This window comes from Anser anser (assembly GCF_964211835.1).
Source record: "Anser anser genome assembly, contig: HAP1_SCAFFOLD_95, whole genome shotgun sequence".
Lineage (NCBI taxonomy): Eukaryota > Metazoa > Chordata > Aves > Anseriformes > Anatidae > Anser > Anser anser.
This window is the reverse complement of record NW_028153990.1, coordinates 257,545-327,471: the sequence shown is the minus strand read 5'-3', so window position 1 is coordinate 327,471 and position 69,927 is coordinate 257,545. Positions and strand designations below refer to the sequence as shown.

Below are 69,927 nucleotides of genomic sequence, written 5' to 3'. Positions count from 1 at the left end.
GCAGGGCCAGCACAAAGCCTTTTCCACGTGCCTCCCTTGTTAGCGTTCATGAAAACACATAATCCACAAAGTGATTATATGAAGGTGCTTTATTAGGCGCCGGAAGTTAGGGGCATGCCTGCCCAAATCTAACTTCGTCTGATTTGTTTTCTTAGTTCTCTTTTATCTCCTAAGATACTACATATGCATTAGGTTTCACAACTCATCTATGCATATTCATTTCCTAGCTCCACCTAGCCTCGCTTCGTATGCTAATTATCTTATCAGTCCTTCTGCGCTTGCGTATTACTCTCTGGTGGTCGTCCGGGTGGTCGTCGGGATGAAGTAAGATGTCTTCATCAGAGTTGAACTTTTTAACCTTTCCTTCTCACACATGCTCTCTGAGCCCTTGGTCTCAGTCCAAACCGCAAGGTTGGTTTGATCCAGTTCCCAGGGTCCAAGAAGCCCCAGTTATCTAGATGTCTTGCAAATTGAGCATTCTTTTAATCCTCCTTACTCCTCATCATGAATTGGTGCATTCTCATGTTACCCTTGCACATATATTTTGTATCTTCCAAGCGCAGCCTCGGAACAGTACATCGCAAATGTAACATATTAAACAATATTGTATTATTTCTTCTTCTATTACTAACATTTCCCCCCTTTGAAAGCATTTCACTCCTTTCAAGGAGGGCAAATGCTTTCACTAACTAACTAAAATGTTTTACACTGAGTGCTCACCAATAATATAATCAAGGAAAAGTACTTCATTAGGAATCAAGAAAATTACAAAGATTAGGATTGTCACAACATTTCATAAGTCCACCACTTCTGCTTTATGTTACGTTCACTCTTCTGGTTGGGTTCACTTGATCTGAAACTGATCTTGTCTATTCGGTTTTCATTCCATTTCACCTCCTGGGTTCCTCAGATTCTTTCTCTGAAATCCAAAGTTGTTAGATGCCGGTGGAGGATATTGAGAATGTGGTTCCATTTGCCGAGCAATAGTTTGCATCACTGTCCGGTTCCAGGTTGTCTTCCTTAGAATCAGACTTTTCAGCATTATAAATGTTAACCAAATTAGTACCCCTACAACCACCAATATAATTATTGTCTCCAGTAAGGACTTAACCCAATTACTAATATTCCATCCACTAAAAATTTTATCCAACCAGCTTGTTGTCATATCTTTCTCTTCCTGTTCTGCATCTTGTTCCACTCGAGCCAGTTGTTCTATGTCATGTTCTACATCAATAGTCACATTTGGAATGTGGATGCAGCAATGATCAATACGATCTTTTAGAAATCCACATACTCCATGTTCCTTTAATAACAGTGTATCTAATGCCAATCGATTTTGTAGCACCATTTTAGTTGTAGATTGTAGTTGGATATTAAGGTCTCTAAAGCCTTCTTTCGTGGCTCTCGTGCGCCTACTCACTTGTCCTGTAAGTTTATAAATCATTTCCCTATTTCAATAAGTAGCTACCTTTGCAAATAGAGGTTCTAATGCCCAATTGAATTTTACTCCATCCGAGGGTTCATGCCATATATCTTCATCTGCCCCTTCTTCTAAACTTCTTTTTGCCCTACTAATTTGTAGGGTTTCCAACTTTCCCTTAAAAGGAGACTTTTTCCATATTGGACGCAGTGTGGGGAGGGAGTCCTAGAGTTATTTCTTTTACTTCCCCATCTATCGGCGGGTGTGTAGTCCAAGTTCCATTACTGGCTGCCCATACAAATTGTCCTGGACTTTGTATGGTACTATAGCTACAATCCACTGCGACTTGACTAGCCTGGCTATTTCTTTCCGAATTGTACTTAATTCCTCGGCAAGCACATCCTGCCCTAAGAGCTATCAATACCGGAAGTAAGTGCTCGATATCTTCATTATTACTGTCGCAAGTATATTTCTTCTCACAAGTCCACCAAGCTACCTTTGTTGACTCTTGTCTACCACTCCTATCAACCCGGCTTACTGTATAAAACTGATCAGTTCCATTCTGCTTCCCCTGCCATTTAATACACCATGATGTATTCCCTCCATACTGGAATTTCTGCAATAAACTTACTGTCCAATCACTATCCCACCCTTTCATTCCTTTTGGCTCATTTTTCTCTTGACATTCCCAAACAATCTTTTCTCTAACTCCTTCTACTACATGTAGTTCGTCGTAATAACACTGTCCCACATTCTTAAATCTGCCTATCGTTATGAAATGATAGTTCTTCTTTTCACATTCAGACCTCGATGTTGGGGGGCTCAGTTTCCTATAGTATTGTGTACCATTTATCCTCTCTAAAACTTTCACTTCTTTACATTGAATTGTTTCATTTCCTTTTACTTGGGGCAGTGGGGAGGTTATTATACCCCACTCAAGCGGGTCCCCTGTTGCTTTTGGGATGGGCAAACAAGCAGTAATTCTATCAGTTCCTTTCATTATGGCAAAATCTTTAATCAATCCTACCAGTAAATTCTCTGATGGTTGCCTAGGTGGGATCTGTACCACTTGTGTCCATGGTGCCTGGCCCTCTCTTCTTCTTCTAGATCCTTTTTGGTGGGCTACCAATATTCCTTTATCCAATTTCGGATATACCAATATCTCTCTTATCCCGTAATCTGTGCTATTTTCATGTGTTACCATGCACCGGTAGTTTCCTTTGTTGACTTTAGTAACACTAAACAGGGTTCAGGTGGTAGCTCCTCTCAGTTGTTGGCCCAATTCTATGGTTTTATGTATGCCTTACGTATGCCTTCCCCTTCCATCCAGCCTTCAGTCCAGTATTGTCCCTGGTTGTGTCTACGTATATTTCCTGGCTCTGTCCGGAGTCATTTATTTTTCCCCAGACCACCTGTAGAGAGCTAATTGTTATTGGTTTATCGTTGTGCATTCCACATTCCAAAGTAACATTTTCTCCTTTGAATATTTCCTCTTTCGTATATTTTCCTGGTATTTCTAGGAACTCAATTACAAGGTATTTACAAAAAACAATTACTGTTATCGTTACTGTTGTTAAGAACCCCAACATTGTATGGTTATACGCGCCTCATCTGTAGTTTTGTATCTCCGATTGCTCGCACTGACCAAAATTCGGGAACCTTTTTCACCCGAGTATAATGAATCCAAGCATCCACCCCTTCTACCTTTAAAAGTAGTCAATAATACTTAATAAGGTCCAGCCCACCGTTCTCTCAGGGGTTCTTCATTCCGGTTTTTAATGTACACTTGGTCACCTGGCTGAATGTCGTGGACAGGATTTTCCAGTGCCAACGGTCGGTTCCACACCAGAACACTTTGAAGTTGAGCTAAAGTTTTACCAAGAGACAATATATAATTATAAACATCCTGGCTCCCTGTTATATGCATATTAGGATTTGGTTCTGGGGATTCATAAGGCTTTCCATACGTAATCTCATATGGGCTTACTGACATTCCACTCCTTGGCTTTATCCTTATTCTCAGTAAAGCTATAGGGAAAGCTTGTGGCCATCGTATTTTGGCTTCCTGGCAGATTTTACTGATCTGTCCCTTTAGAGTTTGGTTCATCCTTTCTACCTGTCCACTAGATTGGGGTCTCCATGCAGTATGTAAATTCCAAGAAATTCCTAATAGCCGACTTACGTCCTTAACCACAGATGAAACAAAGTGCGGCCCCCTATCCGAGGATATTCCTAATGGTACCCCAAACCTCGGAATGATTTCCCGCAGTAACCATTTTACTGTCTCTTTAGCTTGATTGGTGCGACAGGGAAGGGCTTCTGGCCATCTGAAAAAGGTGTCAACCCCTACTAACAAATACCTACATCCCCTAGTCCTAGGTAACTCTACAAAATCAACTTGCCAGTAATCTCCTGGTTCTATTCCTACTCTAACTCTTCCCATTTCAGCATGTTTTTTTGCTACTGGATTATTTTTCAGAAATCTCACACTTTGACATTACTGATTTTGCCATTGTTAACATATCTGTAGAGATAATGCTACGTTTTAAAATGTTACCATTGCCTCTGCACCCCAGTGACACTCATTATGTCTTGTCTGAAGTATTTCTCGCATCACCAAGGGGGGTATTACTACTTGGCCCGTAGCGGTTACATACCGTCCATCAGAGTTCTTTCGGGCCTTTAGGAGATTTGCTAATTTCTCATCCTCTGGTGAATATCTTGGTTCCTTGGGAAGATTAAGACAAGTGGGGCCTACCTTAAGTGGTACCAAAGCCATTACATTCCACACCTCCCGAGCAATTTGTCGAGCTGCTCGATCTGCCAGCCGATTCCCTTCTGATATTTTCAAGGTTCCTCCTTGATGAGCTTTACAGTGCATAATAGCCACTTGTTTTGGTTTTTGTACCGCATTTATCAAATTTAACACCTCCTCTTGATATCTTATATTGGCTCCTTGTGAGGACAACAGCCCTCTTTCTTTCCATAATGCTCCATGAACATGGACTACTCCAAAAGCATACTTTGAATCTGTCCAAATATTTACCATCTTTCCTTTACTCAGTTCCAGTGCTCGAGGTAGGGCTATCAGTTCCGCTCGCTGTGCTGATGTTCCAGGTGGTAAAGGTTTTGCTTCGATCACTGTCTTCAGGGTTGTTACTGCATACCCTGCATATCGTGTTCCATTCTCCACAAAACTACTACCATCAGTAAAAAGTTCCCAGTCATACCTTTCAAGGGGTACATCCTTCAAATCCTCGCGGCTCGCATGGGTATGTTCAATTATTTCCACACAATTGTGTTCCAACAGTCCTTCTTCTGGAACAGTTCCTAGAAATACTGCTGAATTTAACAGGTTAGTTGTTTTCAAGGTTACGTCATCTTGTTCAGTTAGTATTGCCTGATATTTCATCATTCGGCTGGGTGATAGCCAGTGGCCCCCCTTTTGTTCTAAAACAGTTGTTACCATATGTGGTACAAAAACTTCAATATGTTTTCCCATTTGAAGGCAAATAATTTTCTACTATCTTTATCAAGAGGTATGCAAAAGAAGGCATCCTTTAAATCTATCACAGTAAACCATTTATATATCTCTCTCACAGATGTTAACAATGTGTAAGGATTAGCCACTACCGGGTAAATGTCCTTTGTTATTTCATTTATTGCTCTAAGATCTTGTACCAATCTATACTCACCATTCGGCTTCCTTACTGGAAAAATTGGAGTATTGTATTCCGATTTACATTCTTCCAGAATCTGATGTTTGAGAAATTTGTCAATAATTTTCACTGTCCCCTGCCTAGCTTCTATCTTAAGTGGATATTGTTTGATTCGAACAGGTTTGGCTCCTTCCTTTAATTCCACCTTTACCGGTTGTGCCAGTTTCGACTTCCCTGGTATATCTGTTTCCCATACTGTTGGTATAACTGCATTTTCTACTTCTCTTGGAATATTAACAAAGGGTTTATCTTTGATCATTAGGATTTGTCCTACTTTGGACTCAGGTACCTTCATTATTAATTCTCCATCCTCAAAGGTTATTGTTGCATCTAATTTAGCTAATAGATCCCGTCCCAAGAGTGGAATCGGGCATTCTGGTACATACAAAAATTCATGGGTTAGTTCCTTACCCCCAAAACGCAAATCAAGGGGTTTTAAGAATGGCCGTTCCTCCTCCTTCCCTGTGGCTCCAATTATTGTAGTTGTCTTAGTTCCTAATCGTCCTTTTAAACTATTTAACACTGAATATGTTGCTCCTATTACATTTACAGACTAATTAACACAGAGAAAGAAGCTCCTGTAACCAACAACAACAAAAAAATTCAAGCCTCTCTCTTCGTTTCCTAGCTTTATTTCAACTAGTGGACCTGCTAGGGTAGATGCCCCAGGTCCCCGTCATTTCTGACTGTTGTAAGTTTATCCTGCAGCCTAAGACAAATTCTTTCTGATATCAGGGGCCGATTGCCCTAGAAAGAGGCTAGCCAATTGCCTCTGTTTGTTTTCTGAAGCCAGGTCCAAATTTTCTGTCTTTTTTTTTTTTTTTTTTTTTCCATTGCATTTCAAAGTTGGTCCAAAAATTCAAAAATTCCATAGGGTTTTCTTTTGGACCTTGTTGGAACAGATTCTCATTTCCCAATTTAACCAGATTTTGGTATTTACATAATTTCCGGGGTGGTAAGGGTCTCGGGGGGGGGGGGGGGGGTCGGTCAGGGGAATGCAATGGTTGAAAGTTCCCTGAGCGGTCCCATTGGCAATCTGAGCTCACACAGGAACTCAGGTTGTTTTAAGAGTTAGCTGCTTTTCTGTTTCCATGACAACTCTCTCCCGGACCCATCATGGTCCCTCCGCCCCAGAGGGCTCACACCGCGATTTTGAGATCTCAGCCTCGGGTTGAGGCGGAACTATTAACATTCCTACATCCTCTTCCCCTGCTCATTCAACTTCAAACAGCTCTGTTAAATACTACATGCCACACAGCCTTTAACACCTTCAACAACCCTTTTAACACTTCCTTTATCTTCTTCCAGCCTGTACTTTTCTAATGCCAACACCAAAGGCTCAGTCAGGGACCAACTTAATTCCATACCTTTTCCCTCCAAGATGCTGAAACAACATATCAGTATACAACATTTCATCCTATTTTCCTTCTCTCCTCAAAAACAACATTAATTGCAAGACACTGTTATAGTCGATTGATCCATAAAGTGGCCATTTAGTTTATATAGTGGCCACAATTGATTGCAATACTTAGTGGAAATCCTCTTGCTTTCCGCGCCCGCCTCCCCCGATACTTGGGAAACTGACCAAACACCACCGCAAATATACCGAAACTTTTAAACTGTTACTTAGATAATGCTCCCACCTTCCTCCTTGTCACACTCAAAACATTTAAGAACGAAATAGGATTGCAAGATGCACCGCCGGGCCCGTGTATTGGGCACCACCAATCAACATTTGGATAAAGCAGCACTTCTTTTCGGTCTGTCATGCGCTTCGTTCATCTCCGGCCGCTCCCCTCGCGGAGAATACGGAACCGCGGATCAGAACTCCGCACTCACTTCGCAGCAATGCTGCGTCTCACTCACAACACAATCACGCAAGCACACAGAGAGGCCCCTTGCACTCTCGCTCACCAAATAACATTAATTGTAAGATAGTATTGTACTGTAAGGTTCCGTTTTCTGGCCAACTTTCTTGATCTTCTAGTTCATACTGTGGCCACCAAACATTACAGTAATCAACCAGTTTACCCTTTCGTAACTCCTGCCCGAAACACCCCTCCTTCCAGTGTGCTAGTAAACAGCCCAAAGGGGAGGATCGCGGTACCGAAGCATTACCGCCCAGAATACTTTTAAGTTTTTCCATTATCAGCTATAGCTTTTACCGAACCGAACCAGATGCTGAGCCTGCAGCAAAACCAGACCACTGATGCCGAACCTGCAGCGCTTTCGCGACTGTCTGACGGACGGCGCCTAGGCTTACCACGGGAATTCCCTAGCCCAACCGTGCGTGGCTTTCGCCGCGTCTGACCGGCAGGCTCCCAGACAAGATCGGTACCGATTACCAGAAAGCACCTTTTTCTTACCCTTTCAGAGGTACGTTGTGAGCAGCGGGGGTCGGTCGCGGCCGATGGCTCCCCGAGAAACTCCTCGGTGCCGGCTGGAGCGTGATCAGTTCGCGAGCCGCCTCAGCAGTGCCCGCAAGGTCCCACCTGGGTCGCCAAAATGTTAGCTTTCATGAAAACACATAATCCACAAAGTGATTATATGAAGGTGCTTTATTAGGTGCCGGAAGTTAGGGGCATGCCTGCCCAAATCTAACTTCGTCTGATTTGTTTTCTTAGTTCTCTTTTATCTCCTAAGATACTACATATGCATTAGGTTTCACAACTCATCTATGCATATTCATTTCCTAGCTCCACCTAGCCTCGCTTCGTATGCTAATTATCTTATCAGTCCTTCTGCGCTTGCGTATTACTCTCTGGTGGTCGTCCGGGTGGTCGTCGGGATGAAGTAAGATGTCTTCATCAGAGTTGAACTTTTTAACCTTTCCTTCTCACACATGCTCTCTGAGCCCTCGGTCTCAGTCCAAACCGCAAGGTTGGTTTGATCCAGTTCCCAGGGTCCAAGAAGCCCCAGTTATCTAGATGTCTTGCAAATTGAGCATTCTTTTAATCCTCCTTACTCCTCATCATGAATTGGTGCATTCTCATGTTACCCTTGCACATATATTTTGTATCTTCCAAGCGCAGCCTCGGAACAGTACATCGCAAATGTAACATATTAAACAATATTATATTATTTCTTCTTCTATTACTAACACCCTCAACTGGCCGTGGTCTCACTCTTTTTTAGCACTGTCATATTTGCCTACCTGAAGCCCCGTTCCATCTCCTCCCCAAACCTGAACCTGGCGGTGGCAGTTCTGTACTCCGTGCTGCCTCCAGTAGCGAACCCCTTCATCTACAGTATGAGGAACCAGGATCTCAAGGATTCAATATGGAAAATGTTGATTGGGTTTTTATCTGTGGTGACAGACTGTCTACCTTTTTCTGCAAATGACTCCCACTGTATGTCACGACAGGCAGTCTTGCCTTTCTGCTTTGTGTTTGTTGGTTTGTTTGGTTGTTTTTCCCTTGTGTCCCTGTGATAATGTTCTCTATGCAGAAAAGCCCTTCACTAGCTGAGTATTCTGTTGTCTGTGTGACCTATGGTTTCAGTAAAAAAAGGCTCCAGGCTCTGTGTATTTAATCAAAATAAATGAAGCTGGAGCAATTTCTTTCTCTGAGACCTACGTTCAGTGGATTAAAAACAGGAATAATAAACTGTTTTCTCTCTGCAGCAGGTCAGGGCAGGCTGCCCTGGCCCTGGGGTGGCAGGAGCTGCCTGAGGGCCCCCAGGGATGGCACAGAGGGGCTGAAGGCCTCTGAGGATGTGCTGCAGAGGAGATCAGGGGACACAGCAGGGGACACTGACCTTTGTATGCTTGTGCCATGGTACCAAGGTGAACTGTTCCTGTTACAGTTAAAGAGGAAACAAAGATAACACAGGGCCACTGCCAAATTTATCAGGAAGGGCTGTATAGAGGTCAGAGTTTGTTAGCTTGTCGTCTTTGGCCTGAGCCAAATGATCTGAGAGGTCTTTTCCAATCTACATGGCTCTATTGTTCTATGGTTCTGTGAGTGTAAATAAGTCACAATCATTGGAAGGCAGCCACTGCAGTCTGGGAACTCGAGACTATGGCCTGGACAAGACCATAGGTTCTGCAAGGGATTCCTGTGGGCTGGCACCATGCATCCTGGCACACTTTCCAGTGGATTCCTGGAGTTAACTACACTTGAAACAGCCATTGAGACCCCGAGAAACTCGTGTTGGGTCATGTGTGATAAACTCAGGTGGAAAGACTCAAGAGCAGGTGATTTTGAGTGGCCGTGGCAGAGCCCAGCAGCTTGCCCCAGTCTGGGAATATGTCCCCTTCCAACTAGGGAATGAAAAGAGATTAATATGAAGAGACCTATTGGGTCAATCCGCACAGTAAGGGAAAGTAATAGTTCTTGTGCTGTAGGTGCAGCAGGCAATAGGCCTTGGATTTGGCCTCAGAAGACTCAAGCAGATCTCATGCAGTTCATCCCTGAGCTAAGACAAACACTGTGAGCAGAGCGAAGGACACCGAGTGGTGCCCTACCATGAAGGAGGATGCAGAGCACAGCTGTAAGAGGTGTCTTTCTTCTGCCACGACCGACACAGGTTCGTCTGAAGCGAAAGCCCCAGCCCAGGACTCATGGAGTGAAAGTCCCTGGGCACAACTGCAGAAAGACTTTGCAAGACCTCTGCCAGTGACAGCTTGAAACACCAAATGCATCTTGGCAGTAGTAGGTCCTTTTGGCACAGGGGCAGATGTCCTCCCTGGCAACACCACCACGGAGGCCACCACTGCAAAGCTGCTGCGTGACACCGACTGCGTGACACCCCGGGGTCCAGAGAGGGGAGAGGGGAAGGGGAGAGGCAGGCCGTGGGGAGGGGGCTGGAGTGAGGTCACTGCCACTGCAGCAGCCTGACTGGCCCTCAGAAGGGCTGGCCGGCAGGCACTATGACATCATCCCGCGCATCAGAGAGCCCCTGGGCAGAAATGATGTCACTGCAGAGGGGAGGGCGAGGGGCTGGCAGAGCCCCATCGAGGGGCTGGTTGTGGGTCCCCTCTGCTACAGCCACCTGACGGCGCGGGGCAGGCAGGAGGGCAGGCAGGGCTCGTGGCCGCCTTGCTCAGGACGAGCCCTGGGCGAGCTGGGTGAGAAATCTGTGCCTTAGCTCCAGGCCTGGCACCTCTGGTTTCACCCAACACCCGTTGTCTGTCATCCTCCCGCTGTGCACCACGGATGGGGAGCCTGGCCCTCTGTTCTGCATGACCTCCTCATAGGCAGTGCGGTGAGGTCCCCTCAGCCTTCCCTTCTCCAGGCTGGACAGGCCCAGCTCCGTCAGCCTCTCCTCACAGGCCAAGGGCTCCAGGCCCTGACCATCCTGGGGGCCCTTTCGTAAACCTGCTCCAGCTCGCTGAAGTCTTTCCTGTGTAGGGGATCTGAATGGATGCAGCACTGTGCCACTCTCCAAGGCCTGGCCATGCCCCTGGTTGTACAGCCCAGGAATCTGCTGGCCTCTCTTGATGCCAGGGCACACTTCTGCCTCCTGACCAGCTCCTTGTCCACCAAGACCTTTCTCGCGGGGCTGCTTCCAGACAGGAAGCGTGTGCTGGGGCCTCGGTTATTGAAGTTCTGGTCAATAGGTTTCCTTGTCCTCCTTGAGCACTTTCCCCGAACATAGTAGCCTGGAGACCTTTTCAGTAAGGACTCGGGCAAAGAAGGCACAGAGTCCCTCAGGCTAAGCTTTGGCTGCTATCATTAAATCAGCCTCCCCACTCAGCAGCAGCCCTGCATTTCCCTTCTTCATCCTTGGTCTCCATTCCAGTAATCAAAGCTCTTCTCTTTGACCTTGACTTTTCTTGCAAACACCAATTGCAGATGAGCTCTGCCATTGCCAAAACCATGCCTCCACCACCATCATAGGTTACTTTTTTTTGGAGCCAGTCTTTGCTGTCATTCCCTGGAAGCTGCTTCATGGTCCCTGCTGCAGCCCAGCCCCACTGCCCCACACATGCTCCCACAGCCGTGCTGCCAAGGCACCGCACATGGCAGTGCACATCCAAGGCTGGGTCAAGCTCCCTCTGTTACAATCCCAATGGCACCCTCAGGCCCCTTCCCTCCATGTCCCTCCTGCTTTTGCAGCCTTCTCCAGACCCCGGCCCATGTCATGTCCCAGCCACGTCCCATGGGGGCCTCTGCAGACAGCCCTGCTCCAGGTCTGCAGGGCTATGGGCCAGGACAGAGGCCGAAAGGGCTGGCTGTTCCCCTGACACAGGCCCTGAGCCTGGCATGAGGATAGAGATGGCCTGGCAGCCAAAAACACCCCTAAACATGGGGGGAGTGGCCAGTGCTGGACATGGCCGACAAGAGAGGCTGCAGGTGACGAAGGCACTGGGCCCTGTCCATTCCACCAGGGCACAGCCTGGCCTCCTCCCTCCTGCATCGGCCTGTTTTCCATCCCTGCCTCACGACCCAAAGCCAGCAGTGTGTGTCCTCCCCATGCATGGCCACACATCCCAGCTTGACACGGATGTTTCTCTGTGCTGGGTAGCTTCCAGCCCAGCCCAGCTGCCCCCCAGCTCTCCCACCTCCCTGCCCTCTGCCCACCTCCCTGCCCTCTGCCCAGCCCAGCCCAGCAGCCCAGGCTGGGCTGGCCCCACAGCAGTGCCCACCACAGGCTGCTGCAGGGCTCTGGGCACTGCCTCCACAGCCCCAGTTCCCATTCACTCCTGATCTGCTGAGATTGGGTCTCAGACCAAGGTTTATTTGGTTTAAATACACAGAGAGCCTGCCTTCTTGGCTACAGAAACCCTGGGTCACATGTACAGGCAGATGGATACTCAGGTAGAAGGGCATGAAGAAGGGCATTTCTGGGTAGACAACAGTATCACAAGGGCAGAAAGGAAAACCAACAAACTGAACAAACAAGCAAACTCCTCATAAAAGGGGGAGATAGATTGTCACGACATACACGGAGAGTCATCCGCAGAAAAAGGAAAACAGTCTGTGGTCACTGATAAACACCCTGTTAGCAGTTTCCATATTGAATTCTTGAGCTCCTGGTTCCTCATGCTGTAGATGAAGGGGTTCAATACTGGAGGCAGAACGGAGTACAGAACTGCCACCACCAGATTCAGGGATGGGGAAGAGATGGAGGAGGGGTTCATGTAGGCAAAAATTCCGGTGCTGACAAAGAGGGAGACCACGGCCACGTGAGGGAGGCATGTGGAAAAAGCTTTGTGCCGTCCCTGCTCAGAGGGCATCCTCAGTACAGCCCTAAAGATCTGCACATAAGAGAAAAGAACGAAAACAAAACACCCAAACCCTAAAAAGGAAATGAACGTGAGAAGCTCAATTTCCCTGAGGTAGGAGTCTGAGCAGGAGAGCTTGAGGATCTGGGGGATTTCGCAGAAGAACTGGTCCAAAGAATTGCCTTGGCAGAGGGGCAGGGAAAATGTATTGGCTGTGTGCAACAGAGCATTGAGCAACCCACTGCCCCAGGCAGCTGCTGCCATCTGGGCACAAGCTCTGCTGCCCAGGAGGCTCCCATAGCGCAGGGGCTTGCAGATGGCAATGTAGCGGTCATAGGCCATGATGGTGAGAAGAGAATACTCTGCTGAGAGGAAGAATAGAAATAGAAAGAGCTGTGCAACACATCCTGCATAGGAAATGGCCCTGGTGTCCCAGAGGGAATTGGCCATGGCTTTGGGGAGAGTGGTGGAGATGCAGCCCAGGTCGAGGAGGGCGAGGTTGAGGAGGAAGAAGTACATGGGGGTGTGGAGGCGGTGGTCGCAGGCTACGGCGGTGAGGATGAGACCATTGCCCAGGAGGGCAGCCAGGTAGATGCCCAGGAAGAGCCCGAAGTGCAGGAGCTGCAGCTCCCGTGTGTCTGCGAATGCCAGGAGGAGGAACTCGGTGATGGAGCTGCTGTTGGACATGTGCTGCCTCTTGGCCTCGGAGCCTGTCCAAAGACGAAAGCACATGGAGAACTTCGGGCAGACTTCTCTGAGAAAATCTGTCCTTTCAGCAACACCCTTCCTTTCTCACCCACCTCCACAAATACGCGCTTTCTCAGCAGCAGCTTCATTCTCCTTCCTGGCTGAAGCTCTGGTTTGTGCTGGCAGAGCACTGTTTGGAGCCACGGCCTCTGCCCATGAGCTCCATCGGACTCAGCACTGCTGTGCAGCAGCAGGTACCTGGGAAAGCTGGTGACCCATTCTGAAACTCATAGTTTGGTTCAGATGCAGTGTACCTGTAATACAGAGGGGCTGTTCAACATCCTCCAGCAGGATAACCCCAGGGACACCTCTGGATGTCCGTAAACCAGAGTGACCTGAACAGAGCCAGCTCATTTCCCAGCACTAGGCACTGCAGTGACCAGAGCCATTTTGGCTAGAGCCGGCTTGGGCACTTTGCTCCCAGGGATGCACCTCCAGAGCAGGACTCACTATTCTGCTGTTTGAGCTCTACCTTTAAACCCACTGCCCAGGGAGTCTGAGGGGAATAGCAAGGGCAGGATGGATGGGAGGGGAAACACAGAGAAAAGGTCCAGGGTTCCTAGTGAGGGAGGCAGGAAATGGAGTGAGAGATGGGCACTTGGGGGGAGTTCTCTGTTCTGAGGGTCCTGCTGCCAAGGGGACAATGCAGCCTGAGATCCCATAGTTGTGGGGACAGAGGCTTTGCTGGATGGCAGTCGAGATAATGGAAGGTGTCAGCAGTGCAGGGATGGCACTGAGGTGCCCAAATTCCCCTACCATGGAGTTTCTGGGAGCAGCTCCCTCTCACTCCCTGACCATGGCTCTGCTGCCTGCAGCTGTCCCTGCCTGCAGCTGGGTCTCTGTCCCCACGCCTCCTGCCTGCAGGTCACAGTCCCCATCCCACCCACCGGATGCTCAGCCCTGCCTGCAGACACCTCCTGGCAGCAGGGCTCTGTCCAGGGGCAGATCGCTGGGGGCACATCCTAGAGCCAAGGTCACACAGACCCTGCTGACACTGCATGTGTGGTGGTGGAGCTTTCTATGCGCTGAGGGGCAGGCAAGGGACTTGTTGGGGGGTCCTTGTAACCCTCAGTGGGAAGGCTTAGGCGTATCAGCCTCTTCTTGGAAATAGCAGCCTCTATTTCTATTCCCACAGAGACAAAAAAAAAAAAAAAGAAAGCAAATAGTCTGGAAAGCTGAGCCTAAAGTATCTAACCCCTGATTGTCTTCTCGCCTTAGATACATCCCAGTTGTGCTGTGGAGCTGTGAGCAGGCTGCCCCAGGCAGCAGCCCCCCGCCAGCAGCAGGACCCTGCCCTGCCGGGGGGGCTCCTTCCACCCGCAGCTTCTCCCCGCAGCGCCCTGGGCAGCTCCCCGGGCAGGCTGAGTGCTGAGCCTGGCAGGCGGCAGAGGCCCTGCCCCGCCACACAGCCCCTGGGGCACAGCAGGGACCCTGCTCTGCACCACAGCCCTGGGCACCCCTGCCTGCACGCGCGGCTTCTCCTTCCTCCAGGAGCTGCGGCTGCATTGCCCTCCAGCCAGAGACTTACCGGGGTCAGGGCTGGCAAGTGTTCTCCCCCAGTGAGCTCTGTGCATCCTGCCACTTCTGCCTGCCTTTACCCACTCTGTCTCTGCAGGCAGTGCCCCCAGCCCTGCTGCGCTGGGCACAGGAGCTGCTCCTGGGCAGAGCTGGCTCTCTGCAGTGCTGCCCGCTTGCCAGGAGCTCCCCTTGGGCCCAGGAGCCCGGCCCAGCTCAGCAGCACAGGCCCAGCCCAAGGCCTCCCTTGCTCTGCCCCCCACCAGGCTCCCTGCCCATGGCCCTGGGGCTGCAGGGGAACCTGCTGGGAAACAGCCTCAAGGAATCCCTGGGCTTTCCTCCCTCCCCTGGGCACTTACACTTTTTGACAGCAGGCTCATTTCGCTTAGCACAGAAATAATTATCTGTAACAATCACCTCCTCTCATCCCAGTTGACAATGGGACACCCAGACATGGTCACAAAAATAACTCCTTAAACCACCTGCTTATGGAAGGGATTCTCATGCTGGGTTTTTGTCCTGGGGCTGTAATGGGGCTCAGATCCCTACCATGTCTGCTACAAACCCACAGGACCTGGGATTATTCTGCCCTCAATTTAGGTGTGCATAACATGGGCACCTGCAGGTGAGCTCCATTCCTCTCCTCAAGGAAGCGACATGAACACCAATGGAGACGGAGGAAATCAGGGGGTTGCAAACACCTGGTGACATGTCAGGGGGCAGAGGGACGTGCAGGTATCTGCAAGCTCTCATGAAGGAACCCTGAGGGACAGGGCAGCACCTGGGGGCATCCCCTTGGAGCTTGTGGGGAATGCCTTTGGCCAGCTGAAGTGACAGCAAATGCACACATTTAGGACAACTAAACCTGTCCCTCCTCAGTAGGCTCAGGGCAGCCTGTAGAGGTATCCACCTGACCCAATGGAGAACTGTGCCACAGGGAGACCTGAGACCTCCATCTTCTCCATCTGGTTTTCCCTCCATCTCCAGTGACTGTAACGGCACTTGTCTCATGGACATCCCTACATTGCCTAACCTCGTTCAGGGCAGCTGCTCCATGTAATAGCCAACTCCAGGCCTGCAGTGATACCTGCGATGCCAACGCTGCCCAGCACCACTGGAACATGCAGCTGACACGGGCAGCACAGGACCCACAGGACAGCTCTGGCCATTCATAGCTGGTACTTAACGGGAACTCCGATGGCATCTCTGACAGATCTGGTGCTTATGAGCAAGTGACTGCTTCTCAGGGCTGCAGCAAGCCAAGGTCTGTCCCTCCTCTATCCAACAGAGGCAGGCAGTGCATAGATATGAGGCACATCACACCAGGGTTTCCACTTGTGTCCTTTGGTTTGCAAACACTGCTGCTGCTTCTTACCCCCATCCTTTACTCAGTCAAGACACAGCCCAGTGATTTTTTTCTGTGTCCCTGGATCACAGGATGCCCATAGCCAAGGACTTTGGCAGCAGCCCCTTCTCCTGCCTGGAGATCAGCCCCAGCTCCAGCACTGGCCCTCAGGGCTGCACCAACACCACAAAAGGCCCTCTGCTGTCAGGGCGCCACAGCCCAGGCCTGTTTCCTTCTGGACTTGGGAACACCAGGGCGTGCTCTGCTTCGGGCCCCTCATTTCATCCTCCCATGGCCATCTGCCATCCACGGCAGCAGGTCTCTGCTCTGAAGGAAAGCCTCTGCATGCCCAGGCTCCTGGCACAGGATCTGGGACAAGGCTGAGTTTGGCCCTTGTGCCACAGCTGAGGTGCTGCAGCCCAGATGTGCCCCAATGCCCTCAGCGTGGGGCACAGGCAGGAGGAGCTGGATCCCCGCCTGCTGTCACAGGGCTGGGACATGGATGGAAGAGCTGCTGAGGTGTGGGGGGACAGGTCCCTCAGCTTGGGGTGCTGTGCTGGATGGGTGCAGATTCTTCAGAAGAGACAGGTGGGGATGATCAACAGCGATTACGTTTGCCATTCCCTCTTGTACCACCTCTGCCTCCTGCATGGCAGACCAGGGGATGTTGCTGAGGCCTTCTCAGAGCACAGAGCCTTGTGGGACGTCCAGGGAGGAAGGCCCTGGCATGCACTGCAATTCCATCCATATAACACATCCTACTTCTCCAAGTGAGGGACATGCAGTGAAGAGGAGTTCAGGCACGGTGAGGGGCTGCTGCATCCCAGGTGCCTTCGCTCCCATCTTTTGAAAAAAGCCCAGGCCCAGGACAAGCCTCCACCCCCACCTTCCTGGAAGGGCTTCCAAGAGCAGAGGTGTGTTGGTGCAGGAGGAACTCCAGGCAGGTGAACTCCACAGCAACTGCTCTTTCACTTCCAACCTACAAGGAAAAGGGGGAGAAAATATGATTACAAGAGCTCAGGGGTTGGGGTAGAGCACGAGGTCACCCACCAAATACCATCATGGGCATCAATTATCATCATGGGCAAGACAGACTTAGCAGAGGCAGATTAATAGAATTTATTGCCTATTACCAGTGGACTACAACCATCAGGAACCACAAGCAAACTAAAAACACCATTCCCCCCATCCAGCCTCTTGTAACTCCTTCCCCTGAGTGGTGCAGGAGAATGGGGATTGCAGTCAGTCCATGACACTTGTCTCCACCGCTCCTTGACAATCCATCTCTGCCCTCTCTGGGTCTCTCCTGTGGGATGCCCTCCTTCCTGAATGGGTCCTGCATGGGGCCCAAAGGGTTGAGATAATAACAGATATGACCAGATCATGTTAAAATAAAATGGTTACAAGCATTATATCTGCTTCATAGCTGCTGACCACAAGGTCTATTTTTTTATTTATTTTTTAATCTCGGTGTAGTAGTTGTGTTTCGCCTCAGAATTCTGTTAGATAGCACATTACGTACTCGGCGTATTCCCTGTTGTGCTGGGGGCTTTCTGGGGGCTGGTTTATGGTTATTAGTTTACTCTACTGGGTAACGCTACCACATGTTATGACGAAATTGCTGGTCATGAGACTAATCTGGTAGTTGTACTCAGCATCGCTGTCACCTCCATACTTGAGGAACCATCTCCCAGAAACTATTCATAATTAACAGTCTTTACCTTTTCTCCTTGGGGAGACAATCTATGGGAGGGATGAGAGGGGACACTTCTTCTCCCCACTTCTTCCCTTTCCCTTTCTCCTTCACCTCCCCCTTTCTCCTCCAGGCTAGTTACAATAGCTCTTCAAAACTTTCAATATCCTTGGGATGTTCAAACCAACTTATTCTTATTTCTCCTGAATGTGTTTCAGGTTTTGTTTAAGGTTAGGGTAACCTATTTCTAGAATGCCACACAGGGATGTGCCTTGAAGCAGGATAATTATGAGTGGCAGGGAATGTGGGAGGATATGGGCAGGCACCTAGAACTGTGGGCACCTGCAATGCCTTGGAACATCACCCCTGAACAAGTTCAGAATCCTAAAAAAAATAATCACAGAATGCTTGAAAAAGGAGTGTCATCACCCTGGCAATTCCAAAGAGACAGAAATCACTGCGATGTGCTGGGGCTTGGCCTTTGCTTACTGAGTTGCAATCTACACAACTCCAATCCCTGTGACTGGGCCACAAAACCAACCTGTGCCTGTATCAGTCATACGTATACGTGAGAAAAAAACCAAAATCAGCTTGTTTAGCAAGGAAAGAAGCTCCTACTCACACAGGGAAGGAGGAAGAAGAAGACGAGGCAGGCTACTCCCAAGTAGGGCCATCAGAGGAACAGGTGGATGAAGAGTGAGATATCATAAAATCATCAGTAAGCACCTGATCACTGTTCCTTGGGGAGCTGTGAGATGTGCGAAAAGATTTCAGCCATCATGTAGGCCAGCACATTGTCACCTGTCTGTTCCGATACTGGGATAACAGGGCCAGTAGCCTGGAATTAGAGGGCAGGGATGCCAAGCCGCTGGATCCCTCCCCAGGGAAGGGGGCATTGACAAAGCAATTGGAAAGGGGGCACCCTCACTCTCTTGAGGCAACTCCTGTCAGGTGTAAAGGAAAGGTATCCCTTCAAGGAAGATGTTGTATGTCACCCAGGCAAATGGACCATCAGGGAGAGAGGCAGCCTGTATCTGATGGAATTGGCCATGCTGGAGGTGATTTATGGTGATTTATGCACATTAAACAGTTTTCTACCTTGCCCGGTCCCTCACAGGATCCTTCTGTTGCGGAGTTGCTCACGGTCAAAGTGCCATTAGCTAGCCAAATGGTGCACCAGTGGCAATATGGAACTATCCGAGACTGCCTGATTACCATATACATGCTGCTTCATTACTGGAGAGCCAAGGACTGATCAGCAAAACTCGCTCACCCTTTAATAATCCCATAGGGTCAGTGCAAATGTCTAATGGAGAGCTGCAACTAACAGTGGAGTACTGTGTCTAGAATGAAGTCACACCAGATTCAGTAGGTCATCTATAGTCTTCTCTCCTTACAGTCTTAGCTCTAAGAGCGGTTGAATGATCCCTTACAGTATCTGAATGTTGCTGTCCGATCCCTTCCTGGGATCATAAGGAACCAGTACCTCCTGGCCAGAACACTCTCCCTGTACCCGTGGATGCACGCCCTAAGGTCCCATGAACTGTTAAGGGTGGACTTTGCAAAGTAACCACTGTTTTTATCCCCACCCACTGCCTGTTGTACCCCTGCAGAGTCCTGCCTCAAGGCACAAAGGGCAGGGAGACCTTGCTGGTGAGAGCTGAGGCCCTGTGGAGATGTCTGAGACACAACAGCCATTACAGCCATGGGGCATGTAGAAGACGAAGAAAATGGTTTAGCTCTCCCTGTGACACATGACTCCTTTTGCTCTGCTGACAGCCTCTGCAGGCTGCCCTGCACATAACAGGTTCAGTTGTCCTACATGTGGCATCTGCTGCCATTTCAGTTACCCAAAGGAATGCCTCCACCCGAGTCGCAGAGTATCTACCTCAAATTTCACCAGATGTTTGCATCTGAACAGCTCCTGCCTGTCCTCCATCTCCACTAAGGAGCTATTGTGGCTCAGTAATTCGCATTAAGCTGCCTATGTTGTGGACACCTGAACTGAGGCCAGAGGAATCCCAGCTCCTGTGAGTCTGTGGCAGAGATGGGAGGGAGCTGAGACCCTCTTCCAGCCCAAGGAATAACAAGCAGCATGACATGCCTTGACTGACTCTGCTGAATTCCTTCCTCAAGCGGGGATGAAGGAGATCAGTCCCTGACCATGACTTCATGTCCAAACCTATACTGGGAAAAGAAGATGTGATTGTTACACTTAATTGGTTTTCTGCTAGGAAAAGTGACCCTGGTGTGAAGAAGTGTGTGTGCCCAGATGAGGGAGGGAACCCCAGGGATCCCTTCAGGCTGTTTCCCAGCAGGTTCCCCTGCAGCCCCAGGGCCATGTGCAGGGAGCCCGGTGGGGGGCAGAGCAAGGGAGGCCTTGGGCTGGGCCTGTGCTGCTGAGCTGGGCCGGGCTCCTGGGCCCAAGGGGAGCTCCTGGCAAGCGGGCAGCGCTGCAGAGAGCCAGCTCTGCCCAGGAGCAGCTCCTGTGCCCAGCGCAGCAGGGCTGGGGGCACTGCCTGCAGAGACAGAGTGGGTAAAGGCAGGCAGAAGTGGCAGGATGCACAGAGCTCGCTGGGGGAGAACACTTGCCAGCCCTGAGCCCGGTAAGTCTCTGGCTGGAGGGCAATGCAGCCGCAGCTCCTGGAGGAAGGAGAAGCCGCGGGTGCAGGCAGGGGTGCCCAGGGCTGTGGTGCAGAGCAGGGTCCCTGCTGTGCCCCAGGGGCTGTGTGCCGGGGCAGGGCCTCTGCCGCCTGCCAGGCTCAGCACTCAGCCTGCCCGGGGAGCTGCCCAGGGCGCTGCGGGGAGAAGCTGCGGGTGGAAGGAGCCCCCCCGGCAGGGCAGGGTCCTGCTGCTGGCGGGAGGCTGCTGCCTGGGGCAGCCTGCTCACAGCCCCACAGCACAACCTTGATGTATTCAAGGGGACGTTGCAGGAGAAGGGATAAGGCAGGGGATTTCAGCTTCAGTCCCAGCTTTCCTGAGCCTGCTGAGCTTTCCATTTTGTCTTCTTTGGCTCAGTGGGAATAGCAATAGATGCCATTATTTCCAAGAGAAGTCAGACTCTCCTAAGCCTTCACAACAAGCATTAGAAGGACTGTACCATGTCCCTTTCCTGCCCCTCAGCCCATAGAAAGCTCCACCGCCACATATGCAGTGTCAGCAGGGTCTGTGTGACCCGGTCTCTAGGACGTGCCCCCAGCGAGCTGCCCCTGGGCAGAGCCCTGCTGCCAGGAGGTGTCTGCAGGGCAGAGCAGAGCACCCAGCGGGTGGGATGGGGGCTGTGACCTGCAGGCAGGAGGCGTGGGGACAGAGACCCAGCTGCAGGCAGGGACAGCTGCAGGCAGCAGAGCCATGGGCAGGGCTTGAGAGGGAGCTGCTCCCACAAACTCCATGGCAGAGGGGATTCAGGCACCTCCCTGCCATCCCTGCACTGGAGACGCCTTTCCCTGAGCAGCTGCATGGTCTGCTCTCCCATCCAGTAAAGCCCCTACCCCCACAACCATGGAGTCTTTCAACGTTAGCCCCTTGGCTGCCCAGTCTTCAGGACAAGAGGTCACCCCAAATGCCCAGCTCTCACTCTCATTCGTGGCTTCTTCAGCAGAAGCAATGGGGCATTTCTTTGTGTTTCCCCTCCCATCCATCCTGCCCTTACTATTCTCCTCAGACTCTGGGCAGTGGGATTAAAGCCAGATCTCAAACACCAGAGTACTGAGTCCTGCTCTGGAGGTGTATCCCTGGGAGCAAAGTGCCCAAGTTGTTCTAGCCAATATGGCTCTGGGCACTGTGGTGCGTAGGGCTGGGAAATGAGCTGGCTCTATTCAGCTCACTCTGGTTTAAGGACATCCAGCGGTGTCCCTGGGGTTATCCTGCTGGAGGATGTTGAACAGCCTCTCTGTGTTACAGGTGCACAGCATCTGAACCAAACTATGAGTTTCAGAATGGGTCACCAGCTTTCCCAGGTACCCACTGCTGCAAAGCAGGGCTGAGTCCTAGAGAACTCATGGGCAGAGGCTGCTGCTCCAAACAGCACTCAGCCAACACGAAGCAGAGCTCCAGCCAGAGAAGAGAATGAAACTGCTGCTGAGAATGCGTTTGTGTAGGTGAGTGAGAAAGGAAGAGTGTTGCTGAAAGTACAGAGCTCTGCTCAGAGAAGTCTGCCCTAAGTTCTCTGTGTCCTTTTGTCTTTGGACAGGCTCCGAGGCCAAGAGGCATCACATGTCCAACAGCAGCTCCATCAGCGAGTTCCTCCTCCTGCTGGCATTCGCAGACACGCGGGAGCTGCAGCTCCTGCACTTCGCACTCTTCCTGGCCATCTACCTGGCTGCCCTCCTGGGCAACGGCCTCATCCTCACCGCCGTAGCCTGTGACCACCGCCTCCACACCCCCATGTACTTCTTCCTCCTCAACCTTGCCCTGACTGACCTGGGCTGCATCTCCACCACTCTCCCCAAAGCCATGGCCAATTCCCTCTGGGACACCAGGGCCATCTCCTATGCAGGATGTGCTGCACAGGCCTTTCTTTTCCCCTTTCTCATGTCAGCAGAGTATTTTCTTCTCACCATCATGGCCTACGACCGCTACGTAGCCATCTGCAAGCCCCTGCACTACGGGAGCCTCCTGGGCAGCAGAGCTTGTGCCCAGATGGCAGCAGCTGCCTGGGGCAGTGGGGTTCTCTATGCTCTGCTGCACACTGCCAATACATTTTCCCTGCCCCTCTGCCAAGGCAATGCTGTGGACCAGTTCTTTTGTGAAATCCCCCAGATCCTGCAGATATCCTGTGCACGTTCCTACCTGAAGAGTTTTTGGGTAGTTGTGACTGGTGTCTGTTTAGCATCTGGCTGTTTTGTTTTCATTGTTTTTTCCTATGTGCAGATTTTCAGGGCTGTGCTGAGGATGCCTTCTGAGCAGGGACGGCACAAAGCCTTTTCCACATGCCTCCCCCACCTCTTTGTGGTCTCCCTGTTTATCAGCACAGGCTTTTTTGCTTACCTGAAGCCCCCCTCCATCTCCTCCGCATCCCTGAACCTGGTGGTGGCAGTTCTGTACTCGGTGATACCTCCAACATTGAACCCCCTCATCTATAGCATGAGGAACCAGGAGCTCAAGTGGGCTATTAGGAAAGTGATTTCATGGGTGTTTCTGAATAGTGACAAACTTCCCCTCTTTTTCCAGAAATGACTTAACTTGGTACCTCCCCTCAGGCCTGGTCCTTCTTTCATTATCATTATTGTTATTCTTATCTTTGGTATCATTTGCATTTATTATGCTCTTAGAGTAATATTTCTTTTTCATCCTACTTCAGCTGAGGATCGACACTGCTCTGTTTGATCTCGAGGCTCTGTAAATATGTGTCTAAGAGAAGGTCAGAGCTGACTCTTCCATAACATCTGCAAAATAAAACGGGATCTCCACAGTGCACTGTCTGAAGCCTTGGCTCTTTTTTCAAGGTTGTTGCCAAGCTTTCCAGAAGCTTGTGCCACTTTCCATCACCTATCAGACGCTCTCCATCATCTGTCAGTGGTCATGGTCATCCAGAGAGGTCCCAGATGACTGGAGACTTGCTAATGTGAAGCCCATCTACAAGAAGGTTTGTAAGGAGGACCCGGGGAATTACAGGCCTGTCAGCCTCACCTCGGCGCCAGGAAAGGTGATGGAACAGATCATCTTGAATGCAGTCACACAACGTACGTGGGACAACCTGGGGATGAGGCCCAGTCAGCATGGGTTCATGAAAGGCAAGTCCTGCCTGAACAACCTCATCTCCTTCTATGTCTGGGTGACTTGCGTGGTGGATGAGGGAAATCACGTTGATGCAGTCCACCTAGACTTCAGCAAGGCCTTTGACACGGTCTCCCATAGTATTCTCCTGGAGAAGTTGGCAGCCCATGGCTTGGACAGGTACACTCTTTGCTGGGTTAAAAACTGGCTGGACTGCCGGGCCCAGAGAGTAGTGGTGAACGGAGTGAAATCCAGCTGGTGACCGGTCACTAGTGGTGTTCCCCAGGGGTTGGTGTTGGGGCCCATGCTCTTTAACAGCTTTATTGTTGATTTGGATGAGGGAATTGAGTGCACCCTCAGTAAGTTTGCAGATGACAATAAGGTGGTGGGAAGTGCCAATTTGCCAGAGGGTAGGAAGGCCCTGTAGAGGGACCTGGACAGGTTGGATCAATGGGCAGAGGCCAATGGGATGAGGTTCACCATGGCTAGAAATTCTCTCAGAATTTCCAACACTCTTGTGCACACAGGCAAATACACACAAGTGCATGCACAAACACACACTCATACACACACAGATGTGCACGCAGGGCATGGACACAGCCGACCACACACAGACCAACTCCAACAGGGAACAGCACCTTCACAGCCACCACACCACCAGCAGCACACACAGAGCCATGAGCAACACACCTGGCCCCATCCCATTCCCCACCTCAGTCTGATCTGCTCTGAAGGTCACCAGTGCTCCACGCATCCCCAGCAGCAATTACCCATGGGTGCAGACGCACACATGGCTATGTGGTTCCATAATTATATGATTCACCCCCAACACACCCAGGAGTGAGCACACACACAGCAAATAGCCAGCAACAGAGTTGAATAAGAAGGCAGGACAGTGATCAGGAACAGGGCCTGAGCAGACCAGCCCTGACCAGCCCTGACCAGCCCCATATCCACATGCAGCTGGCCCCTTGCATCCCTCTCCCCTCCTCTTCCACAGGATTCTTCCTCATCAAGACACTTTAATCCCTTCCTTTCTTACATGCAGTGCCCTGCTCAATTACCAGTGCTCGCCAATCACATTTTCCCCCATTGATCCCTAGTTTGCTATACCTGTACCCACATTTGGTAATTCAGATACCATTGCCTACATCATCTGGGCCTCTAACAGGCAGGAGAGGTCGACATGTCACAGATTTGCTCTGTGGCAGGAGTGAGGGGTGGCATGAACAGTCCTGAGCAGGGAGTGTTTTACAGTAACTGGGCTCCATGCAGGACAGAAAATCGTCATTTTATGGCTGTAGGCCTGAGTATTGCCTCCGTTTTTTTTAACCATTTCAAACATTTCATTTCAATCAGCACACTTCAGTCAACTGAAATGATTGAACACTTTTTTTTTTTTTCTTGGATGTTTATTACAACAAAAGAAAAAGATACCAATCTTCCCCTGTACTTGCATTGCCAGAATTCTGTCTCTTATGCACCGCGCTTCATCTCCCCAGTCTTTCTGGTATTTCCACCTGGCTTTATGAAACAGACCGTGCTGGAAGTAACCTTTCCAGCAGACTGTCTGGACATGTGCAGTTTCCATTCTTCTCCAGATTCCCCTCCCCTCACCCTTTGATCATTCAGATACCTCTCACCTACACAGTTGGTTCTCAGAACTTGAGGGATCTCAAGCTTGCCCATATTTCAGTTTTCTATCTCATCATCCCTACAGACAACTCTGTAATTGCATTTCTATTCATCATTTCCTACCCATGTCAAAAATTTCTTGTATAGTCATCCCTTGTGGAAGTTGCACCTCATTGGAGGCAACTTGGATTTGGCTCACTGTTGAAGACTGTGAGGTTTGCTTGTTTGTGGTTAAATGTTAATAACAACGACTTCAAAAACTGTGCCTGTGTGCAGCCAGTTGTCTGAGGAAAGGAGATGGGACTTGGTGAAAAGATGCTGTAACCTCCAGCTGCAGACTTCAGTGGAGAAGTCTGGTGTAAGGCAAAGTGATGCAAGTCCCAGGTGGCTGATGAGAGAAGTGGTGGGGATGGGGAGCTGAGCAGCAAGGTCGTCCATACAGTCTAGGACTTCAAGGGACTGCTTTTCCACCTATACAGACCTCCTTAGGAGGCACATTGGATTCATGACAACTAGAGAATGATGCTATCAGTTCTTCTGAAAACTCTAAACTAATGGAAACTGATCTTAAATAAGGAAAATGCTTTTAGTGAAGTGGTCATTGAAAACTTCCTCTTTAAACTGCATTCTTGAAACCTCACTAATTAATTGTACAAGTCTGGAAGACTGAATGAAAATGACTGAATTGTAATGAGCCCCATGGTGCATTTGGTGCTGAGACCATAAACTTCAGGTAGTGATAAGAGAATGATGTAACTGCAGGAGAAGTTCAAGTCAGAAGGAAACCTTGAAGTGTCTGGGAGTATTAATGGGCCCCAGTGAGGGTCATTACTGACAAAGCCTCCCCATGGACTTGTTAGAGCAGACAATGGGAGGCCATGATTGCAGGTAGGCAAAGGCACTGGGCAGGAGACTGATGCTGAGTAAAGGCCTTGGTTTGTTTGGTGAAGCAGAAGGGCCAAGCCTTGTCCACAGCCCCTGGGAAGGGAGGTCCTGACCCTCACCCATGGCTCAGGGCTCTTCCTGGGGCAGTGGGATGTGGGGTGTGTGATGCTGTGTGAAGGACAATGCTATGACACCTCCTGGCCTCCCCACTGGGTTGCAAGGAGGCAACAAGGCCCCAGTGTCATGAGCACAGCATGTCTCCTCATGAGCCTCAGTAGCAGAGACAACTGCCATCGGCAGGGGGACAAAGCCCTTGGCTCTGTTGGGGCCTTCCAGCCTTGCCAGTGCTCTCAGTCTTCTCCACCACACGCTGTCCTGCGCTGTCTTATCCCTTCCCAATTTTCCCTGCAGGCTGTAGGCACCCACCTTGCTTCTCCACCTTGCTCTCATCCAGGCATTTCCTTACTTTCACTGATGTCTCCCCACCCTCCATGGCAGTTGCTTGAAACACAATAACATGGGCTGACCACAGACTCCTTCTGGGTGACCTCTGACACCACAGCACTACCCTTTCAGTGACATTTTCTCCTCCTCATGCCCAGTCGTAAACTTCCAAGAAGCACATTGCAGCAGCTTTTACTCTCTGCTGCTGTTTCCCACCACCAGAGAAAGCTCCATTATCCACAAACCACTTTTTTAGCAGATGTCCCAAGCCATCAGCCTTCTGGAGCCCTATGGCCTGACGAGACAGAAGAAACCTCACCATGGTCTTCCAAGCCGTATTCCTGCTGCTGGCCTTCCAGCTTCTCAGGTAGACGTGACCAAGTTGTGTGCCTGTTGCTGGCCCACCATGTGCTCAGGCAGAAGGGATGTTATAACTCACACCAAGGCCTCTTCCTGCATGGGGTTTATCAGGCTCTCAGGCAGAGGGCATCTCACAATCAATGTGCCAAGCAGGTGCCTTCTGCTGGCTTATCGGGGATGCTGGCAGGTGTAAGCTAGAAAGCACAGGTCTCAGCCAGGAGGCAAGGGCTGACACATCAGCTGCTTCAGGAAGCAGTCACCTCATAGGCCCTGTCCCCAGCCATGTTACTACTGCTGGCCTGTCAGCTCCAGAGTCAGAGGTGACCAGATGCTTCCTACTGGATTTTAAGTTTCTGAGGCACAACAGACCACATAAGAACACATTAACCCAGCACCCACCTTTTGGGCCAGACAATGAGGACACAAAAAGTAAGCTTTTTAAATGAAATTTATTAATCAAATTTTCTAACACTTCTTTAAATACGGAAACATTCTTCACAGGTTTTACTGTGTTCACAGATTCACAGATTTCTCTAGGTTGGAAGAGACCTCAAGATCATCGAGTCCAACCTCCGACCTAACACTAAGTACTCCACTAAACCATATCCCTAAGCTCTACATCTAAACGTCTTTTAAAGACCTCCAGGGATGGTGACTCCACCACCTCCCTGGGCAGCCCGTTCCAATGCTTAATAACCCTTTCGGTAAAGAAGTACTTCCTAACATCCAACCTAAAACTCCCCTGTCGCAACTTTAGCCCATTCCCCCTCGTCCTGTCACTAGGCACGTGGGAGAATAGACCAACCCCCACCTCTCTACAGCCTCCTTTCAGGTAACTGTAGAGAGCGATGAGGTCGCCCCTGAGCCTCCTCTTCTCCAGGCTGAACAAGCCCAGCTCCCTCAGCCGCTCCTCGTAAGACTTGTTCTCCAGACCCCTCACAAGCTTGGTCGTCCTTCTCTGGACTCGCTCGAGCACGCCCATGTCCTTCCTGTAGCGAGGGGCCCAAAACTGAACACAGTACTCGAGGTGCGGCCTCACCAGAGCCGAGTACAGGGGCACAATCACTTCCCTCGACCTGCTGGCCACACTGCTTCTTATACAGGCCAGGATGCCGTTGGCCTTCTTGGCCACCTGAGCACACTGCTGGCTCATATTCAGCCGACTATCCACCAATACTCCCAGGTCCTTCTCGGCCAGGCAGCTTTCCAGCCACTCATCTCCCAGCCTGTAGCTCTGCTTGGGGTTGTTGCAGCCCAGGTGCAGGACCCGGCACTTGGCCTTGTTGAACTTCATGCAGTTGACCTCAGCCCATCGCTCCAGCCTATCCAGATCCTCCTGCAGAGCCTTCCTGCCCTCGAGCAGATCGACACACGCACTTAGCTTGGTGTCATCTGCAAACTTACTGAGGGTGCACTGGACGCCCTCATCCAGATCATCAATAAAGATATTAAAGAGGACCGGCCCCAGTACCGAGCCCTGGGGGACTCCACTAGTGACCGGCCTCCAACCAGATTTGACTCCATTCACCACAACTCTCTGGGCCCGGCCATCCAGCCAGTTTCTAACCCAGCGAAGCGTACGCCAGTCCAAGCCCCGAGCAGCCAGTTTCTTGAGGAGAATGTTGTGGGGAACGGTGTCAAAAGCCTTACTGAGGTCAAGGTAGACCATGTCCACAGCCTTTCCCTCATCCACCAAGCGCGTCACTTGGTCATAGAAGAAGATCAGGTTCATCAAGCAGGACCTGCCTTTCATAAACCCATGCTGACTGGGCCTGATCGCCTGCTTGCCCTGCAAGTGCCGCGTGATGACCCTCAAGATAATCTGCTCCATGAGCTTCCCCGGCACTGAGGTCAAACTGACAGGCCTATAGTTCCCCGGGTCTGCCCTGCGGCCCTTCTTATAGATGGGCGTCACATTGGCTAGCCGCCAGTCAACTGGGACCTCCCCCGATAGCCAGGACTGCCGATAAATGATGGAAAGCGGCTCGGCCAGCTCCTCCGCCAGTTCTCTCAGTACCCTCGGGTGGATCCCATCCGGCCCCATCGACTTGCGCACATCCAAGCTCCGTAGCAGGTCGCCAACCATTTCCTCATGGATAGCGAAGGCCACATCCTGCTCCCCATCCCCTTCCACCAGCTCAGGGCACTGGGTGTCCGGAGAACAACCGGTATTGCCGCTAAAGACTGAGGCAAAGGCGGCATTAAGCACCTCAGCCTTTTCCTCATCCTTAGTAACTAGGTTTCCCCTCGCATCCAGTAAAGGATGGAGATTCTCCCTAGTCCTCCGTTTCGCGTTGATGTATTTGTAAAAGGATTTTTTGTTGTCTTTAACGGCAGTAGCCAGGTTGAGCTCCAGATGAGCTTTGGCCTTTCTAATTTTCTCCCTGCACAGCCTCGCTACATCCTTGTAGTCCTCCTCAGTGGCCCGCCCTTTTTTCCAAAGATTATAAACCCTCTTTTTTCTGCTAAGCTCCAGCCGCAACTCTCTGTTGAGCCAGGCCGGTCTTCTTCCACGCTGGCTCATCTTTGGGCACGTGGGGACGGACCGCTCCTGTGCCATCACGATTTCCTTCTTGAGGAGCGCCCAGCCTTCCTGGACTCCTCTGCCCTTCAGAACCGCCTCCCAAGGGACTCGGCCAACCAGCGTCCTGAGCAGCTCAAAGTCAGCCCTCCGGAAGTCCAAGACGGCAGTTTTACTGGTCCCCTTCCTGGCCTCGCCAAGAATAGAGAACTCTACCATTTCGTGGTCACTCTGCCCCAGACAGCTTCCGACCACCACATCTCCCACCAGTCCTTCTCTGTTTGTGAAGAGAAGGTCTAGCGGGGCACCACCCCTGGTAGGTTCACTGACTAGCTGCGTCAGGAAGCTATCTCCCACGCTCTCCAGAAACCTCCTAGACTGCTTTCTCTGTGCCGTGTTGTGTTTCCAGGATATGTCCGGGAAGTTGAAGTCCCCCACGAGGACAAGCGCCGACGATTTTGCAACTTCTGTCAGTTGCCTATAAAACTCCTCATCCGTCTCCTCATCCTGGTTCGGCGGTCTATAACAGACCCCCACCAGGATGCTAGCCTTGCCGGCCTTCCCGCGGATCCTAACCCACAGGGATTCAACCTTATCATTCCCAGCCTGGAGTTCCACAACATCAAAAGATTCTCTAATGTAGAGAGCCACGCCACCACCCCTTCTGTGCTGCCTGTCCCTCCTGAAGAGCCGATAGCCAGGCATTGCAGCACTCCAGTCGTGGGAGCGGTCCCACCACGTCTCCGTGATGGCAACCAAGTCGTAGCCTGCCTGCTGCACAATGGCTTCCAGCTCCTCCTGTTTGTTACCCATGCTGCGTGCATTAGTGTAGATGCACTTCAGCTGGGCCATCGCCTTCTTCCCCGGCCTAGCCATTGTTTCCCCCGGCACAGCTCCAACAAGCCTTGTTTGAGCCCCGTCCCCCTTCTTACCTAGTTTAAAGCTCTCTCTATGAGCCCCGCCAGCTCCTGGCCTAGGATCCGTTTTCCCCTTGGAGATAGAGACCCATCTGGGGCCATCAGGCCGGGTGCCAAGTAAAGCTCCCCATGGTGAAAAAACCCAAAATTTCTATGCTGGCACCAGCCTCTGAGCCACCTATTAACCACATGAGCTTTCCGTGTCCTCTCCGTGCCTCTCCCTTCCCCCGTAGGGATAGACGAAAACACCACCTGCACTCCCGCTCCCTCCACCAATCGTCCCAGCCCCCTATAGTCCTGTTTGATGGCCCTGAGGCTTCTCTTTTCAACATCATCGCTGCCAGCCTGGACTATCAAAAGCGGGTAATAGTCAGAGGGGCGAACCAGGTTTGGAAGCTTCCTGGTAACGTCTCTGACCCTGGCCCCAGGGAGGCAGCAGACTTCCCTATGTGTGGGGTCAGGCCGACAAATAGGGCCCTCCGTTCCCCTGAGGAGGGAGCCGCCCACAACAATCACCCTTCTTTCTTTCTTGGTGGAGGCAGTCCTGAGGCGTGGAGTCAACTTCCTCACCTCAGACATCCTCCCGGGTAGGCTTCCTACCTCATCCTCACCCACGGGTCTCTTGAGCTCCAGGGCCTCAAACCTATTGTTCAAGGGCACCTGGGAAGGCGGTGCCGGAAGGGGAGGGCATCTCCTGCGAGGTCGAGCAGGGACCTGCCTCCATTCCTCCTCAACTCGCAGGTCCCCTCCCTCTGCCCGATGGCGACAGGGCAGGGGGTCCACCCCCCTTTGGGGCATCTCACCCTGGTCCCTCTCCCTCCGGTCCTGCAGGGAGTTGCTCCACCAGTCTATCTCCCGCTCGCACTCCCTGATATCCCTCAGCCTCTGCACCTCTTCCTTGAGTTCCGCCACCATGCGGACCAGGTCGTCCACCTGCTCGCACCTCACGCAAGCAGTCTCCCTGCCTCCCGCCGATGGCAGCAAGAGGCTCAGACACTCCCCGCATCCGGAGACCTGAACTGCCGCATGTTTGGGCGGGCAGTCGGTCTGGGTGTGCACTGACTTCCTAGAGAAGGCACCGTGCCTGGTGGAGACCATTGTAGCCCAGCTGACAGGAGAGTGCCGTTAGAGGAATTGTCCCTATGGGCGGGTGTGAGCGCTCCGCCCTGCCTGCCCGCCCTGCCTGCACCAACTGCCTCGCTAACTGCCGCGTCACTCCCACCGCGTCGCTCCCTGTTTGCCGGCCCTGTTCGCCGCGCTCCTGGTCGCTCGCGCTCCCTAAGGGCTGCCTTTGAACGGCCGGGGGGAGGAGCTGTCGCTGACGCTGCTGGCCCCGCCTACGCCTCGTCAGCCTCCCTCACGAGGGCTGCCGGTGCCTGGCGGCTCCCTCACGTAGGCTCGATGCCCGAAAAATAGCCCTGCCTGTCCCGATCCCGCGCTCCGCTGCAGCGCACGTCTGCCCCGGAGCCGGTCGCCTCGGCAAGAGGCGTAGTAACGGCAAGAGTTCGTAGTAACACACGATGTATCTCTACCTCTGCCTCTCTCTCTTTTCTTCTTCCTCTCCCTATTATGTCTTCAGAGAGCTCTCCAATGGAAAGAGTCATGGAATCGCAAAATAACTCATGTTGGAAGAGACCCCTGAATGTCATCCTCTTCACCTGTCCTGCTCAAGGCAGACTAAACTAGATGCGGTTGGTCAAGGGCTCCTCTGAGCTTGGCACCATCCAGAAAGGATCTGAAAGTGTGCTCCATCCTGTAATTCAGAGAGTTAATAATGACATTCAACAGTGCTGGCCCAAGTACTGGTCACTGAGGGATGGTGCTAGGAACTGCCTGACAGGAGAACTTTCCATCACAGATGACAACTGCGCCTGAGTGTCCAGCCAAATTCCCACCCACAGCCTCATCCATTTGTTAAGTCCACATAGCACCAATCAGGCTGTAAGTAGTCTCCAGGAGACAATGTCAACGGCCTTGCTAAAGTGCAGGTAGACAGCGTCCCTTTCTTTTCCCTCACCTATGGGTTCAGCAATCCCATTTTTGTCCTTCAAGTGCCCGGAGGTAGCTGTGGAAAAACTTGCCCCATCACCTTCCCAGGGATGGAGGTGAGGCTGACCAGCCTTAATTCTTCCCACCCTCTTTTTTCCTCTTCTGGAAGACAGGTCTGATGTCATTCCAAGTCTCCAGAAAGCTTTCTGGTCCCCCTGGCACATTTGCTGACACAGTCCAGGAAGGCAGGGGAGGGTGGTGCAGGAGACAGGCAAGAACACACAAGTCCTACCCTTGTACACCCAAAGGCAGGGCATTGCAGTGCTTGTGGTGTCCCTCTGGCTTCTGTTGCCTCTCCCACAGGCTGGGAGGCACCTGAGCCCTGTGGTGCATTGCCCTGCTCTGCACTTGTCTGAGATACCGTACGGCATGAGGAATGGACACATGGAGAGGGCATTTGTGCTCACTCAGGTTCACCTCACATGCACATGCACACAATGTGCACACTGAAGCCTCATCTATAGAGGGCACATATGGACTTCTGACTTCTCCATTAAGTGTCCCTCTGTGGAGGAACAAACAACCTCTCTGAGCTGGGCTGAGAGCCAAAAAAGTCACCCAAGAAGTAACCAGGACAATATCCACCCCTTATTCTCTACTGTTTATATAATGGCAGGTTCAGGACTTTCCAATACATCTTCATTAATCAACACCCTGCAATTAAAACACGGATTTCATACCATTAGTCTATGGGCCTGCTCAGTAAAATGCCCATAAAAGGTTCAATGAATCCATTTAGTCCATGAATTGGGTTCTATCTGTTGTTGTGGCCCCACAGGACAGGAGAAGACATATGTTACATGGAGTGAGAGGTCACCAATGCCAGCTCAGCTCAGGTCACTGCTGCACTTGCACTGCTTCTTGTGAGGCTCGTCTGCCATTGATTCGAGTGTTTCCTGCTATGGAACATGGCTGTGAGGTGCTTATCTGCCTGCTGGGTTAAACCACAGCACAGACCAGGCCGCAGAATCTGACATTGCAATGAACTCCTGCCGTCACCTCAGCTCCAGCCTGGGCTCGTCCACTGGCCACAGTCCCTTAGAGCTGTACCTGCTCTGACACAGCCGTATCCATGAGCCACAGTCCCTTCAAAGCTCTACCTACTGTGTCGTGGACTTACCGACTGCCACAGACGCTTGCGGGTGTGCCTTCAGAGGTGTGGACTTATCCACATGCCACATTCTCTTCAGAGATGTACATGCTCTAGTGAGTCCTTTTCCATTTCAGAAGCGTAATGTGGAGGTCAGGGCTGCAATGTAGAGATTCAATGCAGAGATGAAGCAAACAAAGGTGGGTCTGGGACATATTGGCTGATAGAGGACCATTAGGATTGGGCTTTGGAAGAAGCCCGATGTGTTGTGGGGAAACCACAGGTATTGGTAAATCCTCAGGAAGACAAAGTGTTTGAAGCCAAATCTAGTGAGGATGGAGAGAAATCAGGAGAACTTGTGCAGTCGAGGGGACAGAGTGAGCTGGGAATGTGAATGTGTGGTAAAAGTCTGCAGAGATGCAAGTACAGGTACAGGAAAAATTGGGAGAGGCTGCGGAGAGGGATGACAAAGGGCTATAGTGGGGTTGGAGCCCCCCCAATGAAACCGGTGTCCTTAGGGCTACAGCTGCAGCCTCTTCCACTGAGGCCCCACAGAGCCTGGCAAGTGTCCTACCAGTGTCCTGCACTCGGAATTGCACACCCCCACATCCCATTGCCCCTGCCAGAGCCCCGAGCAGCCAAGGAAGTACAGGATCCCCCTTCCCAGGGGATGCGCTCAGGCCTTGGCCATCCCCCTTGGTGAAACACATCAAGGGCTTTTAGAGAAACTTCTCCATTTGATTTTCCACTTGTAACCAGTGCCTCTGATTTTCTCCTTCACCATCTCCCAGAGACTGGCACCTTGTCTGGTTATTTCTCTTGTGGTCTCTTCTGGGATGGCCCTCATCGGGGTTGGCCAACACCCTCAAACATCTGGGGGCTTGATTCTGTCCTTTACTTCTTCAGACTTGCTTCAGGATCTGCAGTTCAGGAACTTGGCAGCAGAGGGCGAATCAACATGCAAAACTCCCTCACAAGCCAAGGCTCCGGACACAATTCTCCCGAAGTCTTCAGTTCTTATGGGGTTAATTAGGGAGATGCCAGGAGTCTCCTTAAATGGAGAGACTTCAAGAATAATAATAATGAAAGGTATAGGAAAAGATTTCTTCTTTCTGCTGTTTCTTTACTTGTCTGCCTACAGATAAAGTGATATCAACAATCTCCAACTGATATTGGTCCTGAATGTCTCCTAAGGGACTCTGAGCCCGTGGGGAAATCAAGACCCTTTCTGCCAGGCACCCTATGCACAGTCTTCATCCCTACCCCTCAGCCCCACTCTTTCCCTTATCAGCCACCTGGGACTGACAGCAGGTGTGATAAGCTCTGAGATTTTTCATGAGCATTGCATTGGAATGTTTTCCAGCCCCTTGGCACCAATTCCCAGCTGCTTTCCTTGGAGAATGAGCTACATGCAGGCACTGAAGGTAAAGTCTTAATCGACAGCAATGAAAGATAAAAGGCACAGTCTGGTCAAATATAAAAGACACTCTTCAGCTCTATATTATACCCATATTTCCTCTACTTAGTCCAATTTCCACAACGGAGAACCTTAGAGAAATGAAAAATATCTTTTTTTGTGAGTGTCAAGCACACATTTCAAGGCCACCAAAACCTCTCCTTTCCCAGGACTTCATTTCCTGATATTCACTTTTTGGACTCAGAGAGTCACGTGCTGAAATCCTGAGCTCTCTTGATTTATGGAGGGAAGCCAAGAGACAAAACAAATGAAATGCACTAACTTTCAGAATATTTAGGCTTGTCTATGAATTCTTATCCAAGTTTGCACCCATGTTCCCAAACGTGTTCATTCCCAAAACTTTGAATGGTGAAACTGTGTTCTCAGGACATGCGTGTATTGGCACATTGCACATCTCCATCTCAGATCTAAACGGAGCAGAGAGCAATGAAGGTTAGAGGGGATGGATAGATCCTGCCTTTAGCTCTTTGCTGTCGACCAATGGCCACACGTGCTAGGACTTCCCTTTCATCCTTCCTCTTTATGAGCTGGCCAAATCTTTATGGGGTGTACAGTTGCATAACACCATGGCTCTCCAAGTGCCAGACTGCAAGCAATACCCAGAAACCCAGAGCACAGCCTTAGAAAGAGGCCCAGAGCACAGCTGAGGAAGGCAAATGTGACTCCTATCTTGCACGAAGGCAAGACAGAGGTCCCAGGGAACTAGAGGCCATACAGCCTTTCCTCAGATCCTGGGAAGGTGATGGAGCTAATCCTGGCAAATGTTTCCAAGCACATGGAGGACAACAAAGTGATCAGGAGTGGTCAGCATGGATTCACCAAGGGTCTCTTGTGACTTTAACAACTTGATAGCCTTCTCCAATGAAAAGACTGCCTTGGTAAATGAGGGGAGAGCAGGGGATGCTGTCTGCCTTGTCTTCCGAAAGCCTTTTCACATGTCTCCCATAAGATCCTGGTAGAGAGGCTGATGAAGTACCAGAGGCAATGGCCACTAGCTGACCCTATGAAACATTTCTTTACTGTAGGTGACTGATGACCATTGCCCAGAGAGATACTGCAGCCTTTTTCCTGGGAGATATTCTAAACACTGCTGGACCCTGTCCTGGCCAACCTGCTCCAGCTGACCCTGCTTGAGTAGGAAGCACTTGAACCAGACAGTCTCCAGAGGCCTCTTCCAACCCTCATTATTCTGTGATTCTGTAATGCCCAGCAGTGTTTCTGAGAAATTGTCTGTGGTACCCCCATCCTTGATGGAGTCCTGGAGCCCATGGATCAGAGCCACATTTTGAGGATGAACATGGTCACTGTGCAGTGCTGAGGACAGGTCCGGCCAGGGATTACAAAGGCCAGCAAAGCCGCAAGACACGGAAGTGCCCACTACCCCTGCCTCCACTGTGCAGCCCCGTTCCCTGGCAGGACCTAGGGTCACAAAGGACTTCTGGAGCTCTCTAGCACTGTGGTCTGCTCTGAGCAGAGACAACTTAACTGAGAGATCAGATTAGTCAGTACTTTCTCCTGACCAAGCTTTAATTCACATTCACGGTGATTTATTTTCTCCTGAAAACCATTTGAAATTTCTCTTTCGGCCCCTTTCACCTTTTTTTTTTTTTTTTCCTCTTGGTCTTTTGTCTTTTCCCAAACATCCCTGCCACCAGGACAGATTACCTCACCTACTCTGACCAAGCCTAACTGTACTAGGTGTGGCTGGGATTGAGTTAACATTCTTATAACAGCTCATATAGTGCTGTGCTTTCCATATCTTCACGAAGGGCAAGAAGGAGGACCCATGAGCCTATAGGCTGGGCAGCCTCACCTCCATCCCTCTGAAAGTGATGGAGAAGTTCTTCCTGGCAACCATTTAGAGGCAAAGAAAGGACGTGAAAGTCATCAGCAGTAGTCAGCATGGATTCACCAAAGGGAAGTCATGCTTGAACAACTTGAAAACCTCCTATGATGAAATGACTTGTACCTCCAGCATTCTGTGAAATGGTGTGATCTTGGACTAATGCTCCCGTGAGAGCTTCTCCTTGCCGTTTCATGCAACAACGAGCCAATCAGGATCTTGGGCTGAGGGTCCCATGTGCACAGGAATGGGCAACAGTTTCTTAAGTTCTCCTCTGCCTGCTGCCATTTTCTCTGGGGATCACAGAGGATGATCTCCCTTCAGAAGACCCATGAGAGGCTCTGTCCTCCCTATGGTCATGGCTGGACTCCAGTGATCCAGCTCGACCACAGCTGAGGAGCTTTGTCTGGGGGAGACTTTTGGGGTAAGGCCTGGCACATGGAGTGGGAGAGACTGTCTCAAGGATGTGTGCTGGGCATGGGGACTGAAGGATATCTGTGAACTACCATGGGGTATGGGTTATTGTTCTTTCAGTATAGCTCCTGACACAGGGTCCCATCCTTCCTTTTGATGACACCCTTCTGGAGGAATGAAGGCACCAAAGTTTAGAGCAGGAGACACTAGTAGAGCACCAAGTCAAAAGGGACTTCACTATAAGTGTACTTCAGGGTACCCGCAGCCTGGGCATTGTCTTGGATTAACAGAACATCAGTATTTTTCTCTGTGAGAAAAATTCCAGCCCAGGTCAGCCCTTCCCTGACCTCTCCCCATCCCTCCTCCAGGAGCACCAGCCCTGCTGCTCCTGGCCTCCTCCTAGTGCTCCTCAGAGGACCCTGAGATGGCAGTGCTGCTCTGCAGGAAGAGGGGACAGTGGCGCCTGGGTACAGGGAGTTATTTCATACTGGCTAAGACGGTCAAGGTGGGAAGCAGCCACAAGTGGGAGCTGAGTCCAGCCCTCATTCTGCAACACATCTCCCTATGACCCCCAAGCCTTGGAGAACCAAGCACAGCAACAGCCCATGGAGAGTGTAATTCCTGGAACCAATTCCTGCTTTCATAGGGAAGAAGAGCCCAGCCTTCAGTTACTGCAATGAGGAGACACCCTTTTATTAGAGAGATGCTTCTCAGGAAGCCAGATCCTTCTCCTTCTTCATTGGCCTTGATGTCTGCAGTCTTGTTTCATTACATTTCTCACTCCTGTCTCACAGAGGCAGCACAATGTTCTCTAGCCTCTCTTCAACATTTTATCACAGAGGTGCAACCAGCATCGGTCATTGGCTCAGCTTTGGCCAGTGGTTGTTACTTTTTTGAGATGGCTGGAACTGGCTCTTATCTGACTTGAGGCAGCTCTTGGTCTCTTCTCACAGAGGCCACCCCTGCAGCCCCACTACTACCAGAACCTCGCTGCATAAACCCAATGCACCTTCTCAGTGCATGTGTTTCCCTGTGATCTCCATCAGCTTCTTTGAGTATTGCTCTTTAATGGTACTGACAACTTAGACAGACACTGCTTGAATAAGGGTTTTGAATTTAAATATAAAGGAGAACTGCAGGTGTTTTGGAGCATGAAGATACCTAGGTGGGGCTCTCAGAGATAACAGGAATACCCCAGGAGACCTATCCCCTTCTTGAGGAGGATCAAGGCCTTGAGGAGAATCAAAGATATCAATTTTGTCTAAGCTGATTCTTGATGCCTACATTCACACAGCCAAATGCCTCATTGGGACTTTTGGTACGATTTGGGCTTCTTTCACATACTCTGCCATATCACTTTCTCCATAGGAGTCTTCTCAGGGCAATTCTAACGTCCTTGTTCCTCAGACTATAGATGACTGGGTTAAACATGGGGGTCACAATTGTGTAAAACAGGGCAAGGTATTTGTCAGTGTCTGCAGAGTCCCTTGACCGGCGTTTAAAGTACACAAGCATGGCTGAGCCATAAAAGAGAGTCACAATCCCGAGGTGTGAAGAGCAGGTGGAAAAGGCTTTGTGTCTGCTCAGAACTGAAGGCATTTTCAGAATTGCCCTGATAATTTTAGTGTAAGAAATAACTATCATGGAAAAGGGAAGGACAGCAGCTACGAGGATGATAATGTGCAGGGTCACTTGGTTGCAGAAAGTGTCTGCACAGGCCAGTTCCAACAGAGGGGGGACATCGCAGAAGAAGTGATGAAGGTCACGGGATGCACAGAAGGGCAAGGTGAACACCTGATAGGTCTGTCCCACTTGTACTGGCACGATGGCCATCCACGCCCCCACTACCAGTCTGATGCAGAACCCCCCATTCATGATGAGGCTGTAGCGCAGGGGGTCACATATGGCTATGTAGCGGTCATAGGCCATGGCAGCCAAGAGAAGGCATTCAGTGCTTCCCAGCATGGTCAAGAAATACAGCTGGGCAGCACAGCCAAGAAAGGAGATCCTGCCATCTCCTGTCAGGAAAGCCACCAGCATTTTTGGTAGAGTAGTCGATGTGTAGCAGATCTCCAGGAAGGATAGGTTTCTCAGGAAGAAATACATGGGATTGTGGAGGCTTGAGTCCATCACTGTGATGAGCACAATCAGGCTGTTCCCAATGAGAACCATGAGGTAGATGATCAGGAAGACTGTGAAGCACACGCTGGGTAGGCAAGGGTGGTCAGAAAATCCCAAAAGAAGAAATCCAGGATCAGTAGTGTGATTATCCAAGCCTTTTCTTTGGGGCATTTTCTCTACATAAAGCAATGCCAACAACATGCTGTTAGAGGACGCTCTTGGCCCATCCACCACCATGTAGACCTCAAATATAGCGACAGGCTACAAACATCAGCATACACATGACTCCAGTATTAGGACAGTTTGACCAAAATCTGCATGTGTGTATGGAAATCTAATGTGGTCTGGTGGGCAGACCCCAGCTGGTAGCTAAGCCCCCACCCACTTACTCACTTACTCCCCCTCAGTGGGATGGGGGAGAACATTGAAGGGCCAAAAGCAAGAAAACTCATGGGTCAAGGCAAAGACAGTTTAATAAGCTAGAGTTAGAGGAAGGAAAAAGAAAACAAACCAACAAACCAAAACAAGCCAGCCTTCAAGCAATGCCTACTTTCCCCACCACCCAGTCCCCTCAGCTTTTTTTTGCTGAGCATGGCATTACATGGCAAGGAATATCTCTTTGGTCAGTCTGGGTCATCTGTCCTGGTTGTGTGCCCCATGGACCCTTGTCCACCCGTGGCCGGTACGCTGTAGGGGCAGAGTGGGAAAAAGAGAAGACTTTGATGCTGTGCAATCACTACTCAGCAATAGCCAAAACATTGGTATGTCATCAACACTATTTTAAACTCCAACCTAAAACATAGCACCACAGGGATTGCTATGAAGAAAATTATCTCCATCCTAGCCAGCCCGAGTACCTGAGTTTCTTGCCTGTCAGGAAGGGTCAGAACAAAATCGTTAAGCCTGAATGACAGCTAGTTGTCATATGAATAAGAGAAATTTAGTTTTCTTTGTAAGAGAGGATTTAAATAACTTTTATATATATTTTATATATATGTATATTATTTAAGACTTTACCTGGTTTCTGGTGCTATATGAGGAAAAGAAAAAAAAAAAGAAGACAACGGATAAAGAGTAGTCACCTTAAAAACATGAAGGGAAGGGAAGGGAAGGCAAGGCAAGGCAAGGCAAGGCAAGGCAAGGCAAGGCAAGGCAAGGCAAGGTGAAGATTTGGTTCAAGACTTTAGTGAGAGAGATTCATCCCAGTTTTCCTCAGGGATAAGAACTCATCCTCTGAAGCTCTGTCCACCACACAGAGAGCAGGGACACTACCTTAGATCCAAATTATTAATTTTTTGCATGGTTGAGGGGTGAACTCCATCAGAAGTAAAACAGACTTCTACCTGTCAATGAGTAAAGGACATTGATGCATCCCTGGGGCATTTTAACGAGGCAGAAAGGTAGCTACTTGTGCAGAAATCACAAGCTTTCAGGGGGCTAAAAGGGGCATTATGCAAGCAATCACAACCCAATGTCAAATAGGTTTCAAGGGATCCAGAGAGGAAGGTGATTAAAGGTGGGGCAAACAGGGCAGGCTATTATAACTTCTGAATATGCTGTCTAGTTCCCTTGCTTGACCTTGCAGTTCTGTCACTTGGAGTTCTGGCAGCTTCCAAATGCAACTGAAGGCTCACTAGCTGTGATCTCAACCCAGCAAGGCTTCCCAGGCCACTGCAAGCCCTCACAGAGCAGAGCGATGCTCTCGCTGGCTGGAAAACTGAGCCTTCCCTTTTGCATTTCCCATTTCCCAAAGCATAAGGATGTTGCTGATCACACTTGAAGGGCGTGAGCTGTAAGCAAGCAGCCCTTGCAATTGCAGGTTGCTTCCTGTGAATAACAGACTCAGCTGAAAGATTTTGGAAGGTATCAGTTTGACATGGGGAAGAAATGTTCTATTCCAAGCAGAGAGAACTGAGGATGCTTGCTGCATGTCTCTATCCACTGCTAACTAAAGTCTTCTTAAGCTCTGAAAAAAAAAAAAAAAAGGATTTTTTTTTCAACTGAAAACTGAATCCACAGAGACATGATCTGAGAGCTTGATGCTTGATTTCATTCTTTTTTTCTATCATGCCTGCCTATTTCTATGAGTCTTGTCTTTGGAGTTCTCCTAGAAGCACTGTTCAAAATCTCCAAGATAAAATTAGTGTACATTTGAGGAAGAAGTGGCCATGATCTGTTTCCTAACCTACCTATTTACACATGCAAATAAGTAGGAAAATTAAAAACTTTTATTTCCTGAAATACTTTGAGATCCCTGCATTTTTGGAAAAAAGTTTTGTAACTGAAAACAACCATTTAGAGGCAGATTTTCCATATATCAGCGTTGTTTCCTTGTTTCTTCCCTAAACCTGTAGGATATGCTTTTTAATGCCCGGATATCGCAATGCTTCACATGATCACACATAGAGCATGGCTTTGCTTTGAGCAAAGCTTGAGCATTGCTCAAGGAAAACTGACGGGGTACTCCTTACATAGTGACAGTCTCATCAGCAGCATTTCTCCAAGTTGAACAAAACCCATTCCTCTGAGCCCAGGCAAGCCACAGCTGCCTGCGGCTGCTTTTAGCAGTGGCTGTTCTAGCACAGTATCTCAGCACTTCAGAGCACGGCAAAAGGGATTTACCATTGTCAGGAGCTAGGACACGGGAGCACTCTTCTCAGTCGGTGATACAGGAGACAGAGGTGACCTCATTTTCTTTGTGTCATTTCCCTGGAAAGCACCTGGATAGGGTTCTCTGGACACTACTCCATCACTCTTGTTCCTACCTGGTTATAAGTCAGTCAGTGAGCAATCCTAGGAGAGAAGTTGGCAACCCTAGTGCTGCCAGTGCTTCTCCCCAGACACCCAGAGCATCAGTAACTACATTAGGAGGATCTGAGCAACTTCCAGAATAACTACATGTCTTTCAAAAGTACAGAAAGTTAGGAATTAGATTTAGCTGTTCAAAGGAAAACTGCTAAATTTGTAGGAGGAAAAACCAAACCAAACCAAACCAAGGAAGGAAACAGAACATGAGAAAAATCAGTCCGTGTTTAATTTTATTTTGCAGCAACAGAAAAGGCTTCTCTGTATCTTCACCTCTCTGGGTCTCAACACCTTTACTGTGTCCATGTTAGCCAAAAGGTAGAGGCAGCCCTGAGAGATCCAGATCCAATTGTGCATGTTGCCTGCCCCCAGTCCACACCCAGAAAGGACCTGGAGAGAAATCTTGGTTGGAAACACAAAAAAGGATGGTGTCATGCCACTCCAGGACAGGCCTCTATATTCATACAAATTAATGTGGCTTCAGTGCCTTAAAAAAAGGGACGACTGGGTCTTACCAAGGTAGCCTTGCGTGGCTTTACGGTCAGTAGCACAAATAACCTTTCCAGAGGGGAGTATCTCCTGCCCTTGTGTGAGGTTCATGCAGTCTTTGATTCCTTACTCTGAAACCCTACATATGATGCAATAAGCTCCAGTCTGTCTTTTTGGGGTACCCAACAAAGTCAGGATCAGGACAAGGCCGTTTCTCATCAGGATGAAAAATACACAAGTCAGAAAGGCCACAAAGAGCCAGTGCTGTGCGTAGGAGCAACCGTGGACAAATCCAGGCACTGCAGGGTTATTTCCTTCTGTGAAAGGTGTAGGACCATAAGTATGGGGAGAGACTGGGGTGAGAAGAGCCTCTCCAAGAACACATTGCAGGAGGAATATCCCATCCGCACCAGAATGACTCAGTAACTACAGTGGTGCCTACAGTGCTGCCAGGCCTTGAACCAACACTGATGAGGTGATACCACAATGCTCATCACTGTTCCAGTTGTGCTACCTCTATATCCAAACTGAGAGTGGTTTTTCTTTTTTCTTTTTTTTTTTTTTCTGATAATTTTATGAGGGTAATCTTGGCCAGATGTGGTATTACAACCCCTTGGGTGATCTCTCATTTTGTGGGGCTCCAGTCACTGCCCACCCTGCACAGATGCTGCTCAGGAAGATAGCCTGGCCTTTCCACACATCTCCACATTCCTCTCCTGAAGGATGTCCTCTGCCCTGCCACATGTGGGACAGCCTTGGAGAAGTACTTCATTGACCTTTCTCCATCTCCACTGCCAACAGACACTGATGGGTAACTGTTAAATCCTACCTTCAGTCTTTCACATCTCACAGTATGACGACGAGCCTTTTTTCTCCCTAATCCATGGAGCAACAGGCCTTCTGCGGTACAGCTGCTTGTATTGGGTTTACGTGGCAATGGTTTGGTAGCAGTGGTGCTGCAGGGGTGGCTTCTGTTAGAAGAGTCCAGAAGCTGCCCCCTGTCAGGTAAGGGCCCGTTCCACATGGCTCCAAAAGGGACCCATCACTGACCAGAGCTGAGCGAATGGGCAATACTAGTTGCAACTCTGTAAGAGGATATTTAAGAAAGGAGAAATACTGCTCTGAAACAGCAGCTGGGAGAGAGGAGTGAGAAAATGTAGAGAAAAACAGCCCTGCACACACCTAGGTCAGTGCAGAGGGCGGGCAGGAGGGGCTCCAGGCACCAGAGGAGAAGTTCCCCTGAAGCCCATGGAGAGGCCCATGGTGTAGTAGGCTGTCCCCTTGCAGTCCATGGGTCCCACACGGAGCAGATCTCCACGCTGCAGCCCGTGGAGGAGCCCCCGGTGGAGCAGGTGGATGTGGCCTGGAGGAGGCAGCAGCCCATGGAGAGCCCCCGCAGGAGCAGGCCCTGGGCCGGAGCTGCAGCCTGTGGAGAGGAGCCCACGCAGGAGCAGGGGATCTGGGGGGAGCTGCCACCCGTGGGGGACCCGTGCTGGAGCAGTTTGCTCCTGGCAGATGGATGCTGTGATAAGGACCCATACTGGAGTAGTTCTTGAAGAGCTGCTGCCTGTGGAAAGCCCACGCAGGATCAGTTTGGGAAGGACAGCAACCCTTGGGAGGGACCCCACGCCGGAGTATGGGCAGAGAGTGACCATGAAGGAGCGGTGGAGATGAAGTGTCATGGACTGACCGCAGCTCCCATTGCCCATTCCCCTGAGCTGCTCAGGGGAAGGAGGAAGAAGAGGGTGGATGGTCTTTTTTAGTTCGCTTTTAGTTTCTCACTGTTCCAGTCTTCTAGTAACACTCAATAAATTATCTTAATCTCCCTACGCTAAGTACGCTTTGCCCATGACTGCAATTGGTGAGTGATCTGCCTGTCCCTTAAATCAACACTGCAGCCCTTTTCCATTCTATTTTCTCCATCTGTGCCTTTGAGGATGGGTGGTGAAAGTGGCACTATGGAGTACAGCTGAACATCATTGTGAAACCACCACACCACTTGGCCTTGTTACTGGCACCAGCTTTGAAAAAGGAGAGACAGTTTCAAGCAATTTATAGGGGTGATCATGTTTTATTAAACAGATGGTAAGAAAGAGTCAATCCTGACATACAGACGAACAAAATAACACTTTGTTGTTTTATTCCTCAAAGTACACTAGATAAATATTTTTTTTCTAAGAAACTAATAAAAAGAAATGACACTGAAGATAAAAGTAAGAATATATAATGATAATGAAACAAATACTCAGGAAATCACTTGTGGAGAAAAAGGGGAAATTATCAATTTTCAGAAACAGCCATGAAATCTTTTTCCTAACAGCACCCTTGAGCTCCTGGTTCCTCATGCTGTAGATGAGGGGGTTCACTGCTGGAGGTACCGCTGAGTATAGAACAGCCACCACCAGATATAGGCATAGGGAGAAGATGGAGGGGGGCTTCAGGTAGGCAAATCTGCCAGCGCTGATAAACAGGGAGACTACAGCCAGGTGAGAGAGGCACATGGAAAAGACTTTGTTCCATCTCTGCTCAGAGGAGATCTTCAGCACAACCCTAAAGATCTTCACATAAGACAGTATGATGAATACAAAACACCCCCAAACCAGAAAACAATGAAATCAGAGAACCAGAAAACAACCACAGAACAATGAAAACAAAACATTCAAACACCAACAAGGAACAAACTATGAGAAGCCCAGCTTCCCTGAGGTAGGAGTGTGAGCAGCAGAGCTTGAGGATCAAAGGGATTTCACATAAGAACTGGTCCACAGCATTGCCTTGGCAGAGGGGCAGGGAAAATGTATTGGCAGTGAGCAGGACAGCATGGAGAAAGCAACTGCCCCAGACAGCTGCTGCCATCTGGGCACAAGCTCTGCTGCCCAGGAGGCTCCCGTAGTGCAGGGGCTTGCAGATGGCAACGTAGCAGTTGTAGAACATAATGGCGAGAAGAGAATATTCTGCTGATATCAAGAAGACAAACAGAAAAACCTATGCAGCACATCCTGCATAGGAAATGGCCTGGTGTCCCACAGGGAATAGGTCATGGCTTTGGGGACAGTGGCAAAGATGTATCCCAGGTCTAGGAACAGCAGAAGCACAAAAAATACAAAAAATAATAATTACAAAAAAAGTATGTTAATATAAAACAATGAAACACAAGGCTAGAATGGGATATATTGAGAGTCACTTTGGGAGAGAGATGGGAACTTCATGATTACTGAAAAATATCTGTAATAACACATTCCAAATGGCATTCTTTAGCTCCTGGTTCCTCATGCTGTAGATGAGAGGGTTCACTGCTGGGGGCATCACTGAGTACAAAACTGTAATCACTAGATCCAGAGATGGTGAGGAGATGGAAGGGGACTTGAAGCCGGCAAATGCAGCAGTGCTTATAAAAACGGAGACCACAACCAGGTGAGGGAGGCACGTGGAGAAGGCTTTGTGCTGTCCCTGCTCAGAGGGCATCCTCAGCACGGCCCTGAAGATCTGCAAATAGGAAAAAAGAATGAAAACAAAACACCCCCAAAATACAAAACCACTAAATGTGAGAAGCCCAACTTCCCTGAGGTAGGAGTCAGAGCAGGAGAGCTTGAGGATCTGGGTGATTTCACAGAAGAACTGCTCCACAGCATTGCCTTGGCAGAGGGGCAGGGAAAATGTATTGGCAGTGAGCAGCAGAGCATGGAGAACCCCACTGCCCCAGGCAGCTGCTGCCATCTGGGCACAAGCTCTGCTGCCCAGGAGGGTCCCGTAGTGCAGGGGCTTGCAGATGGCAACGTAGCGGTCGTAGGCCATGATGGTGAGAAGAGAATACTCTGCTGATATCAAAAAGACAAACAGAAAGACCTGTGCAACACATCCTGCATAGGAGATGGCCCTGGTGTCCCAGAGGGAATTGGCCATGGCTTTGGGGAGAGTGGTGGAGATGCAGCCCAGGTCGAGGAGGGCGAGGTTGAGGAGGAAGAAGCACATGGGGGTGTGGAGGCGGTGGTCGCAGGCTACGGCGGTGAGGATGAGGCCATTGCCCAGGAGGGCAGCCAGGTAGATGCCCAGGAAGAGCGCGAAGTGCAGGAGCTGCAGCTCCCGCGTGTCTGCGAATGCCAGCAGGAGGAACTCGGTGATGGAGCTGTTGTTGGACATCTGATGCCTCTTGGCCTTGAAACCTATCCAAAGACAAAAGGACATGGACTGGCTACCTAGGAAAGGCCGTGACACGTTCTGAAACCCAAAGTTTAGTTCACATGCAGTGTACCTGTAGTACAGACGGGTTGTTCAACATCTTCCAGCAGGAGAACCTCAGGGACATTGCTGGATTATGTTAAATCAGTGACTTCAACAGAGCCAGCTCATTTCCCAGCCCTATGCACTGCAGTGCCCAGAGCCATATTGGCTAGAACAGCTTGAGCACTTTGCTCCCAGTGACATACCTACAGAGCAGGACTCGTTATTCTGATGTTTGAGCATTGGCTTTAATCCCACTGCCCAGAGAGACTGAGGGGAAACCAAGGGCAGGATGGATGGGAGGAGAAACAGAGAGAAATGCCCCAGTGCTCCTGCTTTCAGGGACAGGAATGGGACTGAGAGATTGGCACTTGGGGGGTTCTCTTTTTCTGAGGGTCCTGCTGCTAAAGGGACAACAGTCAGAGACCCCATGGTTTTGGGGCAGAGGCTTTGCTGGATTTGAGCAGAGACCACGCGGTTGCTCTGTGTAAGGTGTCTGCACTGCATGGATGTCAGGGAGGTGCCCAAATCTCCCCTACCATGGAGTTTCTGGGAGCAGCTCCCGCTCACTCCCTGCCCATGGCTCTGCTGCCTGCAGCTGTCCCTGCCTGCAGCTGGGTCTCTGTCCCCACGCCTCCTGCCTGCAGGTCAAAGCCCCCATCCCACCCGCCGGGTGCTCAGCTCTGCCCTGCAGACACCTCCTGGCAGCAGGGCTCTGCCCAGGGGCAGCTCGCTGGGGGCACGTCCTAGAGACCAGGTCACACAGACCCTGCTGACACTGCACGTGTGGTGGTGGAGCTTTCTATGGGCAGGAAAGAGACTTCCTACGGTCCTTGGAATGCTCCTTATTAGGGCTTAGGAATGTCAGCCTTTTCTTAAAAATAACAGCCTCTATTTCTATTTCCAAAGGGACAAAGAAGAGAAAACTGAAAGCAGAGGCTCAGGAAAGCGGAGATGCAAGCATCTAACCCCTGATTGGCTTCTTGCCTTGGATACAACCTGGGAGTGCTTTGGAGCTGTGAGCAGGCTGCCCCAGGCAGCAGCCTCCCGCCAGCAGCAGGACCCTGCCCTGCCGGGGGGGGTTCCTTCCACCCGCAGCTTCTCCCCGCAGCGCCCTGGGCAGCTCCCCGGGCAGGCTGAGTGCTGAGCCTGGCAGGCGGCAGAGGCCCTGCCCCGGCACACAGCCCCTGGGGCACAGCAGGGACCCTGCTCTGCACCACAGCCCTGGGCACCCCTGCCTGCACCCGCGCCTTCTCCTTCCTCCAGGAGCTGCGGCTGCATTGCCCTCCAGCCAGAGACTTACCGGGGTCAGGGCTGGCAAGTGTTCTCCCCCAGCGAGCTCTGTGCATCCTGCCACTTCTGCCTGCCTTTACCCACTCTGTCTCTGCAGGCAGTGCCCCCAGCCCTGCTGCGCTGGGCACAGGAGCTGCTCCTGGGCAGAGCTGGCTCTCTGCAGCGCTGCCCGCTTGCCAGGAGCTCCCCTTGGGCCCAGGAGCCCGGCCCAGCTCAGCAGCACAGGCCCAGCCCAAGGCCTCCCTTGCTCTGCCCCCCACCAGGCTCCCTGCCCATGGCCCTGGGGCTGCAGGGGAACGTGCTGGGAAACAGCCTGAAGGAATCCCTGGGCTTCCCTCCCTCCCTCCCCTGGTCACACACACTTCTTGACAGCAGGATCATTTCTCCTTTTAGGCTATAAATCGTCTTTCTTTATTCTGTTTCTTTGTCCTGTTTACAGGCAGGACACACAGTCCAGATGTGCCACAATGCCCTCAGCCTGGGGCACAGGCAGGAGGAGATGGATCCCAATCTCCTGTCACAGGGCTGTGACATTGATAGAAGAGCTGATGAGGTGTTGGGGGACAGGTCCCTCAGCTTGGGGCGCTGTGCTGGATAGGGACATATGGATGGGGGGATGAATAGCAGGGTATTGTCCTCCATTTGAAGGAGCCACTCCTCTATGGGATGGGCAGCAGGTTGGGGGAGCCCTTGTGGGTGAAGCTCAGAGGAGAGCCAGTCAGGGTGACAGTGTGGTCGTGCTGGGTGGGTGCAGATTCTTCAGAAGAGACAAGCGGGGACGATCAACAGGGGGTTGCCCTCCATGTGAAGGATCTGTCTGGATGCATGGAGCTCCTCTATGGGATGGGCAGCAGACTGGGAGGATCCTTGTGGGTGAGGGTCAGAGCAGAGCCAGTTAGGGTGACAGTGTGGTCGGAGGTAAATGCCTGCAGTCAGGCTGAAGAAGTGGACAAAGTCTTGTGGAAGCCATTGGACTAAGCTGAGTTCACTGACTCCATGTCACCCTGGGGGCCTTTAATCACTCGGACGGTCACAGGAAAGGGACACTGCTGGGTGCAAACATTCCCAAGGTTTCTGTGGGTTCTTGGAGACAGCTTCTGTGCAGAGCTGCCAGATGGGCCGACCTAGATGATGTTCACCAGGATCTGGGACTTGCAAACAGGAAAACTTGTGTCTTGACACTCCTCTTGCCAAATACATGCTGTAGTCCAGCTGCTTTTCAGCACATGGAAAGAGATGAGGTTTCAGGGCCCAGCCGTACACACAGAACTGCACATTCTCACTCTTGTCTTTCCCTGCAGCCCACTTGACGTGGTGAAGCTGACACGGGACCAGGTACGTAGGTGTGCAGTACAGTCAGGGGCAGTAGTCCTGCCTTCAGCATGCATCAGGTCTCCTGAAATGAGAGACTTGGTCAAGTTCTGAGAGAGAACCCAGAGTAGATCCTAAATCGGGATGGGTTCCTACTTCATTGTGGACACAAGGACACAAGTGGTCTCCTGCAGAAAGATCTGGCAGCCCAGCTGCAAGGGGCAGGCCGCCTCTCCACCTCAACCTCTTCATGGGCGCCTTCTCCTAGAGGCTCATGGCCATGGCCAACGGGTAGCAGCCTTGAGGAGTGCACCACGTCTGTCACAGACCATTTTCCCCACTCTCCTCTCCATCTGTAGTGCTGCCATACTCTTCTCCCTCACAATGATGTGCTGAGGGTATGTTTGCCATTCCCTTGTGTACCACCTCTGCCTCCTGCATGGCAGACAGGGGGATGGTGCTGAGGCCATCTCTAAGTACAGAGCCCCATGGGCTGTCCCAGAAGGAGGATCCCGGCGTGTGCTGCAGTTCCCTCCATATAACGCATCCTACTTCTACAAGTGAGGGACATGCAGTGAAGAGGAGTTCAGGCACACTGAGGGGATGCTCCATCCCAGGTGCCTTCGCTCCTGTCTTTTGAGAAAATCCCAGCCCCAGGACAAGCCTCAAACCCAACCCTCCTGGGAAGGCTCTCAAGAGCAGAGGCGTGTTGGTGCAGGAACACAGCGGTGACTTCTCCAGCGCTCCACTTCTTATATCCAATGGCCTTTGTCACCATTTGGAGATGTTCCTGGTGGATTTGTCAGGAAATGCTGGAAAAGAACTGGGCAGAAGGGAGGTGACTGTTTCTCAGGACAAGAAAGGAAATCTCTCGTCTCTCTCCCGAGCTGTGCCATCTCCATGCTGCTGACCTCATAGGCCTTCAAATGACACATGCTGATGTCACAGGGGGACGCACTGCATCACCAGGATATCGTCACTGGAGCAGCGCCAGTGCCGGCACTTCCCTGCAAGGCCTGGTCCCTGCTGGGCACTGCTTGGGTGCTCCCCACCGCTGTCCTTCTGTGGCCAGGAGTGGGGGCAGCAGGCAGCAAGGTTGCACTGGGCGACCCTCGCTGACGGGCGGAGGAGCAGGGGCACCTTGCAGAGGAGCTGTGGTTGAGGAGCCAGGGCGGGCATCCCTTGTCCTGAGCTGAGGGCCAGCAGCAAGTGAGATGGAGGGCTGCTGGAGGGCGACCATCACCTCCAACCTGACTTCCCTCTTTTCAGTGCTCCTGCAGCTCTCCTCCAAAGGTGAGGGTGTCAGGAGCCCCTTCCCGACGGGTTGCCCAGGGGCTGTCAGCTGTCCAGAGCTCCAAGTCCAGGGCTTTGGGAGGAGACTGGATAGGGCTGATGGCTGCTGCAAGAGCCCTGCCTGAGGGTCCCGCTGGGCTCAGGAGATGATGTAGCAGCCAGGACCCCTGGGTCCTGATGCCAGGGCTGTCCTGAGGCCCAGGGCTCCTCTGGCCATGGCTCAGAATTCTCCTGATGGGGACAGTCCAGGGCCAGCTTTCCCTGGGAACTGGTGCCTCTTTGGGATCTGGCTCTGGGAGGAAAGATGTCCGGTGTCCCAAAGACTGGTGTGGCCTGCAGCTCCCCCAGGTCTCTCAGGAATGTTCCAGCAATGCCTGTGTTGGAAATCAAGCCTTCCTCTTCTACTGCTGTCCTTCAGGGGAACCTCTCTTCATTCCTGTTTGTGTGGCCAAGCTGGCAGAGCATGTCCTGGATGCTGAGATGCCATCTCCAGAATGCCGCAGCCCTAGGTCTGAACACTTCCCATACCCCTACATGATGGATTTACCCTGCTACGCAAGTGACCTCCTCCACCCCACTCCATCACAACCCCTCCCCAGAGGAAAAGGGGAAGTAAATATTTTTTGTGTGGTCTTTTGGGGTCCCAGGAGTTGGAGTCTTGTTCAGCGGTATCTCTCCATGGGCCGCAGCTTCCTCCAGGCCAAATCCACCTGCTCCACTGGGGGTTCCTCCATGGGCTGCAGCGTGGAGATCTGCTCTGCTGTGGGACCCATGGGCTGCAGGGGGACAGCCTGCTTCTCCATGGGCCTATCCATGGACTGCAGGGGAACTTCTGGTGTCTGGAGCACCTCCTGACCTTGGTGTCTGCAGGACTGGTTCTCACTCCTCTCCCTCCCAGCTGCTGTTTCCCAGCATGTTTATTCCTTTTTAAATCTGCTCTCACAGAGGTGCAACCAGCATCACTCATTGGCTCGGCTCCGACCAGCAGCTGCTCTGGCCTGGAGCGGGCTGGACATTGGTCAGCAGGTGGTGAGCAATTCCACTGTGCATCACTTGCTTTGTGCATTCTACTATCATCATCATCAACAACAACAACAGCAATAACATCTTTATTATTATTATTTCCCTTCATTTTCTCTCTTATTAAACAGTCTTTATCTCAATTCATGAGATTTTATCTTTTTTCCCCTCTCGATTCTCTCCCCGTCTCAATGATAGGGTGTGGAGTAAACGGCTATGTGGTGCTGAGCTGCCTGCAAGGTTAATCCACAACACTCCCTTTGGCACATAACATAGGGCCCAAAGGGTAGAGATAATGACAGATCTGACCAGAGCATGTTAAAATAAAATTGTTATAAGCTTATTATTTGCTGAAAATAATGTTGATTTTTTGGGGGGATCTCAGGGTTGTAGTTGTGTTTGGTCTCTGAATTACGTTGGATAGTACATTACCAACTGTGTGTTCCTTGCAGTGCTGTTTATCACTTCTGGGGGCTGGTTTAAGGTTTTTATTTTGCTGTAATGTGTAACACTGGCTTATGGTATGATAAAATTTTTGGAAGTGAGACTGATCGGGTAGTTGTACTCAGCATTGCTGTCACCACTGTACTTCAGGGACCATCTATCAGAAACTATTCTGATCTTGTGAAGCCCCACTTGGAGTACTGCATCCACGTCTGGGGTCCCCTGTACAAGAATGATGTCGATCTGTTAGAATGGGTCCAGTGGAGAGCCACAAAGTTGGTCAAAAGGCTGGAGAACCTCTCCTATGATGTAAGGCTAAGAGGGCTGGAAATGGTCAGCCTGAAGAAGGGAAGGCTCAGGGGTGACTTCATTGCAGCTTTTCAAATTTTAAAGGGAGCTTATAAAAAAGATGGAGAGTGACTTTCTCCTTGGGCAGACAATAAGAGGACAAAGGGGGATGATTTTAAACTAAAAGAGGGGAGATTTGAAGTGGAGAGTAGGAGGAAATTCTTCATGGTGAGGCACTGGAACAGGTTGCCCAGAGAAGCTGTGGATGCCTCATCCCTGGAGGTGTTCCAGACCAGGTTGGATGACACCCTGAGCAACCTGTTCTAGTAGGTGGCATCCCTGCCCATGTCGGGGGGTTGGAACTAGATGATCTTTAAGGTCCCTTCCAAGCCAGGCCATTCTATGATTCTGTGATTCTCTTCTGGGACTTCCTGTGGTCACAGTTTCCCTTCAGTTCTCCAGGTGGACCTGAGCTGAAGAACCTTGTCTGGGGGTGATCTTTGGGGTAAGGGCCAGCACATGGGTTGGGAGAGACTGTCTCAAGGATATGTGCTGCATGTCTACATGCAGACATGCATATGTGCTGCATGCTACATGGATGTGTACAGCAGGAGAGCAGGAAGCTCACATGGCTGCTGGGTCATGCTTCCATCAATGCAAACCTTGACACGGGATCCCAGCCTTGCTTTCCAAGACACCCTTCACAAAGGGCAATGGCATTAAGAGATTGGCAGGTTAGGGCACCAGTCCTCCTTCAGTTACTCCTCATGTCAGGTGGTGCACCAGGAAACCATAGACTTGTGGTTCTGCATGATGAGCATGAGTTAGGGTACACACAGTCCAGACCTTGTCTTGGATGAGATGAACACCAGTATTTGAGGCAACTTCTAGTCAAGGTCAGCTCCCATCTGATCTCTCCTCATGCCTCCTCTCTCCTCTCCAGCTCTTCCTGGCCACCTCCCCATGCTCCCCATGTGGCCCTGAGCTGGTGGTGCTATGAGCAGACCAAGCATGCTGTGGTGCCCAAGAGGTGACGGCACACTGGCTGAGCTGCACACGGTGGGAAGTAGACCTATCTGTATTGGGATCACTGCTGCTAAACTCTCACTCTGGATTCAACATCTGTGGCAGATGCTCAGGAAGGCTAGGGAATATTTCCAAGGACTCTAGGGGTTTCCAGGTATTTTATAGATCCAGGCACCTGGACTTCCCTGAGGATGAGAGGAACCCCTCTCCAGCCTTCCTTCTTTGAGCATGCTGGTCCCTCACTGAATCCCACAGGCACTGAGTTCTTGTTTGCCTGGGGACATCAAAATTTGGCACTGTTCCTATGGGTGACTCCACCTTGGGCAAGCTCTCACTTTGTAGGGCTCCAGGCACTGCCCACCCCTGGGACATGATCCCTAGGGAGAACCCCTGAGCTTCCCAGGCAGCTCCACATTAATCTCCTAGAGGATGTTCTCTGCCCTGCCCCATGTGGGACAGACACGGGGATGTACCTCAGTGACCATTCACCACTTTCACTGTCATCAGACACCAACAGGTTACTCCTAAATCCTACCCCTGATTTCTCACAACTCATATGATGGTGATGAGCTTTTTGTCTCCCAAATGCACAGAGTTACAGGCCTTCTGAGGTGCAGCAGCTTGTATTGGGCTTACGTGTCACTGTTTTGGTAGCAGGGGGGATCTAGGGCTGGACCCTGTGAGCAGAGTCCAGAAGCTGCCCCATGTTAAAGAAGAGCCAGTTACAGATGGCTCCAGAAGTGACCCATTGCTGGCCAGAGCCGAGCCAATGGGCGATGCTGGGTTGGCCTCTGTGAGAACAGATAAAAGGAAGGGGAAAAAAAACCTGCTCTGAAGCTGCAGCTGGGAGAGAGGAGTGAGAAAATGTAGTGAGAAGCAGTCCTTGGTACAGACACCAAGGTCAGTGCAGAAGGAGGGCAGGAGGTGCTCCATGCACCAGAGCAGAAGTTCCCCTGCGGCCTGTGGACAGGCCCCTGGAGGAGCAGGCTGTCCCCCTGCAGCCCATGGGTCCCACATGGAGCAGATCTCCACGCTGCAGCCCGTGGAGAAGCCCCCGGTGGAGCAGGTGGATGTGGCCTGGAGGAGGCTGTGGCCCATGGAGGACCCCTGCCGGAGCAGACTCCAGGCTGCACTGTATCCCATGGAGAGGAGCCCACGCAGGAGCTGGGGGCCTGGGGGGATCAGTTCGGGAAGGATGGCATCCATGGGAGGGACCCCAGACTGGAGCAGGGGCAGAGGGTGACCATGAAGGAGCGGCAGACACAAAGTGTTATAGACTGACTGCAGCCCCCATTCCCCGTTCCGCTGCACCACTGGGGGGAGGAGGTAGAAGACGGTGGACGGGGGTGAAGGTGTTTTTAGGCCTTTAGTTTCTCACTGCTCTGGTCTGTTAGTAATGCTCAATAACTTACCTGAATCTCTCTACAAATCTGTTAAGACCATGACTGAAATATATCAGTCATCTGCCTCTCCCTTAAATCAACCCTGGAGTCCTTTTCCACTCTTTTTTCTCCAGCTTTTCCTTTAGAGGGGGGGTGAAAGAGCAGTGTGGAGGACTTCAGCTGCCCATCTATGTGAAACCACCACACTGCTCAGCCATGTTATTGGCAACATCTTTGAAAGAAGAGACAGGATTTCAGGCAGTGCACTGGGGAGATTCCATTTTATTAAGCAGATGCTAAGAGAGAGTACTGGCATACAGGTAGACAAAAAATGTCCAGAGAAAAAAAAAATAGCAATTTCATACCTCGGGAGAAGTGGGGTGAATAAAATACTTCTTTCTACAAAAGTAATACATGGAAATGACACTGAAGATAAATATAACATCATGGTAATGAAAGTAAGTACCAAGCCTCCAAGGGAAAACAAAGGAAGTCACTTGTGGAGAAAGAGGAGAAATGTATCAATCTTAAGAAAAATCCATGTAATCACTTTCCTGATAGCACGCTTGAGCTCCTTGTTTCTCATGCTGTAGATGAAAGGATTGAATATCGGGGGCACCACTGAGTATAGAACTGCCACCACCAGATCCAGGGATGGGGAGGAGAGGGAGGGGGGCTGCAGGTAGGCAAACATGGCTGTGCTGAGAAACAGAAAGACCACAAGCAGGTGAGGGAGGCACGTGGAAAAGGCTTTGTGCCGGCCCTGCTCAGAGGGCATCCTCAGCACGGCCCTAAAGATCTGCAAATAGGAGAGTACAATGGAAGCATAACACACCAAAAACTACTGAATGTGAGAAGCCCAGCTTCCCTGAGGTAGGAGTTAGTGCAGGAGAGCTTGAGGATCTGGGGGATTTCACAGAAGAACTGGTCAATAGCATTGCCTTGGCAGAGGGGCAGGGAAAATGTATTGGCAGTGTGCAGCAGAGCATAGAGAACCCCACTGCCCCAGGCAGCTGCTGCCATCTGGGCACAAGCTCTGCTGCCCAGGAGGCTCCCGTAGTGCAGGGGCTTGCAGATGGCAACGTAGCGGTCATAGGACATGACGGTGAGAAGAAACAAATCTGCTGACATCAGAGAGGGAAAGAAAAAGACTTGTGCAGCACATCCTGCATAGGAAATGGCCCTGGTGTCCCAGAGGGAATTGGCCATGGCTTTGGGGAGAGTGGTGGAGATGCAGCCCAGGTCGAGGAGGGCGAGGTTGAGGAGGAAGAAGTACATGGGGGTGTGGAGGCGGTGGTCGCAGGCTACGGCGGTGAGGATGGGGCCGTTGCCCAGGAGGGCAGCCAGGTAGATGCCCAGGAAGAGCGTGAAGTGCAGGAGCTGCAGCTCCCGTGTGTCTGCGAATGCCAGCAGGAGGAACTCGCTCACTGAGCTGCTGTTGGCCATTTGCTGTTTTTGGTCATTTGGTCCTGCTCAAGGAAGAAAAAGCACTGCCAAGCTACCGCAGACTTATCTGAGAAGTTATGGCAGACTTAGTGAGAAAAACTCATTCTATTTCTCAGCTTAACCCCCCCAAAATTCTTGTTCCCTTCCAGGCAGACAATTGGCAGGTCCCTTTCAGGAGTTCTGATTCATGCTGCCTGAGGGTATCCCTGGGAGAAGGGGACTCTGCTGTAGGCAACAGATGAGTAAGTCCTGTCCTATAGCAAGAGGCAAAGAGGAACATGGGGTAATCTCAGATAAAATTTAGTGATGATATCAAAGAGTCTTACCCCTTTGTTGCTCACAGTTCCACCAATTGCCGAGCAGGACTTTGGGGATTTATTTTTTTGTATTTTTTGTTATTGATTCCTCCCCAGCGTTTTAGTTCTTCTTCTGAGGCAGAAATCCTGGGCATTTCTACTGCACTCCAAGTGAAATCCTGTGGATCCTCAGAGGTAAAGGGACTGTCCCTTTAGTGCAGAGTGTCCTTCAGGGAGGACAGCCAGTCTGTCCATCAGTGCTGGTCTGAGCTGCCCTCTGCTGGTATCTCTGTGAGCTGCAGGACAACTGCAATCAGAGTTTCACCTTAGCAGGACCTGAACACTGCTGAGAGCAGAGCAATCCAGGCTCAAATTGCACATCTCCAGACCCCCCCACCCTGTCCCCATACTCTCCTTCCCCCATGCACACCGAGGGCTCACTCCATGGGCATGTGAAACCCCCATCCCCAGCCAGCCTGGGAACAAGAACAGCAGCAGCACGGCCAGGTGGAGAAGCCAGGAGGAATGGCAGCGTGTTGCTGCCAGGGGAGGCAAGGCCAGGGAGGGACAGACAGACACTCAGCAGACCCTCCTCTGCTGCAGCTCTGCCTGCAGAGGAGACTGCTCATGCTCGTTGCAAATACTGTGTGTTCTGTTCTGGCAGGAAGACACAAAGGCAGGGCCCTGGGCATCAGAGGGTTTCCAGCTCCTAAAGATCAGCTAGGATAAAACAGGAGAGGACCACAAAGATAGTGTTGGTGCAGCCTGTGGGCTGAGGTGTGGAAAGGGACTTCATGAAGTCCATCGCTGACACATTATCTCCCATTGCAATGCTCTAGGTGTCAGTCTCCTGTACAATCCCAACAACCCATTACCATGAAACCTGCCTGCCTTCCACTGCAAGAATGTGCAAGCACAGACTGCAGAAAAATTCTTACCCTTTGGTTAGCCCCTGCTTTGGTCTTTCTCTTGAAAAATCCAATCACCGATGCCATTCTCTACAGCATCTTCTACTCTGTGCTGGAGAAACAAAAAGAGCCGCCCTGAGAGATGCTATCAATGATCAGATGTGCCAGCTGTAGAAGACCCCTTTGGCAACCCCATCTGCATTGCCCTGCTGCCAGAGACTCATGGTGTCAAGAGGCTGCAGATCTGTCCTGCCACACGCTGCCCTCTGTTGTTGTGCTCCTCGCTGCCTCCAACACCTCTCTCCTTCTCTCCTCTCCCCGTGCCACCTGTGGTCAGAGCCCCCAGCCCTGCTGCGCTGGGCAGAGGAGCTGCTCCTGGGCAGAGCTGGCTCTCTGCAGCGCTGCCCACTTGCCAGGAGCTCCCATTGGGCCCAGGAGCCTGGCCCAGCTCAGCAGCACAGCACACAGCACCCGATGATGGCATCGCTTGCTCTGTGCCATTGGGCTCCCTCGAGGTGTCTCCAAGGCCTCAGGGCTGACAGCTCCTGAAGGCAGCAGGGTCTCTCCTGGGGTATGGTGTTTGGAGCAGACTGAAGTCATCACCAACTGCTCCTCACTGAACACAGAAGAGACTGATTTTAGAAGTGTGATTTGTGCTGTTGATGTGCAGTTGTCAAACATGACGTTGTGGTTTAACCCAGCCGGCTGCTCAGCACCACACAGCTGTTAGCTCACTGCCCCTGCAGCTCCACACCTGTAAAGCTCATGGGTTGAGATAAAGACAGTTTAAAAGGACAGAAAAGGAAGAGATTAATAATAACAACAACAATAACAACAGTAATAATTAGGTGTACAAAGCAATGATGTACAAAGCAATTGCTCACCACCCAACGATCGATGCCCAGCCCATCCCCGAGCAGCGGTCCCCCCGACCCTGGCCAGCCTGCATCAAGATCCAGTGTTGCGGTCCCTTGACATTTGTTTGAGGGTAAAACCAGCTTTCAGAAGGATTTGGTTATTTCTTTCCCTTTCTCAAATACTTCTGCTCTGTTGCCCCACATGACAATGTCACCAAGGTATTGCAGGTGTTCAGGAGCTTCCCCCATTCCAGGGCAGTCTGGGTCAGTCCATGGTAAATGGTAGAGCCAATTGCTTTGTCAGTCACCCCTTCCCATAGGGGGATCCCAGCTGCTTGGCTTCCCTGCCCTCTAATTCCAGGCTATTGGCCCTGTTCTCCCAGCACTGGAGCAGCCAAGTGACAGTGTGCTCACCTAGATGATGACTGAAATTTTTTCACAAATCTCATAGTTCACCCTGGGATAAGGGTCTTGTAGGTTACTGATGCCGTTCTGATCTCTTCCTCTTTGCCCTCCTTCTTCCTTGGTGGCCCAACTTTGTTGAAGCATTCCTTGTCTTCTTCCTCCTTTCTTGTCTGCATAGGAGTTTCTTTCCTTTCTAAGAAAAATAAACAAATGTTTTTTACATCCATAGTTTTCTCTTGCATATAGGAGCAACCGATAGTGGCACAGGTTGGTTCTCTGGCACAGCAATGGGGCCCATCAGAGGGGCTGGAGTGGCTGCAGGGCCTGTCACAGGGGTTGGAGCGGCTGCAGGGCCCATCCCAGGAGTTGTTGTGGCTGCAGGGCCTTTCAGAGGAGTTGGAGTGGCTGCAGGGACCGTCACACAGGTTGGAGTGGCGGCCTGTCACTGGACTTGGAGTACATTGACTGTGTCTTCTATACTTAGGAAAAGCCCCAGCATGTTGCAGTGATTTGTGTCTTTTCACAAGACTTTTTCATGCATTTCACCAATTTTTTAGGATTCTGCACTTGCTCAGGGGTGAAGTTCCAAAGCATTGGATGTGCCCACTGCTCTAGGGGCCTGCCAGTGTCCTCCCATGCTCCTAGCCCCTACTAAATCTCCTGCCTCGGGGCAGACTTCTGGATGGCATTCTCAAGTACTTGTTTAACCTTAAACAAAAGCTGAAACACATTCAGGAGACATCACAATAGGAACAGGCTGGTTTGACCATCCCAGGGATATTCAAAGCTTTGAAGAGCTATTGTAACTAGCCTGGAAGAGAAAGGGGAGGTGAAGGAGAAAGGGAGAGTGAAGAAGTTGTGAAAAGTGTCACCCTTTTGTCAGCTCCCTGTCCCTATCTACCAGCTCGGGGGCTGGGTACCAGGGGAACAACTGGTCTTGCTGCTAAAGGCTGAGGCAAAGAAGGCATTAAATACCTCAGTCTTTTCCTCATCTCTTCTCAAAATGTTTCCCTCCACATCCAATAAAGTATGAAGATTCTCCTTAATCCTCCCCTTCTCGTGTATTTCTAAAAACATTTTTATTGTCTTTGATGGTAACAGCCAGACTGATCTCCAGTTAGGCTTTGGCCCTTCAAATTTTGTCCCTGCAAAGCCTTGCAACATTTAGGACAAAGCTCCAAACAAAATGACAGAAGGCATGAGAAGGAAGCATAGAAAAGGTGCCTTCCATGCTCTAGCCTTCTGTGAGTCTGTGCTGCAATTCCGTTCAACTAGTTACTCCTGCATTGTCCAAACCCTCCTCCAACAGCAGCTCCATCACTGAGTTCCTCCTCCTGCCATTCGCAGACACGCGGAAGCTGCAGCTCCTGCACTTCGCGCTCTTCCTGGCCATCTACCTGGCTGCCCTCCTGGGCAACGGCCTCATCCTCACCGCCGTAGCCTGCGACCACCGCCTCCACACCCCCATGTACTTCTTCCTCCTCAACCTCGCCCTCCTCAACCTGGGCTGCATCTCCACCACTGTCCCCAAAGCCATGGCCAATTCCCTCTGGGACACCAGAGCCATCTATCAACGGTGTGTTGCACAGGTCTTTTTCTTTCTTTCTTCATATCAGCAGAAATTTCTGTCCTTACTACCATGTCCTACGACCACTACGTTGCCATCTGCAAGCCCCAAGCAAGTTCTTTCAGCATCTCGGTCGTTCAAAAAGCACCTCTGTGAAGCATGCAGAGACCTCTCTGGAGTACCCTAACTTCTCCCTGGGATAGGAGAGGTGGATCCCCAGGATCCCCAAGCATCACTCTGTGTCACCCATCACAGCCTTGGTACGCACAAGCACCTCCCCGTGCTGCACAAGCAATTTGCTGAGGCAGCCAAAGATCTCCCCAGAGCACCCGGTCACCTGCGTGGGGTATTCAAGAACCTCCCTGGAGCACCCAAGTCTCTCAGCAAGCCACCGTGGTGTCTCTTGGAGCATGCAAACATCTCTGTGCAGCACCCAAGCGTCTGCCCCAGGCATACTTGGACATCCTAGAGCGTTTTCCTGGAAACACAAGCGCCTCCCTGGGAGCACCCAAGCATATCCCCAGGCCACCCAGACACCTTCCTGAAACACCCAAGCATCTTCCTGTGGCACCCAGGCATCTCCCTGGGGAAACCAAGCACGTACTTGGAGAGCCCAAGCATCGTTGTGAGTCTCCATCTTTTGTGCGTGAGCAAACCAAGGGGCACCAAAGGATCACCTGGGGGCACCCAAGCATCTCCATGGGGCACCCAGGATCATCCTTGGAACACCCAAGCACCTGCACACAGCAGCCATGCACCTCCCTGGAGAAAGCATGCGTCTCCCTGGGGCACAGAAGCGTCGTCTTGGAGCTCCAGAACATCTCCCTGCATTGTTCAAGCATGTCTCTGGAGCAGCCAAGCAGCTTCCCACATCCCCAAGCATTTGAGCAGGTCACTCCAGCACCTCCCTGGATCCCACAGGCATCTTCCGCAGGTAGCCAGGCATTTCCCAGGCATCTCCCAGAGCACTCCAGCATCTCCGCAGGACACTGAAGCACTTCCCTGGTGAAGCTAAGCACTTGCGTGGAGCACCCAGGCATCACCCCAGGGCACCCAAGCACCTCTCTTAAGTTGCCAAGCATAGCCACAGGGCACTAAAAAGATCTCCTTGGATGACACAAGCATTTCCTCAGAGCAAACCAGCATCTCCCTGGAGTGCCCAAGAGCCTCTGGAGTGCCCATCCATGTGCAGGCATGTGCATCCATGTGCAGTGCAGGCATGACAGTGACATGGAAGTGGGGAGTATGATACGAATATAAAGGAAAGGTCCCACTCTCCCAAAACAAGGATAGCTAAGAAAAACAGGATGAGCAGTGCAGAATCAGTAAAAACAAAAAATCACGCGCCCTCTAGTCATGAGAGAAGAAGGAAATAAAAAAGGAAAAGGAGAAATTAACAGCTGGTCAAATCAAATTCTACATACATGATATAGTAATAAGCATCGAATAGTTTGTGAACTTGTACTCAGCCAATGAGGAAACAGGAGGAATCAAGTGTTGGGTAATAGGAAATATGGGGTTATGATATACTTTTGCTGGGTGCTCCTGCCTGCAGGACACTCGCCATTGCAATCACGAATAAAATAGCTTCACAGAAGATCCTGTCCGAGAAAATTATTGGGGTTTTTCTCACACCACCCCAAACTCTATGCAGTAATCTTTGCCCTTCAGAAACCTACCTGTACACAGGACACTGGCTAGCTGGATGTGCGTCTTTGTAGGTGGAAAAGGACCTGTCAGAAAGCCCTGCTGGGTTCAGCAAAGTTGATGCTGTAGCTTTCGATAGGAAGAGGAGAGGCTGAAGGCAGTTTTGGGGCTGCTCACAAACCCACTGATCATCAAAGTTAACAGCTCAGGAGTCTCAGCACTGTGCTCACACTGGACAGCTCCTTTTCCATGTCTCCTTAATTCCCCTCCCTGTCCCGTAGAGTAGGTAACTAAAAAGAGGGCAGAAAATCCCTTCTTTGATCATTCTTGTGAAAAAGAAAAATTGCCTGGGAAATGATACTGGGTGCTTTGGAGCTGTGAGCAGGCTGCCCCAGGCAGCAGCCTCCCGCCAGCAGCAGGACCCTGCCCTGCCGGGGGGGCTCCTTCCACCCGCAGCTTCTCCCCGCAGCGCCCTGGGCAGCTCCCCGGGCAGGCTGAGTGCTGAGCCTGGCAGGCGGCAGAGGCCCTGCCCCGGCACACAGCCCCTGGGGCACAGCAGGGACCCTGCTCTGCACCACAGCCCTGGGCACCCCTGCCTGCACCCGCGGCTTCTCCTTCCTCCAGGAGCTGCGGCTGCATTGCCCTCCAGCCAGAGACTTACCGGGCTCAGGGCTGGCAAGTGTTCTCCCCCAGCGAGCTCTGTGCATCCTGCCACTTCTGCCTGCCTTTACCCACTCTGTCTCTGCAGGCAGTGCCCCCAGCCCTGCTGCGCTGGGCACAGGAGCTGCTCCTGGGCAGAGCTGGCTCTCTGCAGCGCTGCCCCCTTGCCAGGAGCTCCCCTTGGGCCCAGGAGCCCGGCCCAGCTCAGCAGCACAGGCCCAGCCCAAGGCCTCCCTTGCTCTGCCCCCCACCAGGCTCCCTTCATGTGTCCCTGGGGCTCCTGGGCTCACAGCTCCTGGAAGGCAGCAGGGTTCCTCCTGGGGAACACACTTGGAAACAGACAAAGCAAACACTGGCTGGCCCTCTCTAAACACTGCGCTGACTGATTCCCACAGCAGGAATTGCCCTGCCAGCGTGTGCAGGGCTGCGGGACATGCCAAAGTTCCTCTCTGTTGTTCAACTTACTCGTCAATGAAGTGAATGATGTAACAGAGTGCACCCTCACAAACTTTGCTGATGACACAGAGCTGGGAGGAGTGGCTGATACCCCAGAGGGACCTGGACATGCTGGAGGGATAGGCTGAGAGGAACCCTTGAAGTTCAACAAGGGCAAGTGCAGGGTCCTGTCTCCTTCCTAGGGTGGAATAAACCCCAGCACCAGTACAGGCTGGGAATGACCTGCTGGAAAGCAGCTCTGCAAAGAAGGACCTGGGAGTCCAGCTGGACAGCAGGCTGAGCAGGAGTCAGCAGTGTGCCCTTGTGGCCAAGAAGGCCGACAGGATCCTGGGGTGCATTTGGAAGAGTGTTGCCAGCAGGTCAAGGGAGGGGATCATCCCCTTCTACTCAGACTGTACTGGTGCTTGGGGTTATTCCTCCCTAGGAAGGAGACACCAACTTTTCTTTCTGGTGTCAAATGCATGAGAAGCCGGACAGGGTCAGAAAAGCGGCCATTTATTTGCAGAATAAGCACTAGGGCTGGATTCCCCTGAAATGCTACTAGTTGCTTGACAGAGCGGCACACTGCCACAGTCATGGTGACAGCCTGGCAGCTTTGTGCCTGGGTATTAGTGAGATCAGCCAAATGGGATGAAGGCTTTGTTCCTCATCCCTTCTGTTGAGAGAGCAGTTTTGCCTCTCGGCAGGAACTATCGCTGCCACATGTCACCCAGGCAATGTCTGTGAGTGGCATCTGCCCTTGGGGCCCAGAGATGTGCAAAGCCTTGGTTCTCTTGCTTTCCAATATCCACTGGCATTCCATCCAAGCTAAGCAACCCAAGGCCTTCTCCAGAGCTGGTCATCAGGGAAAGGCACTTCTGGGACTCCTTGCAGCAGCCTGCAGTAATGCTGCCATTGCTTATGTCAATTGTGGGTGCCTGGAGTGTTTTGGACTCTTCTAGAGGTGAATTTGGAGTATGGGAATGCTTTATACAAACACAAAAGAGCTTTGACATGTTGGCTTGTGCTCAGTGACTTCTGACCTAGAGCACTGCAGGTTATTGAATCAAAGACTGGAGTGCGCGGAGCGCATCCAGTGTCCTAGAGCCACTCACACACTGGCCGATACTGACTTGGTTACTGAAAATACAGTCTGGTTGGGGTCTTCAGCTTCCCAGATGTCTGCTGGAAAGACAACACAGCAGAGAGGAGATAGTCTAGGAGGTCTCTGGAGTGTGTGGAAGATGAGCAGGGGAGGTCCCAGCCAACTGTCGGTTAGCAAATGTGACGCCCATCTACAGGAAAGGCCCAAAGGACGACCCAGTGAACTACAAGCCCGTCAGTCTGACTTTGGTGCCGGGGAAGGTTATGGTGCAGATTATCTTGTGTGCCATCCCACTGCATATACAGGACAACATACAGGTGATCAGGCCCAGTCAGCATGGATTTATGGAAGGCAGGTCCTGCTTGACGAACCTGTTCTCCTATGAAAAGGTGATGCACTTAGTGGATGAGGGAGAGGCTGTGGATGTTGTCTGCCTAAGGTTTAGTAAAGGTTTTGACTCTGTTTCCCAGAGTTAAATCCAATTGGCGGCCAGTCACAAGTGGTGTCCCCCACGGCTCAGCAACAGGACAAGAAGAAATGGCCTCGCATTGCACCAGGGGAGGTTTAGGTTGGATATTGGGAAAAATGTCTTCCCTGAAAGGGTTGTGATACATTGGAACAGGCTGCCCGGCGATGTGGTGGAGGTGGTCATCTCTGGAGGTATTCACAAGACATACAGATGTGATGCTTAGGGATATGGTTTAGTGGTAGACGTGGCAGTGTTAGGTTAACGGTTGAACTTGGTGATCTGAGAGGTCTTTTCCAATCTACATGATTCTGTGGTTCCATGGTTCTAGGAGTCTAACATAGGTCATAATCATTGGAAGGCAGCCACTGCAGTCTGGGAACTCGAGACTATGGCCTGGACAAGACCATAGGTTGTGTGAGGGATTCCTGTGGGCTGGCACCATGCATCCTGGCACACGTTCCAGTGGATTCCCGGAGTTAACTACACTTGAAATGGCCATTGAGACCCCCAAGAAAATCGTTTTGCTCCATGTGCGATAAACTCAGGCTGAAAGACTCAAGAGCAGGTGAATTTGAGTGGCTGTGGCAGAGCCCAGCAGCTTGCCCCAGTCTGGGAATATGTCCCCTTCCATCTAGTGAATTTAAAAGGGATTAATATGAACAGACCCATGAGGTCAATCTCCATAATACGGAGAAGTAATGGTTCCTGTGCTGTAGGTGCAGCAAGCAGGAGGCCTTGGATGGGGCCTCAGAAGAGTCAAGCAGATCTAATCTGGTTCATCCCTGAGCTAAGACAAACACTGTGAGCAGAGCGAAGGACACCGAGTGGTGCCCTACCATGAAGGAGGATGCAGAGCACAGCTGTAAGAGGCGTCTTTCTTGTGCCACGACCGACGCAGGTTCGTCTGAAGGGAAAGCCCCAGCCCAGGACCCATGGAGTGAAGGTCCCTGGGCACAACTGCAGAAAGACTTTGCAAGACCTCTGCCAGTGACAGCTTGAAACACCAAATGCATCTTGGCAGTAGCAGGTCCTTTTGGCTCAGGGGCAGATGTCCTCCCTGGCAACACCACCACGGAGGCCACTACTGCAAAGCTGCTGCGTGACACCGACTGCATGACACCCCGGGGTCCAGAGAGGGGAGAGGGGAAGGGGAGAGGCAGGCCGTGGGGAGGGGGCTGGAGTGAGGTCACTGCCACTGCAGCAGCCTGACTGGCCCTCAGAAGGGCTGGCCGGCAGGCACTGTGACATCATCCCGCGCATCAGAGAGCCCCTGGGCAGAAATGACGTCACTGCAGAGGGGAGGGCGAGGGGCTGGCAGAGCCCCATCGAGGGGCTGGCTGTGGGTCCCCTCTGCTACAGCCACCTGACGGCGCGGGGCAGGCAGGAGGGCAGGCAGGGCTCGTGGCCGCCTTGCTCAGGACGAGCCCTGGGCGAGCTGGGTGGGAAATCTGTGCCTTAGCTCCAGCAAAAGCTCTTCTCTTTGCTCTTGACTTTTCTTGATAACACCACTTCCAGGCGAGCTCTGCCCTTGCCAAAACCATACCTCCACCTCCACCATAAATTTCTGTTTTGGAGCCTGTCCTTGCTGCCACACCCTGGCAGATCCTTTTTGCCCCTGTCTGCACCCTGTCCCTGCAGCGTCCCAGCCCCACTGCCCCACACATGCTCCCACAGCTGTGCTGCCAAGGCACCGCACATGGCAGTGCACATTCAGGGCTGGGTCAAGATCCCCCTGTTACAATCCCAATGAGATCCTCAAGATCCCTTCCCGCCATGGCCCTCCTGCCTTCGCAGCCTCCTCCAGCCCCTGGCCCCTGCCCTGACCCAGCCAAATCCCATGGGGGCCTCTGCAGACAGCCCTGCTCCAGGTCTGCAGGGCTCTGGGCCAGGACAGAGGCCAGCACAGCTGGCCAGTCCCCCAACACAGACCCGGAGCATGGCTCTCCCATCTCCTTGCCCTCTGCCCACCTCCCTGCCCTCATCCCAGTCCAGTGGTAGCAGCCCCAGGGCAGTGCCCACCACAGGCTGCTGCAGGGCTCTGGGCACTGCCACCACAGCCCCAGCCCCTCTGAAGGGCACAGCAGCTCCTAGGGCACAGAGGGCTCAGCCCCACAGATGGGACAACCATGGAACAAGCGTACAGAGGTCAGTGTACCATGCCGTGTCCCCTGCACTCCTCTGCAGCACATCCTCAGAGGCCCGCAGTCCCTCTGGGCCATCCCTGGGGGTCCTCAGGCAGCTCCTGCTGCCCCAGGGCCAGGGCAGCCTGACCTGAGCTGCTGCAGCCAGAAAGGGGTTTGCTGGTCCCATTATGTCCTGCTCTGCTGAGAGTGGGGTCCAGACAAAGAATTTGCTGTAGGTTCATTTATTTTGTTTAAACACACAGAGAGGCTGGCTCCTTGTTTATGCAGAGCCTCAGGGTCACAAAAGATATGTTGGTATTTAAGTACAAGGTCATGAAGAATGGTATTTCTTTGTGGAAAACATTATCACAAGGGGAAAATGAAAAAGAAAACCAAATTCATCAAGAAGTACAACCAGGCTTAGCCTGTCATGACATAAACCACAATTCAAGTGTAGAAGAAGACAAGAAGCAGTCTATAGCTGCCGAAAGGTCCAATCAATTTCCTGAGCAAATCCTGATAAACATCCATGACATCACTTTCCTAATGGCATTCTTGAGCTCCTGGTTTCTGATGCTGTAGATGAGGGGGTTCACTGCTGGGGGCATGACTGCATATAGAACAGCCATTATCATGTCCAGGGATGGAGAGGAGATAGTGGGAGGCTTCAGGTAGGCAGATACACCAGTGCTAACCAGCAGGGAGACCACGGCCAGGTGAGGAAGGCACGTGGAAAAGGCTTTGTGCCGGCCCTGCTCAGAGGGCATCCTCAGCACAGCCCTGAAGATCTGTACATAGGACAGCACGATGAATACAAAACACCCCAAAACCAGGAAACCACTGAATGTGAGAAGCCCAACTTCCCTGAGGTAGGAATCTGAGCAGGAGAGCTTGAGGATCTGGGAAATTTCCCAGAAGAACTGGTCCACAGCATTGCCTTCGCAGAGGGGCAGGGAAAATGTATTGGCAGTGTGCAGCAGAGCATAGAGAACCCCACTGCCCCAGGCAGCTGCTGCCATCTGGGCACAAGCTCTGCTGCCCAGGAGGCTCCCGTAGTGCAGGGGCTTGCAGATGGCAACATAGCGGTCGTAGGCCATGACGGTGAGAAGAAATAAATCTGCTGACATCAGAGAGGGAAAGAAAAAGACTTGTGCAACACATCCCGAGTAGGAAATGGCCCTGGTGTCCCAGAGGGAATTGGCCATGGCTTTGGGGAGAGTGGTGGAGATGCAGCCCAGGTCGAGGAGGGCGAGGTTGAGGAGGAAGAAGTACATGGGGGTGTGGAGGCGGTGGTCGCAGGCTACGGCGGTGAGGATGAGGCCGTTGCCCAGGAGGGCAGCCAGGTAGATGCCCAGGAAGAGCATGAAGTGCAGGAGCTGCAGCTCCCGCGTGTCTGCGAATGGCAGGAGGAGGAACTCGGTGATGGAGCTGCTCTTGGGCATCTGATCCTCCTGGACAAAGGGGACTACCCAAGAAAGAAAAGACAGTGATAATTAGGAGAGACGTCTCTGAGAAAAACCTACTCCACTTCTCACTGGAACCCCCCACAGTGACTTTCCCCTTTCCAAGACCTTTCTGCTGCTCTGTTGCTTGAGCTTTGGATGGTGCTGGAGGAAGGTGCTGCTGGGAGCAGGGGACCCTGCTGTGCACTTTGGAGGAGTCACGCCTGTCCTACAGGTCTAAGCATAAAGAAATCAGGAGTGATCTCTGATTAAATCTACCTCTGATGTATGTGGACTTCCCAGCATTACCACTCTCAACACTATAGACTGCCAAATGGCATTTGTGGTTTAATTTGTTCCAACTGCATGTGTGACACTCGGAAGAGTTTTTTTTTTGATGGTAGAAAACCCTGGCACTTTTCGTATATTCCAGGTGAGATTTTGTGAATGTCCTTAGCGTAGTGAAGATAGCCAGTCTGCCCATCTACCCTGGTCTCAGCCAGACTCCTCTAGGGCTCAGTCCAGTTGCCCACATCGAGCTGCTCAATGACTGTGGTCTCAGGAATATCCGGGAAAATGATTCAGTGTTTTCCTTCCCCATAGACTGCATTGCCCCAAGCCTCAGAGTTTAGAAGGGGGTTTGGGCACCTTTCCCCTAAGGACAGGTCTGCGTGGTGGGACCCAGAGGGTCAGAGCCTGAGCTGCAGCTGAGAGCCAGATCTGCAGAGAGCCCCAAAACAAGAACAGCAACAGTAGGTACAGGAACAGAGGGAAATAGCACAGGGCTTCTGCCAGGCGAGGCAAGGCCAGGGAGGGACCAACCAGAACTCGGGAGAGTCCGCTCTACTGCAGGTCCTCCTGATGAGAGGTTATGAGTCATGTCCTGAATCCTGTGGGCTTGACGGTGGACGAGGAGGTGCCAGAATACTTTGCAGGCTCTGCTGCCTGCAGCTGGGTCTCTGTCCCCACGCCTCCTGCCTGCAGGTCACAGCCCCCATCCCACCCGCTGGGTGCTCAGCTCTGCCCTGCAGACACCTCCTGGCAGCAGGGCTCTGCCCAGGGGCAGCTCGCTGGGGGCACGTCCTAGAGACCAGGTCACACAGGGGACACTGCATGTAAGCTCCACATGTGGTGGTGGAGCTTTCTATGGGCTGAGGGGAAGGGAAAGATCCTTGTAACCTCTCAGCCATCATGGAGGCTCAGCCTCTTCTTGGAATTAAAAGCATATATTTCTATTACCACTGAAGCAAGTAGAGAAGATTGAAAGCTCAGGAGGCTCAGGAAAGCTGTGACAGAAGCTGAAATCCCTTACCTTACCCCGGCTGTTGCAAAGTCCCCTTGGATACATCCCAGTTGTGCTGTGGAACTGAAAGCAGGCTGCCCCAGGCAGCAGCCTCCCGCCAGCAGCAGGACCCTGCCCTGCCGGGGGGGCTCCTTCCACCCGCAGCTTCTCCCCGCAGCGCCCTGGGCAGCTCCCCGCGCAGGCTGAGTGCTGAGCCTGGCAGGCGGCAGAGGCCCTGCCCCGGCACACAGCCCCTGGGGCACAGCAGGGACCCTGCTCTGCACCACAGCCCTGGGCACCCCTGCCTGCACCCGCAGCTTCTCCTTCCTCCAGGAGCTGCGGCTGCATTGCCCTCCAGCCAGAGACTTACCGGGGTCAGGGCTGGCAAGTGTTCTCCCCCAGCGAGCTCTGTGCATCCTGCCACTTCTGCCTGCCTTTACCCACTCTGTCTCTGCAGGCAGTGCCCCCAGCCCTGCTGCGCTGGGCACAGGAGCTGCTCCTGGGCAGAGCTGGCTCTCTGCAGCGCTGCCCGCTTGCCAGGAGCTCCCCTTGGGCCCAGGAGCCCGGCCCAGCTCAGCAGCACAGGCCCAGCCCAAGGCCTCCCTTGCTCTGCCCCCCACCAGGCTCCCTGC

General features: G+C 51.5%; 5 protein-coding genes and 1 pseudogene across 6 annotated transcripts; 1 reads left to right on the top strand and 5 right to left on the bottom strand.

Annotated features, from left to right (window-relative positions):
• Positions 1–9,817: 9,817 nt before the first annotated feature.
• Positions 9,818–13,060, bottom strand: LOC310891027 (olfactory receptor 14C36-like). Its single transcript, XM_083853330.1, has one exon. It carries the CDS (start codon positions 13,037–13,039, stop codon positions 12,017–12,019), a length of 1,023 nt encoding a protein of 340 aa, XP_083709456.1. The 5' UTR covers positions 13,040–13,060; the 3' UTR covers positions 9,818–12,016.
• Positions 13,061–21,712: 8,652 nt separating this feature from the next.
• Positions 21,713–23,158, top strand: LOC310891026 (olfactory receptor 14C36-like). Its single transcript, XM_083853329.1, has one exon. It carries the CDS (start codon positions 21,823–21,825, stop codon positions 22,783–22,785), a length of 963 nt encoding a protein of 320 aa, XP_083709455.1. The 5' UTR covers positions 21,713–21,822; the 3' UTR covers positions 22,786–23,158.
• Positions 23,159–38,139: 14,981 nt separating this feature from the next.
• On the bottom strand, positions 38,140–39,337 carry LOC310891008 (olfactory receptor 10AG1-like). The gene has a single exon (XM_083853315.1). The coding sequence runs from the start codon at positions 39,316–39,318 to the stop codon at positions 38,314–38,316; it is 1,005 nt and encodes a 334-aa protein (XP_083709441.1). The 5' UTR covers positions 39,319–39,337; the 3' UTR covers positions 38,140–38,313.
• Positions 39,338–45,180: 5,843 nt separating this feature from the next.
• Positions 45,181–46,515, bottom strand: LOC310891033 (olfactory receptor 14C36-like; the record flags this gene model as incomplete). Its single annotated transcript, XM_083853334.1, has 1 exon — positions 45,181–46,515. One exon carries the CDS (start codon positions 46,513–46,515, stop codon positions 45,556–45,558), a length of 960 nt encoding a protein of 319 aa, XP_083709460.1. The 3' UTR covers positions 45,181–45,555.
• Positions 46,516–55,027: 8,512 nt separating this feature from the next.
• On the bottom strand, positions 55,028–56,313 carry LOC310891019 (olfactory receptor 14J1-like; annotated as a pseudogene). The gene has a single exon. The product of its transcript is annotated as an olfactory receptor 14J1-like (transcript).
• A 10,390-nt stretch (positions 56,314–66,703) lies between these two features.
• LOC310891020 (olfactory receptor 14C36-like) lies at positions 66,704–68,309 on the bottom strand. The gene has a single exon (XM_083853323.1). The coding sequence runs from the start codon at positions 68,011–68,013 to the stop codon at positions 67,069–67,071; it is 945 nt and encodes a 314-aa protein (XP_083709449.1). The 5' UTR covers positions 68,014–68,309; the 3' UTR covers positions 66,704–67,068.
• Between the last annotated feature and the right edge of the window lie 1,618 nt (positions 68,310–69,927).

What these genes read in the sequence shown, in the direction of transcription:
- LOC310891026 (XM_083853329.1), top strand. Translation starts at nt 21,823, where the DNA reads ATGTCCAACAGCAGCTCCATCAGCGAGTTCCTCCTCCTGCTGGCATTC.
- LOC310891008 (XM_083853315.1), bottom strand. Translation starts at nt 39,318, where the DNA reads ATGGTGGTGGATGGGCCAAGAGCGTCCTCTAACAGCATGTTGTTGGCA.
- LOC310891027 (XM_083853330.1), bottom strand. Translation starts at nt 13,039, where the DNA reads ATGTGCTTTCGTCTTTGGACAGGCTCCGAGGCCAAGAGGCAGCACATG.
- LOC310891020 (XM_083853323.1), bottom strand. Translation starts at nt 68,013, where the DNA reads ATGCCCAAGAGCAGCTCCATCACCGAGTTCCTCCTCCTGCCATTCGCA.